This window comes from Urocampus carinirostris, chromosome 2 (genome assembly GCF_059441175.1).
Source record: "Urocampus carinirostris isolate Australia breed hairy pipefish chromosome 2, RoL_Ucar_1.0, whole genome shotgun sequence".
Taxonomy (NCBI): Eukaryota; Metazoa; Chordata; class Actinopteri; order Syngnathiformes; family Syngnathidae; genus Urocampus; species Urocampus carinirostris.
In genome coordinates this window covers 16,133,831-16,195,449 of record NC_142350.1, presented here as the reverse complement: position 1 = coordinate 16,195,449, position 61,619 = coordinate 16,133,831, and the positions used below count along the sequence as shown (strand labels likewise).

The window sequence follows — 61,619 nt, the reverse complement described above, 5'->3', positions numbered from 1 at the left end:
CTAAGTGAAAGTTTCCAAACTGTGGCCCAGAAGCTATTTAAGGCCGGCCTTGCCTTTTTAGGGGGTTTAACATGAAAATGCGTTTTTATTTTGGGTGTCACCAAACTTTTTACTAAAAACTTTCCTCAAGATAAAAACCCTAAAAATGTAGACCTGACGAAATTATTCATGCACTGAGGCTGAGTGCTTGCAGGAACTTTCTGTTTTTACGATGTAATTTATGCACCAAAATATGTGTCAATGTTTAACCCTCCAACCAAGACCCTCAACCCTTCCCCCACTCTTTGTTTTCTCTGTCTTTTTTATGAGTCCCTCTTAAAAAACGCTAACGTTACTCTCATGGTTTTCATATGTTGTGTAGCCTTGACACAATTTCCTCAACATATACAATTACTGTGGAAGAAAATGGTAGCACAACTCTGTATTACTCTCCAAAGGTTTCAGTTCTCTCAAGCCATCATGGATGTGTCAACAAAAGAAAGATGATAATCCATTTGTAGAGATTCTTTGGCTTAACAGCTCCCTAAATGGAAATCAAAACAATGACAGAAGACTCATTCTGCGATGGACAAAGAGATCCAAGATCTGTATTTGGATGGATGCATCTATCAACATTTACAGTTTGTCTCGTATTTTTAGAGCTTTAATTATTGAAACTTTGTAAATATTGAATATTTATACACACACACACACACACACACACTATGTATATTTTTTTAAATACTCGTAGGTGGAGAATTTTGTATTTATTTTACGTAACATGAGGCTTACCTAGACATGATTTTCTACTATTTTGCTGCTATTGGTACCCGAAAAACCTTAAAACATCATGAAAGGCTGAGGAAAAAATGAGGAAGAAATTTGTTGCAATTTGGTCACTTTAAGTCTCCACAGTATGAATTATTCCTTGTAATTTTTAGTACTCGTTTTTAGTTGCGTGGCGTGATACAGCGCCATTTAGTGGTCGAATAATGCACACTGTCCTTTTAATTTCATGTCAAAGAAAAGTGGACAATGCAAATTTATTTGTGACATGATTGTCCGCCATCTTGCTGCTATTTTTGCTTGAAATAAAACGGTTGCTTTAAGTAAATCAAATGTTTGTGCATCACTCAGCAAAACAATCAAATCTACAGCAGCAAGATAAGATAACAACTAAAAACATGAGTTTTGATATGAATGGGAAAGAACTTTTTGTTACAATCCTTTAGAAAGCATTTTTGAAAGATCCATTTGGAGATCTGAGGGTGAATTTAAGACTCTCCCCCCAAAAATCCCCAAATGCTCTTTTTCCTTATTTCCTCTTTTTGTTTTTACAACATTGATCCATTATCTTATCTCCTTATCGACTCTTTCCCTCACAAAACATCGGTGCAAAGTGTCTTCGGTGAGCGTCTAGGTGAGGCATTAACCACTCCCGAGAAGACCACGCCTCGTTCTGCCCGGCCCTGCTGAAAAGACAAAATAAAGTGTTAGGCCAATGAACTACCGATAACTCATTCCACGGAGCGCGCGGTGTACTTGCAAACTTCCAAAAATGAAGCTGAAGCTGCCCAACCCGGGTTTGGACGACAGGATCCATTCCCATGGAGAACTGGAGAAGATGGAAATGGAGGAGGCCGGGGATAGACCCAAGTGGGACAACAAGGCCCAGTACTTGCTCACCTGTGTGGGCTTCTGCGTGGGCCTCGGCAACGTCTGGAGGTTTCCTTACTTGTGCCAGAGCCACGGTGGAGGTAATGTGCTCTTTTGTCATACGCGGTGCTTCTCATTTGCAGGATTTATATTTCCAACCCAAATGTTTTAGTCGATGTTGTGCACAGATAGACATAGGGTGGTGAATGAGCTCCTGCTACTATTCTAATGTTTTATTAACAGGCCAGTAATGATTGATCAGGTTTTTGGGAAAATTCTCACCATTACCCTGTGCGTGGCATGTTCTACATCATGCTGTTTGTGTTCGGATCATAAAAAACATTGTAAAAAATACCCTTGGCCAGAATTTTTTAAGCAGGGGTAGTAGGGTGCTCATTATATGCACAATATATGTATAAAACCAAAAAAAGACGTTTAGCCGATGATGTGCACAAACTAACGTAGAGTTCCTACTGCTACTCTAATGTCAATAATGATATATAAGGGCTTTTAGAAAATCATCACCATTAACCTATGTGAAGCATGTTCTACATGTTTTTTAACGTCTGTGTTTACGTCATGAAAAAAGCATTGAAAATAAGTCACAAGACCAGTGTTTTTCAAGCAGTCTGTCATGAAACGTTGTCTGTCTAGCAGTAGGAAATTGCCCAATTTTGTTTTTGCATTCCATTGTACAGTTCTTTCTTTTAATAATAAGCCGGCTAACTGTAACATTTATCCATGTCTGTAGGTGGCAGCATATCACTATTTTTTATGCACAGTGTATTAATTTTCATCTGCTCATGGAGTAGTACAGGTTAATATATTTATTATATTTAATAATTTATTGTCTCCAATGAAGCTTTCTTAGATTCCACTGGAAATACAAGAAAAAAAAAATCAAAATGCCAACATTTTGCAAACTAATTTACTGATTTTCCCCATTTTCTTACCAAAAAAAAAGAAAACAAACAAGTTAGAACATGTCCAAAAAATTGCTTTTCCCTGGAAGATACGTTTTTGCTCATTTTAGGTATTAGTTTCTTATAGGTTTTCCACAAAAAATGAAAATAAAAAAGGCAATTTTAGGAATGTAAGATTCCACGGGAAAAATTATGAAATCTAAGTAAAAATCGTAATTTTAATAATTTTAACGATTTTAATGATTTTATTAGTTTACTAAATAAGAGGTTAGAAGGTAGCAAAAAAAGATAATTCGAGAAAGCAAATACATTATAAATCTCTTGAGTCACGTTGACCATAAATTATGAGAAAAACTTTATTCAAACATTAAACATTTTAAACAATCTCAACGAACAACGTGCCTCGAACATTTTTAATATAAAGTTTTTGCTTTAGCTCAAAAATGCTGGGAAACACTGACGTGTAATCAGTGCTGATGTTCAAAATGGCACCAAGCGTCACAATTACCGATGTGAATCACCTGTGCACACGCATTTGGCGCCAACCGCTGCGGATTCTGATTGGCTCCCTGTCCCAATTTAAACCCAGTCCTGTCGAACCTCTGTTTATACAAGGCAAGCCTTTTTCGACCCTGACTCCCACCTGTCCTGTTTTTGCTCCCGTTTGTCTCGGGCTACGACCTGTTTTGATCCCGAACACGTCTGCTTTCCCGTCCCGGCTTACGACCTATTTTTGATCTCGACTACGTCTACTCTCCCGTCCTGGCTTACGACCCATTTTTGATCCCGACTACGTCTACTCTCCCGTCCTCGTTTCCGAGCCCGACCACGTTTTTGCTCTCCCTGTCCCGGCTACCGACCCGTTTTTCCGTCCCTGACACCACCATCGCTCGCTACGGAAGATCCACTTCCGTATTCGGATCACAATACGAGTGCGGGAGCAGCTTGCTTCCTGCGTCTAGCAAGCACGGGATCGCCGGCGCTGCCCTTCCTCTCTCTATCTCAATAAACTTGTGAGAAACGATTGGGTCTACCCTTTCTTCTGGACGTGACACCAAGCAGTTCTTTCCGAACGATTGTGGCTGGGAACAAAATTCTTTACAGACACAAGATGTTCTTTGCATACAGCATATGCTCTCATTGAAATTCAACGTTTTATAAAATGCAGATCTGACTAGTTCTTAAATTTATAGTTCAGTAGACACCTAACATAGGGAGAGAAGACAACAATATATGTTGAAGTTGCAAGGACAATAGGTGAGGACCAAAACCTCCAATAAGAAATTCCAATCTGATTTGAAAGACCTCCTCCTAGTCCTTACTTTTGTTAAATTTTGTATAATAGTCAAAATACTGGACAACAGTAAGGTATAATAGTCAAAAGACTAAATTTAATTCAACAAGCACCCTTATTTAAAGTGACCACTGTGCACGACATTGCTTATGATGTTTTAGTGATTATTTATTCTTTTCCTTTATTTTATTTTTTTTGCATACATCTCATTCATTTATTTATTTTTTATTTAATTTTTGATGTTTTACAGGTGCGTTCATGATCCCGTTTTTAATCCTGGTGGTCTTGGAGGGAATCCCGCTTTTGCACCTTGAGTTTGCCATCGGGCAGCGCTTAAGGAAGGGCAGTGTTGGGGTTTGGAGGTCCATTAACCCTCACCTGACCGGACTGGGTGGGTAAACATGGCGGCGGGCTCATTGCAATGCACTCGTTTGAGTCTGAATAAAAAATGGTTTTGTAAAGGACCCACTCGGTGTGGTGCATAAGCACAAGGTAGAAACAGTTGAGTAAAGTAAGTTTAGTAAAGTGGTCTTTTATTTGGACAGGGTTCGGTGCATGGAAAGTCAGTCAGCAAGGCAACATTATCCAGAACACCAGAGGCAACATTGGGGGTTGCTAAACCGACAGTCCAAGAGTTCTTAAGGTGGCATTATTAATCCAAAAGGGCAGGCTGGAATTCGATACACTGAAAAAAAAACAAGAAACTGAGACAAGGGATGATGTACTAATGAAGAGAAGGGGACAAAATGTGATAAGAGGAAAACTGTGGGAAAATCAAGATAAGTGTCCAGTCAGGAGGAAATTTAAACCCGGAAGTGAGTAGGCAAATATGGTAAGGTGGAGATAGATAGATAGAGAGAGAGAGAGAGAGAGAGAGAGAGAGAGAGAGAGAGAGAGAGAGAGAGAGAGAGAGAGAGAGAGAGAGAGAGAGAGAGAGAGAGAGAGAGAGAGAGAGAGAGACAGGAACCTGAGTGAAGGATCATAACTTGTTTGGAATGTGTGAAATAGCTGTGCCACGACACTAAAGATAAGGTGCAAAGTGCTCCCTTTGTCTAAACTACCTAGGTGAAAATCAAGGCCCGTGGGCCAAATCTGACACAAATTTTCTTCGACCCCTGAAAAGATCTTGATAAATATATTGCGTTTTTTGTTCACTGTATGTTACTTCTCCTCTAAGAATGTATTTTATTCCTGCTACCTATAAAGGGAGATTGTTGCTGTTTTTCCAATCATAGTGAAATGATTGCAGGTATTTCATCGTTGATGGTTTCCTTTCTGGTGGGCATGTACTACAACACCATCATGGCTTGGATCATGTGGTACATGTTCAACTCCTTCCAGGATCCTCTGCCGTGGAGCCAGTGTCCTCTCAACGCCAACCGCACAGGTACAAAAAAGTTCTGGAATTCATTTTCTGGGAAAACCAGTAAAGGCTAACATCTAGATCACAGGTGTCAAACAAAAGCCCGCAGGCAGGATTAAGCCCGCCAGGGGTTCTCATCCGGCCCGTGAGACAACACTGAGAGAAGCACAAGAGAAACATCAGATGCACTGTTAAATATGTTAACTTGGTGTAACCCAAGCCAGGCACTATTCGCAAAGCAACTGCAGAAGTATTTCTCTCTCTCACTCCCTCTCCCCCATATCATTCTCATTCTCTCACTCTCTCACTCACTCTATCTCTTTCTCTCATCTCATTCTCTCTCTCTTTTCTTTTTTTCTATATTCATCTCACTCTCTTTCTCTTTTTATTTCTCTTTCTCTTTCTCCCTTTCACTCTCTCTCCCACTTTATCCATTTCTTTTTCTTGCTCTGTAGTGGGCTTTATTTTGAAGTTTCCGTAATTTATTTTTTTGTAGTATTTCTGTAATATTTTTGTCGTATTATCATAATGGTATTTTTGTAGTCTTTGTAGTATTTCTGTTGTAGGGTTTTATGCACTATTTCTGTGGTAGGACTCTTGTCATATGTTTGTCGTATTTTATAGTATTACTATAGTTTTTTTGTATCATTGATTTGGTGGTAGCTATGTACTGTGTTATAATATTAAGGGAGGTGAATTCGAGTTTATTTGTGACGCCCTTAATCACAAGAAGTCTTAAAGGGCTGTACAGACAACGGACTACTATTACACTCCCTGATCTAAAACCTACATGAGGGAAGGGAAAAACCTCAGCGTAAGGAAAATAAAGAAACCGTGAGGGATATTGTGTAGTAGTTTTTTTCAGAATAAAAGCAAAATACATACTTAAGGTCCCTGTTTTTAAGCACTGAATCCGATATATTTTTTAAGTAACTTTGTGTTAAATGTGTAGTTTTATTTTTCAATTTATGTCGTAGTATTTTGTGTTATAGTACTACTGTAATAATATTTTTATAGTAATTATGTGGGTTTCTTTCTTTTAAAAATGTAAGCAAATTTAGGTATTAGGTCCTCTTTTCGAAGCACTAAATTTGATATTCTGTTTTATAGTAATGTTTTAGTATTTCTGTTGTAGTATTTGGATAGTAGACACACAAGGCACCCGAAAAAAAAACATTTTTTTTAACAGTACTACTTTATTCGTTATACACATTCTCATTTTACTTTTACCATTTTCATTTGTGGGCCAATTTAAAAAGCCAGCCGGGTAGACTAATTTCCTCACTCATGTTTTAACAAATAAATTTGGAATGTCATTGCTGCCCACAACCGCCACACGGCACAGTTGAATCTTGAATCCCGTTTCTTTTTCGGGGTGAATGACTTTTCTTTGGTTTAAAAGTGAAGGCGTGTGTCAAACTCATGATAGTAAGCCATAAATACACAAGATCTGTCCTTTTATTGAAGTGACTCATCCCTTTCAGGAAGGTAAACACACGTTGTAAAAACGTGCAATTGTCACCTAAGTGGGCCTTTTTCCCCCCTAAAATAACTTACCGTATTTGTTTGTGTATTACGCGTACTGGTGTATTACACATACCCCTAGCTTTTGATTCATAATCAGTATAAAATTTTGTTTCATTTTTTCCCAGTTAAAACCTAGCAGCATTGTAAGTGAAAAGGCAGTTCAATACATGCGGCCATGATAAAAACAATTCTTTGACAATATAAACTATGAACTCAATACCAACAAAAATTGAACAATATTGATTTGAAAAAAGATTCATTGTCAAATACACCAAAGAGTTCCAGATGTGGGCGTTCTCTGCTGGCCCAAAATATATCTGTATCATATGATGCAATTATATTTCGTAAATTAATACTCATTACATAATTCCAAGGTGGCTGTCAGCTTCTTAGTATTGCTTTCCTCCCTGGTTCCACTGCTTCCAGATATGTGCTTTCACATTGAAGCATTTAAGCAATCACAATTCAGCCATTATTGTTGCCAGGGTCAGAAATATGTCAGGAGGCCTTCACAGGCAGATCTGCAGGCTCTCTGGGACATGGCAAGTGACGATGAAACTGTTGGTTAGGCCAATCAGATTTCGAGTTGGCGACATCAAGGCCTTCTTGCATGCTTTTAAGAAATGTGGGCTGATGCACCAAATTCTAAAATCTAGGGGACCCCCTGAACTGGATGCTAGCCCCACGGAACATAAACGAAGACAACTCACTCATTCACACTTAGGCCCACTTTCCGAATATGGCTGGGATGGGCTCCGGAAACTTTGTGACCCGAGTGAAGCAGTGCAGATAATGGATGGATGGATGGATAAATGGATAGACGGATGCAATATTCCACTAAATTATAATAGTATTTGTTTTTTCACTCTAAAGTAAACTTTTAGCTCGTTTAAACTTTAAACCCAGAATCTCTGAAAAGCACACAACAAACTGTTAGTTTTCAGTGCGACAACATATAAATTAAGAACAAGGTTGAACTTTATATTTGTTATCCCTGAAAACACATACGGAATACAGAAACCTTTAGCTTTTTTGAAGACACATCAAACGATGCACCCTATCTGTAAGATTCTTATATTCCCCTATAGGTCCTGTAGCCGAGTGCGAACGCAGCAGCACAGTGGATTATTTCTGGTACCGGGAGACCCTGAACACATCAGAATCCATCGAGAACTCTGGAGGTCTGCAGTGGTGGATGGTTCTCTCGCTGGTGGCCGCTTGGACTGTCCTCTACGTCTGCTGCATTCGCGGCATCGAGACCAGCGGAAAGGTTTTTATCCATCTATCCATCTATCTATATGTCTGTCTGTCTGTCTCTCTGTCTCTCTGTCTATCTATCTATCTATACTAATTCTTTTCCCCACCGGTGTTCGTTTTCGGTGCCACGTTTTATTTTATTTTTATGAATTTTAATTCACAGGCTGTGTACATCACTTCAACTCTGCCATATGTGGTTCTGACCATTTTCCTCATCCGGGGACTGACTCTGAAAGGTTCATTGGATGGAATTAAGTTTCTTTTCACACCAGATGTAAGCAGCAATGTTTATTTTCTTATCATATGCTTTTCCTATCCATTTTGCTATTTTGTTCACTGCCGCCTCAGAGAGAAAAAAAAAGAAAAAGAAAATTTTCACTCTTCTTCAAGCAAAGTAGCATTATTTTCCTATCAAGTCACTTTTTCTTACCCTGCTTTGTCCCAAAAAATAATTTTAAACAGTGTTGGTCTTAATTTAGGATAGTGTTGAAGGGAAAGTGTGTATCTTTTAGTGCCTTTTAGAGGTTAAAAAATATTACAAGACAATATTGATTTAGATAATAAGCAAACATACTGTACAGAAAGTATCACATCAACTTTTTTTTTTGAATTTTTTTGAAACACCGCTACTCGTTGGTCAAGAAATGAGCATTTATGTTATGTAAGCCTCACCTAAAGGAGGGTGACATAATTGTCCATCATCTTGCTGCTACAGGTACCCGAAAAACTCAAAAAGGTTGGACAAAAAACGAAAAGAAAATGCCGTGCTTTGGTCACAACGATTCTCCAAAGTTTTGATTCTTCCTTGCCCTTTTTAGCAGTCGTTTTGGATTGCACTACACCATACACAACATCTAGTTGTCAAATGATACACACTGCCTCTTCAGGCGAGTTGTTTTTTTTGTTTTACAACAATAAAAATAGTGGCTCAAATAGGCAAATGATCTGGCATAGCAGATGGCGGATAATCTTGTCTAAAATGATAAAAAAATAATGATTTTTACTACATAAATTAAAACAGTAAAATAAATACCTGCTACCTGATGTATTGATTGAGTGATTGATTTGTGTATTTTTAATATTTGTCTCTATAGTTTAAATTGTTTATATATTTTAAAACAAATAAAAAGGAGCAGAAAGAGGACAAGTCTTATTTTTGCTCTCCCATTTCTCTCGAAATCTCAATTATAAAATTTCATAAACATCGTAAATAACACAAACAAATTCAACAAACTAACAAAACAGATATAACAATGTTACTTATTTAGGTTATATTTCACTGAAAAAAAATATGTTTTTTAAAATTGTAAATTTAGAAAAAAACGCCATATTTTATTGGGAAAAATGTTAAAAGATCCATAAAAAATATGCTTAAAGTGAGACAAAATAACTGCCTTTGCGACAGTTTTTTTGTGTTTTCTTCTTGTAGTAAAGAATCATCACTAAAACACCAATTAGATGGGTACTTGGTCGAAAAAATAGTTCAACAGAACGTACATCAATACAAAAATTTGGATAATAGTGATATGCTCTATTATGCTAAGCTATGCTAAGATGTGCGATAACAGAACCATATTCCTTACATGATTGCTGTTATCAACACATTCCCACAAGGTCAGATTAGCGAGATCTCATCCATAAAACCCCTGAAATCTTTTCACTATTAAGTTAGCAAGATTTCCTTTTTCATTGAGCCATTATCTTTTATGATTCCCCCACTAAAGAGTGATTTCATCTGAAGCGTGTGCCATGAAAGATTACGAGCTAGCCTTCGGGCTTTTCGCGCATTAAACCCTACCACGTTTCAGCAATCCCTCATAGGTTTGGTTCATATTTTCGAAGGTGAACGAGTTAATTAATCCGGCCACGTGGTTAGACGCTGGTGCCCAGGTGTTCTACTCATTTTCCTTGGCATTCGGGGGGCTCATCTCCTTCTCAAGTTACAACTCCATCCAGTAAGTATGACACCCAGTAAAACAAAAACAAAGCAAAAAAAAAACAAAAAAAAACCACCAGACTTCTTTGATATTTAGGACTGATCCTGCCATATATAAAATAAATGTAAATAGATACCAAGATAACTTGAATCGCAAGGTCATTTCTGGCAGAATGTGTTAGCGTTTCAAGACAGTATGCAGACTGGAACAATCAAAAAAGAGGAAGGTCTTGAAAGGATGACTACCTTTGTTGGAATGTGCCCCTGGAAGCTCTTGTTACTTCTCTGGCCTAAACAGAACTGAAGTGTTGGTACTTTTAGACCTTCTGCTTCTTTGCAGGCTGTATATTGTAAATGTAAACAAATTTAAAACTATCAAGGGTTGTGTTCTGATTAGATAGTCACACCACCCTTTGAAAAAGACAATACTCATCCCTAGTTCAGAGATTCTATGTCCTCTACATTCGTCGTGAATTTTGTCACAAAGAAAAGGTATTCAAATGAGGAAGCTGCACAGTTGCCTGTGCTTTTCATGCATTGGGTGATCATGATGAATGAATCGGCTACTAATGTCTTGTGTCATCCTGAGAGCCACTACAAAATACACAACAAAATACACAAGAAAATACACAAAAAAGATGACAAATATGTGTAAATGTGAGTAAATTATTTTTATGTCATACCTTTACAAGATTTACTCATGTGTTTATGAATGTTTTTGGCATTTATTCATAGGTGCTGTATTTCTTTATTCTTACAACTACATGTAGCAGGATTGGTCTTCCAAATATTCGAGATCGATTTTTATACATGTCCCTCACTTTTGGTCACAGTAACAACTGTGAGCAGGATGCCGTGCTCATCTCCATCATCAACGCCTGCACGTCAGTGTTCTCGGCTACCGTCATCTACTCCATTATCGGCTTCAGAGCCACTGAAAAATTCGATGACTGCATCGGAGGGTAGGTTATGATCTGGTGTACTGTTCTAGGTATACACTCTGCTATAGCTTTTCTTGTTTATGGATTAAAAATTTTGAAAGAAAATTCAAAATTTTTTTTTCAACATACGGGCCTTAAAGGGACATTGAGTACTATTTAGCACCTTTTAGTTGTAAAAATACATGCTGATGCTTGAACCTGAAAACCTCATAAAGGTTGGGCAGAACATTTGAAGAAAAATGGTTCAGTTTGGTGACTTTGCATTCTGCGTTTGTATTCTTCCTTGTGCTTTTTCAGTTGCACTGCTTAATAGAGCGACATCTAGTGGGGATTTTTCTTGGAAATTGAGAAAATACTTATAATCAGAAAAATTATATACAAGATTTGTACTTTACTCGGTTAAGTATACTATGTTTAGTGCAATGTTAAACAGATTCTGGAAATAGAATACGTTACCAAATATATTTATGGACTCTCAGATGATTAATATATTGAAAGACAAAATAAATTGTAATATGCTGCCACCTACTGATATGGATGAATCTTACAGGTACCCTGTTAATCAATGGATGAAAGCAAATTACCCGAACAATAGCCTGGGCCGATGATAAGCTGCTTGCTTGGAAATGGATTGGACCTGGAGAATCCAACTTTGATTAAATCAAAGTATTGCAATTTCTGCCAAGAACTCTGAATGTCCAAAAAAATACACTAGATAATTGGTCACCTGCAGCCACACTAAAATATTCAATCAACCAACACTTGTGGGATAGATTCCAAGCATTGATGTAAAATGTTTTTGTCCCTGCACTGCGTATATGTTAATGCCATTTTAAATATTATTGACTGCGGTGCTTATTGATTGAGATTGACAGCAACCGAGTGTCTTATTCGCAGCACAAGGTGTTACCTTCCCCTGTTTTCTTAAAATGTAAGAAATAAACCTGAACAAGTTTATTTTCATGGCTGTTTAAGCCTGCGGCTTAAAATCTGGCGGGGCTTTTTCTAAACTGAAGTTGAGTTTCTTCCTCAAATGTGTGCATGCAGATTTAAATGACGTGGTCTAGAATTTACGGTAGTTGAGTTTTCATGTTCTTTTTGATTTCTATATTTCCAGGAACATTCTGAAGCTAATGAACGCCTTCGACATACCCGAAGGTAACATCACAGAAAACAACTACAACGACATGCTGCTGTACCTCAACCAAAGCAGCCCGGACACCGTCAGCAATTTGCAAATCCAGAAATGCGACATGCAGTTCTTCCTCAGTCAGGTTTGTGGAGGGTATAGAATAGAGGTGTCAAATATACAACCCGCCGACCAGAAGAGGCCTGCCCGCTAACGGATTTAATCAATGAGAGAAGCACAAGAGAAAAATAAGACCGCTTCTCATCAAACAGTGCAATTTCAAATATGTCCACTGGATGTTGTCAGAGCCTGCCGACCCTCTGTAGGTTTGTTTGCTGATTACCATTTATCAACAAGAAAACATTTAAGGAACACACATTCTGATGTTATCTTACTTAAAACAGAAGTCACAATACCAGTGCACTCTGGATTTCACTCAAAACCACAACATTTGCTACAAAAGTGTGCTTTTCACCCCCAGTGATCAGAAATGATTGGTTAGCACCTGGATTAAAGAAAAAAAAGGAAAATAGCATCTGGATGTCTTTGAGTTTAAATTGTTTTTAATTATTTCTATAATAAATATAAAATCTAACAGCCAAGTTCCCAAATTCAGGTAAACGAGGACTTTTGTAGTAGATCAACTCCTTCATTGTTAATAACTGGTCCACATTGAATGTTATTTGAATCCTAGAAAAATTAGTCAACTCACTTGTAGAGAAGAATGTTGTGATTGATCATAACATTTTCATTAAAAAAATTAATAAAAAAGCGGAAAGAATAAACCATTAAATAGTGTTTGTGTGCTATGTGGTCACTTTCCAGTTTGCGTAAGTTTCCCTGTGTTAAATAAACTGTGGTGGAAATTAATTTATTGTTTTACCTTTAATACAAATTTATGATTTATAAACACTACAAGAGATTTAATATTAGTGAAGGAAAATACATCTTAAGAGAAAAAAACCTGGCATCCTTGAATTATAATTGTGATTCAATCGTGAGCCTCTAAAGGATCCTCAGCCCTGCACACCTTTTATGCCTTTTAATTATGATCATCTAACGTCCTAACATCGTACGTAACTTCTCGCAGGGAGTGGAGGGAACGGGCCTGGCCTTCATCGTGTTTACGGAAGCCATTACGAAGATGCCGGTTTCTCCCATCTGGGCCGTTCTCTTCTTTATTATGCTCTTCTGCCTCGGCCTGTCCACCATGTTCGGCAACGTGGAGGGCGTCGTGGTGCCGCTACAAGATCTCAAAGTGTTGCCGAAAAACTGGCCCAAAGAGCTCTTCTGTGGTAAATTTTGCCTCTTGTTTTGATATAAAGCTGCACATTTTATAGTACACCCTGGACAACTACTGCCCACGGCCTAAATTTAAGTAAAACTAATAAAAACTCTTGTCCCCGGTGTCCCTTTCATAAAACATTGTGTATTGCATTGCGTACATAAGAAATAATGCGAATGTCATTTTAAAGGGACAGCGTGTAATATTTGACAACTAGATGTCACTGTATTGCGAAGCGCAGCTAAAAACAAGTGCTGCAAAACACAAGGAAGATGACAAACTACGGAGAGTGAATGTGGCCAAACCACACAATTTATCTTTTCATTTTTTTGCCCAGCCTTTCACAAGAGTTTGGATTTTTAGGGGCACCGCTAGCAGCAAAATGGCGGACAATGTCAGTTCACTCGAACGAAGCTTCATGTTATGTTAAATAAATACAAAATTCTTGACCTATTTACAAAATGCACATTTTATGTATATAAATGTATGTTATATGTATGTTATATGATAGTGCATGTATTTTTGTTGATTTTTATAATCAATATTGGGTTTTCTTAAGTAAAGTTTTTCTCACCACTAGGGGGGCACAGAAAAATACATACTGTTTTAGGTCATAAACACACATGAAGCGGTATTCCATTTGATGTTTTTTGTTGTTCGATTTGGAATATAATTAGCATTTTTCCCTTTTGGAATGGATGGATGGTTGTTTATAATTAATGTATATACTGTATACTGTATACTTATATATATATATACATATATATATATATATATATATATATATATATATATATATATATATATATATATATATACATACATTCAAAGAATCCAATCAATTATATTATTTTCTTAACTTAACTTGCTTACTTCTGACCTAGAGTGTGACATGGGAAAAAATGCATATTAGTATATTAATACGTCAGTCATCGTATTTGCTTGCAGGTTTGTCCTGCGGAATCTCGTTCGCCTTTGGGATCATTTTCGCCCAGGGCTCGGGGAACTACTGGTTGGCTCTTTTCGACAACTTTGCCGGTTCCATTCCTCTCCTGGTCATCGGTCTCTGCGAGATGGTTTCGGTTATCTACATTTACGGTGTCGATAGGTACGTCCCTCCTGACAGGAAATTGAAAGAGATTCCCTTGTTGCCTGTTGATGATTTGACCTCTTATTTTGAAAAACAGAGGTGATATTTTATGATGTGAATTTGCAAATGTGTCACCAGAATTTCTTCTCAGGTTCAACAAAGACATCGAGTTCATGATCGGCCACAAGCCTAACCTCTTTTGGCAGGTGACCTGGCGGGTGGTCAGCCCACTCATCATGGTCATCATATTGGTCTTTTACTTCGTCACACAAGTCACAAAGTCTCTCACCTACCTGGCCTGGAACCCGGAATCGGTAAGCGCCGCGTCTGCCGCCGTTCCGGGGTTTGACCTGCTTGTCTCGTCTGTGTAGCACAAATAGGTCAATATGGACTCGCTGAGACCAGCGTTACGGTAAATGTCAGTGAGACTAGGCTGGAGACAATACAACAGCGAGTCTTATTTTTCTGTTTTCCACAATTTGACTTCTGGCGGCATGTGTTAGCACTCAAAATGAAATTACGGAAATTAAAAAGGGTTTGCGCATACTTAAGTAGGTTCATCAAGATGTTTTAAAAACCTTACTACATAAAGCAACAACCTGCAAATGTAAATATGTTGCTGTTCCTAAACAAAAACTTCATGTATTTTAGTTCTCAAGTTGATATTGTTATACAGTAATTGCATTTTCTTTACATAACTGCATTTTTGGGTTTGACTATTCAGGCTTTTGTTCTAAACAGTGAGGAGTAAGTGAGTTAGTAAATAAGTTGGTAATTGAATTAGTAACTGGGTTACTCTATAGTAAAAGTAACTCATTACCAGAGAAAGTAACTATTTCCGTTTCTTAAAAAATGTGTTGTCATTCAAAACATTTGACATTTTCTGAGCCATATTCGAATAATTTAATGATCATTACATTTCCAAGAAAAAGTTATCAGATCTGTATTCATCTATACCAGATCCGAAACCAAATTTCGGTCCGGGGTCGGGCTTGAAATGTCAATAATTAAAGTCAATCTATCCTGTTTTTTTTTCTTTGTGGAGGATCTACACTGCATGCACTTACTTTCACTCAAGTAATTATTTAGATAAGGAAAATGCTTACCAATCTTTTAGTTTAACTCAAAATCAATAAATCCAAAGAAATTTCCTCCTCAGGTAAAAGACACGCGGCTTCCTTCTTCCTCCTCCCTCACATCAGACGTCATTTCTGCTTCTTGCTTACAAGCTTTACAAACTCTCTTTTTGCTTTTTGGCCAAATCGTTCACTAGTTGCAGCTTGTAATCTGCAGGATTAAAGCTTCGGGTTTATTTCGGACTCAGTTATAAAACCAAGTTAATTCGTCGGTTTTGGGCGGGTTCAGGTTTATATTCCTGCGACTCGGGTCGGTTCGGGCTGAATTCTTTAGTCCCGGTCTTACCTCTACTACTGTGCATTTACTTGAATCGGGTCGATACCCACATTCCCAGTATCACCTAGCCCTAACTAACAGGCCAGACCTGAAGAAAAATCCTTTTATTCAATTTCTGAGGTGGAGATGTCAAAAGTTACAATGTTCTCTATATCTAACTCCTCTCGCTTCCTGCAGGAGAACTTCCCCATTCTGGAGGAACGTCCCTACCCCAAATGGATCTCGGTGATTGTTTTCCTTTTAGCTGGGGTGCCGAGTTTAGCTATCCCATCAGTAGCGATCTACAAATGTTTGCAGAGAAGATGCTCCAAGAGGAGAAGCGACGGCCATGACACGATCAAGACCGTCTCGGCCCAGATTCAGATCAATGAGAAAATCAAGTTTTAGTTGCTTTTTTATTGCAGTTTTTAATACTTCTTTCTAACTCCTATGTAAATTCTTCCATTTCAACTCAGTTTTGTGTTGTTGATAGTGTATTTGCAATAGTGATGCTGGATTATTGTAATATATGATATACTGCGTAACATGTACTTATTTGAATATTGTATATAAAGAAATAAATGTTACATGTTTTACATTATATATTGTCTTTTGTATGTGTTTTAAACCTATTTGCGATTATGTAATGTTTCAATTTTCACAGGTAAAAATACATATGTTAGGGGCCGGTCACACAGACATTTGCGGCTGAATCACGGCCAGAAATTTCTGCCTGTGAGGCGGACGCTATTGGACGCTTTAAGATCGCCATACAGACGAGATACAGCGGTGCTTAACACGCAGTCGGAAATTCGCGCGCGGGTGGCAGCGCGCAAAAGTTTTGCACTGCTCAATTCTTCAGAGCGCGGGTACACAGCCTTTCACGAGCGTATCGAGGCTGAACCACGGCCCGAAATTTCTGGCCGTGAAGCAGACACTGTTGGGCGCTGTTGGACATTTTGAGACCGCCATATAGACGAGATACAGCAGTGCTTTACTCGCGGTCGGAAATTCACACGCGGTTGGCCGCGCGAAAAAGTTTTGAGTTTTAAACCGCGTGCCGCACACGTGGTCAACACGAGGTAATGACGCGGAACGACGTGCTCTGGCCGCGGCCAGGGCGTGGTTACACATGGGTAGGACGGGAAATTTCAGCGGGTAATCGTGGGTGGAGCATGATAATAGCATGTTCTGCGCCTGTATCGCGGTGTTATTACGTGAAATTAGCGTGTTACGCGTGTGACAGTCAAACGCCTTTCTCCGCGTATATACAGCGCGATTTGCCGAGCACACGTTAGTTGTGCTCGAGACGTCAAGGGGGTGAACATGGATCCCCGTCAGCGTAGTGACCTCGTCTTAATCCATTTTTATTTCTTGACATTTCTTTTCAAGATAATAAAATAAAAATGATGCCATAGCTTGAAATCTTGATCTTCACGGGACTGTGTCTTGAGTGGTTATGATTTCTACAGCCCGGTGTTATCCGAGAAATGCATCCCTGCCGAGATTTGCATCCCCTCGCTACTACAACCACTCTTACCTCGTTTTATCTCACTTTTAGGGAATGTAATGGCGAACATATAACCAAAACCACTTCGTCTTGCATTTGTTGGGGATGTAATACAACTTAAACCATTCCGTCTTTGTTTTTGTTGCGAACGTAATCGAACGGTAAATCCTCCCCCCCTCGCGTGAACGCGCATTCTGCTGCGCTTCCGACAAAAGCGATCGTATTCTATATAAAACGCTTATTAAAACAATAAAGCGAGCTAATTATAACAATTGGGAGATCCTAGTCTATATAACGCGTTTATTTAAACAATAAAGTGCGATCGTATTCTACAAAATGCGTTTGTTAACGCGGATGAAAAAGTCAAAAGCGATCGCAGCAGAATGTGCGTTCACGCGAGGGGGTGGGGGGTGGGGGTCGTTGCGTAGGAGTCGGATTTGGGCACAACACCGGCTCGGGAGCTTTTATACCCGTGGTCCACACGAGAAAATGACGCAGAAATGACGCGATGAGGAAGCGGAACAGTCGCTGGCGTCTGTTTTGCGGGCATACCACCGATGAACAGCGGGTTGGCCAATTTTGCGCATTTTCCATCGCGGGCAACCACGGGCAAAAAAAAAAACGCAAAATTTTAGCCGTGATTCAGCCGCAAACGGCTGTGTGACCGGCCCCTTATCTCTTATATGGGCAGCACGGCGGAGCAGTGGTTAGCTTGGTGCAGCACAGTTCTAAGGTCTTGGGAACCTCCTGTGTGGGTTCAAATCCAGCTACCGGACTTACTGTGCGGAGTTTGTATGTTCTCCCCGTGCTTGCGTGGGTTTCCTCCGGGCACTCCGGTTTCCTCCCACATTCCAAAAAAAACGTGCATTTCAGGTGGATTGGCCGGTCCAAAATTGTCCCTAGGTGTGAATGAGCGAGCGAGTTGTCTGTCCCTTTGTGCCCTACGATTGGCTGGCAACCAGTTCAGGGTGTCCCCTGCCCACTGCCCGATGATTGCTGGGATGGGCTACAGCACCCCCGCGACCCTACTGAGGATAAGCGGTGCAGTTAATGAGAGATGAGATGATATATATATATTTATATATATATATGATTAATAATGGGATTCCTTAAAGATACATGCGCATTATTTAGCACCTCCTAGTGGTAAAAAACGTCATTTGTTAAAATTACATAACCAGTAAAAATGTATAAACTATTGTATGAACATTCAAGAGAAATGAACATTTATTTTACATAATATGAGCCTAATCTAAAGAGAGCAAACATAAATGTCTGCCATTTTGCTGCAACGTGTAACTATTGTTAAAAAAAAAGGAATAGAAAAAGGGGCGGTTTGATCACTTTGAGTCTCAGTAGTATGTATTCTTCCTGTTGCTTGTCTATTTTGGTTGCACTACACCAGGGGTCGGCAACCTGTGACAGGCGTGCCAGCAGTGGCAGGCGAGGGGTTAACCAATGGCACGCAAACACACGGAAAAATAATACGAATAATAATGATTTTTCCAAAGCGCATTTTTACCTGAAATTTAGATATTTTCAGTTGCGCATCATGTTTACAGTCGTGCCCCTCCTTTTCTGTTTCATGTGTGAGTGCGTGTCTGCGCCGCACCTCGCAGAAGAGGAGAGATCCGTGTTTTACCGCAGCCAACGGAACACACGTGTGCACAAAAATGAACGAATCATGACAGCTCCTCGAGCGAAAACATCTGGTTCTTTCCAGCCAGCATGGACAGACAAATGAGGCTTTGTGCCAAAAATGACCGTGCTGTTTTGTGCATTATGCCTCAAGAGCATTGAACCCTGCACAGCAAGTGTTAAACGTCGTTACGAGACAAAACATGAACATGAATTCAAGGATGTATCCGACATGGCGGAGACATGACAACGCGTTGTGTCCAGGTACGCAAACAAACATAGACCCTGAAAATCTTTGTCACCGCTAAAACACCACTCACTGCATAGCAAAGCACAGAAAACCATTTGCTGATGGCGAATATTTTTAAGAAGCGTGTGTGTGCGTGTATGTGTGTGTGCCTTCTGCATTGCTGCTGTTATTTCACGTTTTCTGCAACAAGATATCATTGATGAATGGTATGCTAGCTGTCCATAGCACTTGTTTTTTGATTGTAGTTCATTGTGTAATGAAGAATGGTTGATCCTGGTTAATTCTTGTGGCAAAAAGTTGAAGTCATGGATGGCTACGGGCCTTTCCACTTGTTATTCATATTCATTTTTTAGTTGATTGATGAACAAGAATAGTGGATGATAAATTGGTCAGTTATACCAGTATTTTTCAACCAGCGTGCCGGGGCACACTTGTGTGCCGTGAGACCTTGTCTATTGTCCCACTGGAATTTTATCTTTCCAAGAAATAAGGCCATTATTTTTGCAAACTTCAGACGAGGAACTGTAATAGTTATCCATATCAGTAGGTGGCAGTAGATTTCCATATACTTTTTATGCACTTACTATCTGCTCTTGAGGTAGCACAGTACTTTTAATAACTTAATTTGTTTAACAAAGCGGTATAAGATTATACTTTAAAAAATAAAAACATAAAGCACATCATTCTTTTTCATTTTAAGTATTATTTTCTTCTTTTTATATACTAATTATCTGCTTATGGGTAGTACAGTGAAAGATTTGACATGACTTAATTTTCGAACCTTTTCGACAGACGTGTGCCTCGGAACTTTTTTATAAATCAAAGTGTACCTTGCTTTAAAAAGGCTTGAAAAACACTGAGTTGTACGATTAAAAAGTATATCCATGTTGTATATTTGGACTGGTGTAAAATTACAGCTCTTTTGGATATTAAAAAATATCGTGTCATTGATCTTGGTGTGGCACACTGATTTACAAGGAAATCTGAAAGTGGCATCCCGCACCAAAAAGGTTGCTGACCCCTGCACTACACCATACAGAGACATCTAGTGGTCGAATATTACACGTTGTCCCTTTAATATTTAAATTTTCACTGTAATTTGTTTTTGCATCTATTATGTAAACAATAAGTTTTAAAATAATTTGGGTTGGTTTTGCTCTTTTTACGTTGTGTAGACGCGGGATTGGATGGTGTCATTTCTAGTCGATAACAAGTGAAAGAAAATGCCTTTTCGTATGTAAAATAGTGAAATTAAATTTAGAAAAAAATGCTGCATATTTTGTTGCTGGGAATTTGGTGCGTATTATTTAGTGCCCTTAAGTTGATACCCAAAACTTAATTCTGTATTCTTTCTTAATCTATTTTATCTCCCTTTGGTTACACAAAACTACACAGTGTAGTGGTCAAATAGTTGACATTTAAATTTCCAATGCTAATTTGTTTTCATCTATTATAAATAAAATAATTTTTGATGGGTTTGCTTTTTCTATGTTTGCAAGCAGACGCGGGATTGGTTGGTGTCATTTTAATTGATGCTGGGTGAAAAAATGCCTTTTTGAATGTAAAATAGTGAAATTAATTTTCGAAATAAGTACAGCATTTCAGGTGAATTAGCCGGTCCAAATTGTCCCCAGGTGTGAATGAGCGAGTGAGTTGTCTGTCCCCGTGAGCCCTGGGATTGGCTGGCAACCAGTTCAGGGTGTCCCCTGCCCACTGCCCGATGATTGCTGGAATGGGCTCCAGCACCCCCGTGACCCTACTGAGGATAAGCGGTGTAGCTAATGAGATGAGTTGAGATGAGATATTTTGTTGCTGGGAAATTGTTTACGTATTCCAAATAGGGACAGTGTGTATTATTTAGTGCCTTCAAGTGGTAACAAAAAACTTCATTCAGTGGTTTGTATTCCTCCTTGTTCTGTTTTAGCTGTCTTTGGTTGCACGACACCATACATTGAAATCTAGTGGTTGACTAATACACACTGTGCCTGTCATATTTAAATTTCCACCGCTAAAATTGTTTTTATCTACTATGAATTAAATGACTTTTAAAATATATTTTAATTGCTTTTTTTTACGTTTGCAAGCAGACGCTTGATTGGTTGAAGTGAAAACATTAATCAAAAAAAAAAAGAATATGCATAATTTGTTGTTGGGAAGTGGTAGCAAAAACTTCCTTCTGTAGTTTGTATTCTTCCTTCTGTTTTAGCTCTCTTCTTTGGTTGCACAACACAATACAGTGACATCTAGTGGTCAGATAATAAGCGATGTCTCTTTAAAGCCTAAATATTCTAAACATTGTAATTTTACAGGAGATCCTGCTAAACATGCTGTTTAATGTGCATGTGAATGATTTACTCATTAGCTGCCATTGCAACTATCCAATAGGTGTCAATGGCACCATTAGCAGTAAATAGCTCAATTTGATAACATGAAATGTATTAATAGGTATTTCGATAGTATTTTTCCTTCAAAGGAATCCAAATCAAACAAAAGGATCGAAGCCGACTCCCGGACTCATATTTGACCATTCATTACGGATATTAAAAGGTAAAAGTGCAGAGTGCATTAGCTAATCTCTATCCACAAAGAATCATAAAGCCATTTCGACATCGCTGGTCGTGCATTGGCTTCCCCGTTAATGAATGCTCATTTCAGCGCTTTAGCGGGTGCTGCACACACCTCGGACGCCATGAGACTCACTTTCCCCAACTCGGGCCTGGATCTTCGGATTCCCTGCCACCAGGACCTGGAAAGGATGGAGAAGGAAGAGGCCGATACCAGGCCTAAATGGGACAACAAAGCACAGTACATCTTAACTTGTGTTGGCTTTTGCATCGGCCTCGGCAACGTGTGGCGCTTTCCCTACTTGTGCCAGAGCCACGGAGGTGGTAAGACGGGATTTGGGCGTTCCTATTTAGAGTACTGTCACTTTAAGTGCATAACTATTATTATTTATTTATTTATTTTTTCAACTTGGAACAGAACGTGCTGTGTTCTGCCCCAAAATAATGCAAATATGTTGCAAAATCAGTGATGTGCCGCAAGGGCTTTCAAGGACTTCTCTACTGGCCTAAAAATATATCGTGTCAGGTCAAGTCAAGTAATGCTTATTTGTGACGCCCTTAATCACAAGGAGTCTCAAAGGGCTGCACAGACCACAGATTATTGCAAACTACCAACTACGGAGGCTCAAAGTGACCAAAAGGCACTATTTTTCTTTTCCAACACTTTCGCCAGATTTTTTTTATAGGTAACCATATCAGCAAGATAGTGGAAAATTATCTCGCCTCCCTCCGGGTGAGGCATGTAAAAAGGCATGTAAAAACGAAATAAAGAAACATAAAAAAATTTTAAACTATGAGTATTTAAAAAATGCACATTTCTATGACATTTCATGTATTTTGTCAAACCAAAAGTTGTTTTTTCATTTCTATTTTTTTTTATGAATACATTTTTTTAACCACTAGGTGCTAAATAATAATCAAAATCCCTTTAAAACACATACGTCAAACTATAGGCCTGCAGAAAGACCGTAGATGAGGTCAGCAAGTAGAACATTTTCAAATTTCGGACAGCACCTTCAAATTAACTTCGGCCAGATATTAAGTGATAAGTGGATTTTTCATCTTATAGCAGGCCCCCTTTATTCTTTCTCTAAGGAGCATAATGTGATGTTGATAATATTTTTTTGCATGGATACGTATTAAATAATGAAATAATTCAAAATTGTATGTCAGCTTCCTTTCATTGCTTTTTTCTGGTTGCTATGCTTCTGAAAGTGTGCTTTAATATTTAAGCGTTTAATAAATCACAGTTCAGCCATTTGTTGTCACAAGGCTTAAAAAATTTACCCCGATGATTTAAAAAAAAAAAAAATCTTGGAAAATCATGGAAAGTCCGTGCCTCGTAACATCAGTCTTTGAGAAAGCTGTTCGGCAAATCAGATTCTGAGTTGGCGTTTGAGAGCCTGCTAGGCAGGCGTTGAGAAACTATCATTGGCTAGGGGACAAAAAACAGCTGCACAAGGATAATACAGTATATTGTGTTGATTTAATAGCGAAAGGTCGGACAACTTCAGAGCAAGCAAGCCTTTCGCAAGCGGGAAAAGGTTTTGTTCGTCACTCTCAGCCTAGTGGTAAGACTTGAGCCCAAGCCCAATTCGACCCTGATTTCAGGCTGGGTCGGTATGTTCTGGTCAGGCGGAACTTTACTCCCGCTGACATTGTTTTTCCCTCGTCATTTTTCTTATTTGTCTATGTTTATACAGTCTTTTTTGTCTTTTTTTACAAAAGACAGGCTTTATGTGTTGCCCATATAAATAAATAAATAAATATATATATATATATATATATATATATATGCGATTGGTTGGCAACCAGTTCAGGGTGTCCCTGCCCGATGATTGCTGGGATGGGCTCCAGCACCCCCGCGACCCTGCTGAGGATAAGCGGTGCATATATATATATATATATATATATGTATATATATATATATATATATATATATATATATATATATATATATATATATATATATATATATATATATATATACGTATATATATATATATATATATATATATATGTATATATATATATATATATATATATATATATATATATATATATATATATATGTATATATATATATATATATATATATATATATATATATATATATATATATATATATATATATATATATATATATATATATATATATATATATATATATATATATATATATATATATATATATATATATATATATATATATATATATATATGTATATATATATATCTGCAACGCTTATCCTCAGCAGGGTCGCGGGGGTGCTGGAGCCCATCCCAGCTATCTTCGGGCAGTGGGCTGTGGGCAGGGGACATGCTCTAAAGAGAGAGATTTTATGCAAAAACATGTACTATTACCTCTTTTTTTTCTCACATTTAAGAATTTGGGATTACCTTTGATCAAAAGTCGATTTTTGAATTCACATTGGAGGTGAAACGGAGAGTTGAATACATAACCTCGGGTAGGAAAAAAAATATCAACTTTTGTTAATGATTGTGGGAGTGGAAGCATCACTTCCCCCCAGGCCAACCCCCAACCCCTGAAGGGTTTTATTTCTGGTGTCACATTACAGAGAAAGACTATAAATTATATAAGAGTTGATAGGACTCGTAAAGTTCAAAGGGATTTGTGGCCAAAACATAAAAAAGGCCTACAAAATGAATTCACTGTCGTAACAAGTCATGAACTACGACTCTTAAGGACACTGACCTGCCCCAGTTTCTGGAACAATTGTCACGAAAACATACATCGTTCTAGGATTGCAGTTTAACTGAAATGCACTACAAAAAAAATAACTCCACAAACGGCCCACACACTAGTTAAATTTCGCATTTGACAAAATATATAAATTAATAAATTGATAAATAAATAAACAAACAGGAACAAAAGATAGTAAACATTTGACCAATTTTAAAATATGATATTTTTTTATTTTTCTAGATAAATCAAAATACAAACATAATCTAACTTGGTAAACTGGTGAAAAATGAAGTCAAATCCAAAATGCCAGAAAAAAGAATGACGTTATATTACATTCTTATTCACAGTGGCCACAAATTATAATAAACACAATTGTATACTGTCAGTTTATTTAAGCTTTAAAAACAAAACACAATCTGAAACTGTTGCCACAAATTATATTTAAAATATTTTCAACGGAAATTGTGTCCTGAGATGTATTTAATGGAAAAAAGTGTACCCTGGCTGGAGAAACATTGCAATATACAGTATATTTATGTATGAAATAAAAAACCGACAAATTGAAATGTGTACTTTTGTTTTTTTTTTTTTTTTAATTATCTTTGAAATACGAAAAATTTAATATTACATCACGACAACAATAGTATTACAGATTTATGTATTCTGATTTTATACCAATAATATAACTAATACTCAGTGTAGGTATTGCTAACTTTTGGGGGGAATTTTATCATCAAGAATTAGAAAAGTGTTTTTTTTATTATTATTTTTTTTTATCTTATTTTACGGGGTTTTTATGTTTCAAAATTACTAGTAGTATACGCTTTTCTACCAGAATTAGTGAGTACTAAATAATTGACCACCAGTATTTTGATCAGTATAGCATTTTATATAAAAAATAGTATTATGATTCTTATGATTCTTATTATTCAACAAGAATATGTAACTAAAAATCACAGTCAATTTTGAGATATTAACAATTTATTTATAGATGTGAAAGAGATGGGTGAGAGAGAGGGAGAGACAGATTGGAGAGGGAGAGAGAGAGAGAGAGAGAGAGAGAGAGAGGGATACAGAGAGAGACAGAGAGACAGAGAGAAAGAGCAAGAGATAGAGAGAGATGGGTGAGAGAGAGATGTCAAAGAGATGGGAAGGAGATGGAGAGAGAGAGATGGGAAGGAGATGGAGAAACAATGGAAGGAGATGGGGATAGAGAGGAGAGAAAGGGATGGAGACAGAGAGGGGGGGGAAAGATGGAAATAAAGAGGAGGGAGACGGAGAGATAGAGGGAATAATGACAATACACAGAAATAAAATCTCAGGAGGCAAAACGCTCGTCTTGTGATCAAGAGGTCGCAGGTTTGAGTCCTGGCTCCTCCGTGTTATATGTCGAAGTGTCCTTGGGCAAGACACTGAATCCCTAATGCCCCCGATAAGCAGGTAGTTGCCTTGCCTGGCTGACGCTGCTATTGGTATGTGAGTTTGTATGAATGGGTAAGTGTGAAGCACATTGTAAAGTGCTTTGGGAGGTTTTCATTGACTTGAAAAGTGCTATATAAATGCAGACCATTTACATTTACATATCCCTATTTACAGGGAAAGTGTGGATTATTTGACCACTAGATGTCGCTTAAAACTAATTTCTACACCTTGTATTTTCAAAAATGCTTGTTTATATGATAGTTTATGGTGTTTTTTTTTGCTTATTGTTTAAATCAATATCGTTTTATTGTTGTTTTTACCATTAAAAGGTGCTAAATAGTACACAATGTAGCCTTAAGGGATATATATGTCAGTGATTTATATTGACATCTGCAAGTGATGTGTTTCGGGTCCAGGCTTCAAGGTGAATATTCCTGACTTTTTCAAGGAAAAGCCGGAGCCCAATGTGCCGGAAGCTTCATCGATTCATGTTTTGATCAGTAAAAGGAAAAGAACTCCCATCTTTCAAGAAACATATCAACATCAAATTTAGTATTCATTCCATGCCAGCCACAGCCTGCAACAACAACTAGTCCCACTAAAAGTAATCTGAAGCTTGCTGTGCTTGTCAGGGAAGACCAGAACAGAGCAGGAGACCCCAGAGCGTTCGTACAATTCAGGACTGAAGAGAAGATCGTAGCGTGGGACGAAAGCAGGTCGAATCAGAGGCAGGTCGGATCGGAGGCAGGCAGGCAGAATCAGGTAAACAAGAAGGCACAGGTAATCGGAAGAGTCTTACGGGGTACAGAAGTAATCCTCAGACAAACAGGTCTCGGCGTAGCGAGCTTAAAAAGGGAACATAAACCAATCAGGGAGCGCATTCCCGCGCGTCAGATGATTACCCCAGGTGGCTCCACTTGGGTAATCATGACAGAACCCCCCCCTCAAGGGACGGCTCCAGAAGTCCCCCAGGGAAAAAAAAAAATTTAATCCAAGACACGTCACAGGGAAACTATGTAACAGCACAGTACCTCTCAGAATCTCTCCGAATGGAGGGAAGCCCCCTCAACAGCATCCGAAGGGGCGGCAGAGGGTGGGTCCGGAGGGCAAACAGGAAGAATCAGGACCGGCGATTCAGACAGGACAGGCAGAATCAGATCAGGCAAGACAGGGGCGGAGACAGGACAGGCAGAATCAGCGAACAGAGCAGGCAGAAAGGACAGAATCAGAACAGGCAGAATCAGGGCCGGCAGCGGAGTCGGAGTGGCAGGCCGGAGAGTCGAAGTCGGACTGGCAGGCAGCGGAGTCGGACAGGCAGGCCGGAGAGTCGGAGTTGGAGTGGGACTGGCAGGCCGCGGAGTCGGACAGGCAGGCAAGGGAGTCGAACAGGCAGGCATGGGAGTCATTGCGCAGTCATAAGGCCGATTGGGTGGCAGGGAAGAGGCCTTAGCTTTACTGAAGACTTGCCGTAGGTGGTTGTAACGAAATGGGACCTTGGACAGATTGGGTGAAGCTCTTGTGGAAGTAGAGTGACCCGGGTCAGGAACGGCTCGCAGACAGGTTTGGTGACAGTCCATGCCCCATTCTAGTATCGACCCAGTGCGCCAGTCGAAATGGGGGTTGTGTTGGACCAACCATGGATGACCCAGAACGAGGGGTTGGCTCTGGGAGTGAAGCAAATGGAATCGGATCCTCTCTTGGTGATTTCCAGACAACTGTAATTCTATGGGTTCAGTTATTTGAGACACGGTGCCTAACAGGTGACCATCTAAAGCCCGAGCAGATATAGGATTAGGAAGGGGTTTAACAGGTATCCCCATTTTGCGTGCGAGGGACAGATCAAGGATATTTACCTCAGCGCCAGAGTCAATCAGGGCTGGGAATGTCTGCGTAGAATCGGGGAGGAAGAGAGAAGCCTGGATAACGGGTCTAGCGTCTTTGGGAGCAGATACAAGGACTGAGTTCAATCGGACGCCCCTTACGTCCGACGAGCGTTGGCCTTTTACCGGACAGGTGGCCACGCGATGTCCCTTACCACCGCAGTATAAACATAATTGATTGACAACTCTTCGCCAGCGTTCCTCGGGGGAAAGAGAGACCCGGTCCACCTCCATCCTTTCTTCGTTGGGGATGACCGGGACCTGGTCCACCTCCATCCTTTCTACGATGGGACTGAACAGAACCCGGGGGTTTGGTACATTATTAGCTTCTTGAACTTGGCTGGTGACGGATTGGCTGGGACCCTCCCTCTCTCGGCGTCTCGCCTGAACCCTACGGTCGATCCGGGCGGTCAAGTCAATAGCTTCGTCAAGTGTTGCCGGAGGAGCGTGGGAGACTAATTCATCCTTGAGATAACCGGACAGACTGTGGAGGTAGGCGTCGACCAGCGCCTCTTCATTCCACTCACTTTGTGCTGCTAGCGTACGAAAGTCGACAGCATAGTCGGCAATGGAACGTCTCCCCTGGCGGATGTTCATGATCGAGCGGGCCGCGTCGACCGATGAGGAACCAGAGTCAAAGACCTTAATCAGCTCTTGAGCCAAGAGGTTGAATGACTTGCACGCCGTAGCACCTCTCTCGTAGGCGGCCGTTCCCCAAAGACGCGCTCTTCCCGTGAGGTGATTAATGGCAAACGCTACCTTAGCTGCTTCCGTAGCAAAATTGCGGGGCTGGAGATCAAATATTAATCTACAATTTACTATGAATGGGCGGATCTGAGCGGGATCTCCCCCAAACTTCTCTGGCGAGCCCACTCGCGGCTCAGCGAATCCCGCGCTGAATGAACTGGGAAAGGCCGAAGGTGGCCGGTCAGTGTTGGGCGCCGATGAAGTGGCTTGATGGGTTATTACTTTGGAGAGATAGGACCAGTCCCGACCTAACAGATCCCACTCGAGCCGTAACTGACTCACTTGCCTAGCCAATTCCGCCACGTCGGAAATTACTTGCCGAACTGCACCTTCTAAAGGGGGATTGGGCTGCTGGTTCTGGCTTTCATGGTCGTCAGGGGGCACTTGTACGAACGCGGGGTCCATTCTGGTCTGAGGATTCTGTCAGGGAAGACCAGAACAGAGCAGGAGACCCCAGAGCGTTCGTACAATTCAGGACTGAAGAGAAGATCGTAGCGTGGGACGAAAGCAGGTCGAATCAGAGGCAGGTCGGATCGGAGGCAGGCAGGCAGAATCAGGTAAACAAGAAGGCACAGGTAATCGGAAGAGTCTTACGGGGTACAGAAGTAATCCTCAGACAAACAGGTCTCGGCGTAGCGAGCTTAAAAAGGGAACATAAACCAATCAGGGAGCGCATTCCCGCGCGTCAGATGATTACCCCAGGTGGCTCCACTTGGGTAATCATGACAGTGCTCAGTGTCAGATCTTTAACAAACAAATCATTTTTAATCACCGGTAATACTTTTATTTCAGCTCATAATCTTGATTTTATGTTTTTAAGTGAGACATGGCTAGATAGTGGGACAGGTAAAGCAGTTCTGATTGAATCCACCCCAGTTGACTTTACATCCTTTAAGAAATAGAAGAGAATAGAATAGAATAGAATTTACTTGTATTGTCATTCTTTGTAACCATGCACACAGAACGAAATGTCAATACACCTGACCCGTACAGTTAAACTGTAGCGAGCCAATGCAGCCACAAACAGCAGAGGGCACACTCTGGACCTGCTCATGACTAAGGGGGTACATATTTCAAGTGTCAATGTGGTTGATGTTGCCTTATCTGATCATTTCTGTGTCTTCTTTGAACCGTCGGTAATTGCCAAACCAACAGCTGGACCTGCAGCTGTTCGGAGCAGACACATTAATGACAGCACAGAAATGCTGTTTATGAAAATGACTAGGTTTGAAAACGCCTCCTGTTCCAATGTTGATGATCTATTGAACTCATACTCTTCTTGTGTTCTAAATGTTCTGGACACCATTGCTCTTGTTAAGGTCAAAATGGTTAGAAATAGGCAGAAGACGCCATGGAGAAATGATGACTCGGTCAGGGCACAGAAGATGGAGTGTCGGAGAGCCGAACGGAGACGGCGCAAGTCTAAGCTTCAGATTCATTATGAGATTTACAAAGAACAGTTGTGTGTGTTCAACCAGATTTTACGTAGACCAAGAGAGAGGTATTTTTCAGAAATGATTGCAGTCACAACTCTCGTGTCCTCTTTGCGACAGTTAACAGGTTTGCAAACCCTTTTGTCCCATTACCATCAGAACTAGTTTCCACATCTAAGTGCAATGAGTTTGCAATATTCTTTAATGACAAGATTCAGGGCATTAAACATTCAATAAATCCCACAACGCAGTTACCACTGCAGCCCTCCACACACCTGGAGCTGACACATTTCACACCTGTCACTGAAAAAACAGTCCAAGAGACCGTCTCCAGTCTGAGTTCAGCCACATGTTGCCTCGATGAGTTGCCCACTAAATTTCTAAAATCTGTGCTGAGCAGTTTGTTACCACAACTCACTCATTTAGTGAACATTTCACTCCGGTCTGGAACATATCCAAGGGCCTTGAAAACTGCTGTCATTAGGCCTCTCCTAAAAAAGAGTAGTCTGGATGCCACAGTACTGAATAACTATCGGCCCATATCAAACCTGCCGTTTTTAGGGAAAGTCCTTGAGAGAGTTGTTTACCAACAGCTCAGTGATTTTCTTCTAATAAGCAACTGCTTTGAAGATTTCCAGTCAGGCTTCAGGCCCCATCACAGCACTGAGACCGCTCTGATCAAGGTGACAAACGACATCCGTCCGAACACTGATGCAGGTAAAGTCTCAGTCTTCGTCCTGCTGGATCTGAGTGCTGCATTTGACACAGTCGATCATGTGATCTTGTTGCAGCGGTTAGAGGACTCGGTAGGCATCTCTGGTCCTGCCCTGAAATGGTTCCAGTCCTACCTCGAGGACAGGAAGTATTTTGTTCAGATCGAAGACTATGTGTCAGACCAGTTGGCAGTGACCTGTGGGGTCCCCCAGGGGTCCATCGTGGGACCCCTCTTGTTCAATCTTTACATGCTGCCCCTGGGTCAGTTAATACGCAGTAATAAAGGTTCCTACCATAACTATGCAGATTACACTCAGATTTACATCTCGCTGACATCAGGTGAACATGGGCCCGTGAATTCACTCTGTCACTGCCTCCAACAGATCACTGTGTGGATGCAAAAAAACTCTCTCCAACTAAACTCAGACACGACTGAAGTCATTGTCTTTGGCCCACAAAAACCCAGAGAAAGTGTCATCAGTCATCTGGAATCACTTAGTTTAAAAGCTAAAAATCAGGCTAGAAATCTCGGGTAATAATGGACTCAGACCTAAACTTTAACAGTCAAATTAAATCCATAACGTCATCAGGCTTTTACCATCTCAAAACATTGCCAGAATCAAAGGTTTACTGTCTAAACCAGACTTAGAGAAACGTATTAATGCATTTATCTCTAGCAGGTTAGACTACTGTAACGGCCTTCTGACTGGACTTTCTAAACGAGCTGTAAGACAGCTGCAGAACATCCAGAACGCTGCTGCTCCGGTCCTGACTAGAACCACGAAGTACGACCATATTAGTCCTGTGCTAAGCTCTCTGCAGTGGCTTCCTGTCGCTCAGAGAATAGACTTTAAAACAGCTCTGCTGGTGTATAAGTCTCTTGATCTTGATCTTGCACCACAGTACATCTGTGACATGTTGGTCCCATATGAACCATCTCGGACCCTGAGAACCTCTGGGACAGGCCATCTGCTGGTGCCCAGAGCCAGGACTAAACAGGGTGAAGCTGCATTTCAGTTCCAACAATGTTTAAGTCCAGGCTGACAACAGCTCTGTTCCACTGTGCATACAACTGAAAGGTTCTATCTGCACTCTTCACTTTTACTTTTATGTTTTTTCTGTGGTTTTAATGCATTTTAAAAAACCCATTTTAAATTTTTATTGTCTTTTCTTCTATGTTTTAACTGTAATTGTGTTTTTAACTTGTCTCTTTGCCATTTCTGTAAAGCACTTTGAATTGCCTTGTGTATGAATTGTGCTATACAAATAAACTTGCCTTGCCTTGCCTATTCCAGCAGCAAAATTCAAAATATTTTTCCTCAAAATAATTTAACTATTTTACCTTTGAGAAAAAGCATATTTTTTCACTTTACTTGCAAGTGTAACATGATTAACCCCTCAAGAGAATTAGTTTAGAAATGATTTATTCATACTAGATAAAATATGTATTTCTTACCAGTGAACATTTTAACATTAATGGGACAGTGTGTATGATTTGACTTTACTAGATGTTGCTGTATTCTGTGGTGCGACTGCAGACAAGAACTAGAAAATGCAAGGAAGAATTCAAACTACAGGGACAAAAAGTGACCAAAAGTCACCATTTTATCTCTATTTTTTTCACTCAGCCTTTTGGAAGTTTTTAGATACCCTTAGCAGCAAGATTGTGAATAATCTCAGCTCCCTCTAGGTGAGGCTTATGTTATGTCAAATAAATACAAAATACTCGTTTAAAAAAACACACCTTTATATGATATTTAATGTTATTTTTGCATATAACTGAAATCAATATTGTGTTTTCAATGAATGTGTATTATTACGAGATGCTAAATAAAACACTGTCTAGATGAAAATAGATGAAAGGGGCGGAAACATGCGCCAAAATATGAAATGTATCTAATTTTTTTGCAGGATTCCTTTCAAACGTCTCAAGTGTTTTTGCGTGTACCCTTTTTTTTTTTTACCCCTAGGAGCATTTTTGTTCCCCTACCTACTCCTGCTGGTTTTGGAAGGAATGCCCTTGCTTCTATTGGAGTTTGCCATCGGGCAGCGTTTGCGTAAAGGCAGCGTTGGCGTGTGGAGAGCCATCAGTCCTTACCTGACTGGTGTGGGTATGTGAAATATTCTTGCCAGAAAATTCAAGCAATTTCCATGTACTTTGTTAATGCTGTTTTTTTTTTTTTTTCAGGTATTGCCTCAATGCTGGTGTCCTTTTTTGTCGCTCTGTATTACAACAGTTTGATTGCCTGGATTTTGTGGTACCTCTTTAATTCCTTTCAAAACCCACTGCCATGGACACAGTGTCCCCTCAATGAGAATGCCACAGGTACGTAGAACTTGTTTCAAAAAAAAATCTAATTCTTAATACCAGGTATCAGTGTTGGGCTGATTACAAGCTTTATCATGGTTTCTAGGTATGGATACATCAATCCCTCACTGCATGGCTACTTTGTGTACTATTATTGTACATATGTTTTATTGTACATATGTTCTGCATTATTATTGGCTAAACAGTCGGCCCCGCCCTTTTTCTGCCTGTTCCTGACTACGCTGCGGTTGTACACTTACATAAAACAACTTGCATCTACATTACATATGCATAAGTTTATAAAACACATTACTTGTATATGTTGATTAGAATGTTCTTTTTATTTTTACGCCACATTTTTGTTTTCCTAAAATGTCCACATGATGGTAGCAAAATACTATCTGAAGTAACAAAGTGAGAATGTCCTGAATCAATGGTTCAATACAGTGATCCATTGTTTTTTGCAAGAACTGTGTTTCAAAAAAAACCCGCGATAATCAAAACCCGCAGAGTAGTAATGGTGATGTCATGATTGCTGATTCAGGGCACCTGTGACTGCCCAATTGGCGCCAACAGCCCTGAGAGCTGATTGGTTCAGAGACTCCTTTTAAACCCCCGGCTCTCAAGAGGAAGCCGTCAGATCGTTGCGAACTGATGCTCCCAGCTAGGCAAGCTCATGCCTTCAGACATTTTTCCTGCCCTGTTTTCTCCTACCTGATACCCGTTGCCGACCTGTTTCTGGACCCGTTTCTGCCCTGTTCTGCCATCCCGACATCCGACCTGTTTTGCCCCGCTTCCTGCCTGATACCTGTTGCCGACCTCGTTTCTGAACTCAATACCGCCCTTGCTCTACCGTCCCGGCTAATGACCAGTATCCCTGCAGTCTACTATTATCCTCACTCGACACGGAAGTGCCACTTCCGCGTTCATGCCACCTGCAACCCGTGTCCGTCAATCATCGGATCGTGGAAGCAAACCCTGCTCTCCCTCTTTATCAATAAAACTTAGTAAACGAACGCTACTGGGTCCTGTCTCTGTTTCTGTTCCGTGACAGGTGACTGATACAAATATCTGTAGCCACCTTATGGCTGCTTTGTGCTCGGGAACTAGAATTTTCATGATCAAAAAATGGCCGTTCATTTTTTGTTTTTTGAAGGAAAAATAAAAATTTAGCATTCATAAACATTTCAGTGGTAGCCGATTGGTAATCGGCAATGTTATTGGTAACAGTGACTACTCAAAAGTCATTTGTGCGTAATTAGACGGAGAGATTAGGTATCGTGTCAATACCATCTTTATCTTGCAGTATAGATACTCGTGAAAATGGCCTCGAACTGCAATTCACCAGTGGCAATTTCACAATCAGGAACCAGAAATCATATTCTTTTATCATCTATTTCTCAGGTTATGTTAGCGAATGTCAAGAAAGCTCCACCGTAGATTATTTTTTCTACCGGGTTACCCTCAATGCCTCCACCTCCATCTCTGACTCTGGGAGCCTCCACTGGCCAATTGTGGTGTGCCTTTGCGCCGCATGGACCGTCGTCTGCATTTGCTGCATCAGGGGGATTGGCACCTCAGGCAAGGTGCGCTGTCGTTCCATAGGTGAAATTAGGGTCCTAAAAATGTATGCACTGATTTGTTCTTTGGATCACAGGCTGTGTACATCACGGCCATCCTGCCATATGTGGTTTTGTTCATTTTTCTTGTGCGAGGACTCACCCTGAAAGGTTCTTTTAGTGGTATTCAGTTTCTTTTCACTCCAAAGGTATGTAGGAACCTTACGGGTTTTAAACACTTGCATGGACCATCAAATACATGAGTCTAATAATTTGTCTGCAAGTTGGAGGAATTGCTGAATCCGACCACCTGGCTGGATGCGGGGGCGCAGGTTTTTTACGCCTTTGGACTGGCGTGGGGCGGCCTCATCTCCTTCTCCAGCTACAACCCCATTCAGTGAGGGTTTTGTTCATCGCCTTCACTTGCAAAAGTAAAGTTGATGACACGGATGTTTGATGTTTCTCCTCCAAAGTAACAACTGCATACAAGATGCTGTCATCCTGTCGGTTGTCACGGGCCTGACTTCAGTGTATGCTGCGACTGTGACATATTCTATCATCGGATTCAGGGCCACTGAGAAATATGACCTGTGCCTTAGTGAGTAAGTGCATTTCCTTATTTGTATTTTTATCTCATATCTTTTATTCTGTATTATTTGTCAATTAAATGATGCTATTGGATTAAGTTTTTCATGCCAACATGATGCCAACTGAGCTCATTAAATATTAATCTACTTTCTTGATGTCCTAAAAAGAACAAAAAGCAAATTTGTCAGGAACCCTCTCAGGATGGTGATGAAGCACGACGAAGAAGCACTGAACAATACAATAAACTGTAATCCTTAATTAGGGAAGTGTACGTCACAATGGCAGGCAGGCAAGGAGGCAAAGGTGTCATGAACACCAGAGGCAAACAAGCGTTACCAAATAGAGAGGCAAAGGAATTCAGAGATCCAGTTGGTGCAGGCAGTGAATTCGACAGTCCAAAAGTTCATCAGGTGGTATTTCTAGTAAATAAGGTTAGTCAGGTGTTCTTTACACTCGGTAGACAAGAGGCTGTGTCAAGTCTTCGTCTTTGGGTTCCTAGTCCAAGTCAAATCATTAAGCCTTTGACTGCAAGTCCAATATAGTCCCAAATCACAATGTCTGACTGCGGGATTGAGTCTTTTAAATAAAAAATGAAAAAAAAATAAGGAAAAGAAACTTCTAACATTCTGTTGAGTCATTCAGAGACAGAGTCTAAGTTTAGTTTATTTATATCTGGGTAGCATTGGAGCAAAACCAACATCTATATTTTTTTTCAAGGGATGCACACCCCAAGTACATAGTCTTTGCTGTGAGTTCATTGCGCAGCCTTTTTAATTCCAGATCACTATTTCTTCTTTAGCAACATCATGTCACTAATAAACGGATTCAGCCTTCCTGAAGGAAGCATTACCCCAAGCACGTTCGACGCGGCCTTAAAACATCTGAACAGCTCCAACCCTGAAGCTGTTCTCAATCTGGACCTTAAAACCTGTGACTTGCAAAAACTCCTCAGCGAGGTAATTGTTTTCTTCTTTTTTAATTTTCAGAATGTTTTTTATCTGGATGTGTTGCGTCAAGTAACTAACGTGGTCAATGTATCCAGGGAGTGGAGGGTACAGGTTTGGCTTTTATTGTCTTCACAGAGGCCATTACCAAGATGCCCGCCGCTCCAGTCTGGTCTGTGCTCTTCTTCATTATGCTCTTCTGCTTGGGGCTTTCCACTCTATTTGGGAACATCGAAGGGGTGGTAGTACCCTTGAGGGACTTGGGGATTTTCCCTAAAAAATGGCCCCATGAAGTTCTGACTGGTAATTTATCAAGCTTCTGAAACACATGAGTAAAACTAGCCTAAAAACAGATATTAATCATCACAAGTTTCTAAAATCTTACCAAGACCGTGACTGTTTCTGTTCCAGCCATAACATGCCTTGCAGCCTTCATCATCACTCTCCTATTCGCTTTGCATTCCGGAATTTATTGGCTGGCGTTGTTTGACAAATTCGCCGGATCTGTACCGCTCCTGACCATTGGATTATTTGAAATGATTTCTGTTGCTTACGTATACGGCATTGACAGGTGAGTCAGATGGTGATTATTACCTTCTGTCGCCAGTGTTGAGTGTGTCCCTTAAAATAGGAATTAGTTACAGTAAGTAGTTACTTTTTACAAAAAGTGATTTAGTCACCCTCCCCAGTTATCGACACGAAAAAGTAGCATGTTATTCCAAGTTTAACTATCTACTTACCAATGACTGTATATAAAGTACTCGCATTTCAGCTGACCCCTTGAAACTGCTTGAAAATAGCCAAATAAGGAATATAAATAGAATACAATGTGTGTCCAACCTGTGGAGACAGTAAGACTGCGTCATATTTCTTTACTCGTGCAATCTTGAAGGCTAGCAAACGAACACTTAACAGAGACACACTATTTCCATTTTCTCTCTGGGCTTCAAACCACTTGTTGATTTCCTTCTCCATTCCTGAGTAATGTCAAAGACGTTTTTTTTTCCTCCAGGCATTAGAAAATTATTTTACTAATAAAAAGACCACTTTTCAGCTCACTTTTTCTGTAAATTCTGTGCTTACGTTTGCCCTATTGATTTCCGGTTGGTTTGTTGTTCCTGCATAAGATGTCATGTCCCCCTCCTGAACGCGCTACTGGTGACACACAACCAAATATGCACATGTAAGCCAGCCCCCTGACTCTAGGTTTTATTTCATCATTGTAAATTCAAAATATAGTCGAGTATATATGGTAATAGCAATATATCCAAGAGGAGAATTTCAGTGCCCTCATATTTTGTTCTTGAGATCCCACTACCATAACTGTAGTCAGTTGTATTTTGTAAGTAAATATAAGCATGTCCATCTTTCAGTCAATACTGCTGGTTGTTTGAGGTTTTTTGTGATAACGTGAGTAATGCAGGAATGTTCAGCTGGCATTGTAGCCAATGATCTGTATTTAAAGAGCATCAAAGTAATGCAGTACCACATCATGTAGTAACGACAGTAGGGTTACAACCTTTTACTAATAACTAATATGTACTTGTTTCTGAGAAAAGTAATTGACGCCTTCTATGGAAACACGTTAGTCCAAACACTGCCCATCGCCCTCATAAACTTTTGCAAGTACTATCCAAATTCTACTCTGCCAGGTTGAATGACGATGTGGAATTCATGACCGGACGGAGACCTTCCATTTTCTGGCAGATTACATGGCGGTTCGTCAGTCCTCTAATCGTCTTTGTCATTTTGATTTTCTACCTGGTGATCCAAGCCCAAGAAGAGCTCACGTATTTGATCTGGGATCCCGCTTCCGTAAGCACTTACTCAAGAGAACAGATTTTATATTCTCCTCGTGACGAAATGAAAATAATAATTGCATTTGTGTTGCCTCAACAGGAAGTGTTCCCTTCGTTATCGTCGGAAACATATCCGACCTGGATCAACGGAATGATTTTTCTTTTAGCTGGGGTACCTTCTGTCATTGTGCCTCTTTATGCGTTGGGTAGGTTCTTGTATGTCTGCTTTAAGCGACCGTAGTGAATTCATGCTAACATTTTCCACATTGAAACCGGTGTTACCATAAAGACCAACCGTTTGACCTTTGTAGATGTTATGGCGTGCTATTTTCACACGTGCACGCAATCCATCTGCAGAATATTAAAAAGAACACATATGCTTGTTTAAAACCGGATGTGGCTAACTTCTCCCAAATCGAAAATACAATACGAACGTTGGAGCAGTTTGTTTACGTACAAGGACTTACTCTCGCTTCAAAATAAAGCAGCTGTAGACTTAAATACTAATCTCAAGTCAAGATTTTTGTTGTCTGAATTCGAAAAAACGGTATATATATTTATTAATCGGTAGGCATTTTTAAGCGGTGAAAAGCGGTAGTTTAACGTGTAATGCGGTATTGTTGGTAGGTAAGCCAGAGTAAATAATATATTAATGTCATTTGTGTGTGTGATGAATGACTAGTTTGAGTGAAATCAATTTTACATCTTAAAGTTGGACTGTATTTAACTGTGAGTTGTTTTAAATGAGTACCCACAAAACTGTCATCATTTAAACTAACAAAATCAAAGAAATGTGATGATTTCGAATGGTGATGTTTTACTACAATTTTGCGACACAAGGTTTGACAACTTTGCTTCGAGCAAAAATAAACAATGATGCTAAATCATTCAATTCAAAACACATTATTCAGCACGTGACTCCACTTTTCATTGCTCTCTTTTCCCCCAACTGGTGAGTACACTTTCAAGGTAGTGTTTTAGATGCAAATATGTATGTAATTCACTCGTATTGTTAAGTCCGAGGTGTTTTTCTGAATGCCCAGTCGTGTATCGGAAGTGTTGTTTTGTCTCTCGGTAGCCACGCGGTGGCAGGCTAAACTAGGGCTCACCACTTCTCATAAACCTGAGCGCACAGATGGCTATAAAATATGTTTGTTTAAAGTTCGCTGGAAATAGTATTTATTAATAATTCACTATAAAGCTAGTGAAAAAATGGTCATGCTTGTGATTTTTTCCCCCTCGCCCAAATGTAGCTTTGGTTAGAGCAAGGAGGCAAATGGATTGTTATAATTTAGCACTGTCGCAGCAAATATATTTTTGACAGAATCATAATACATATCCAACACATGCCAGTTGGGACATTTTTTTTACAACCACTCGTCTAAATTTAGCTCACCTTATATATCTTCTTCAGTTGGCAAGGGCCTTATCAGGACTGTAAGAAAAAGGCGTCTGTGCCGTTTATGATGTGCAAACAAAAGTGGTACAAAGCACAATATCCTAATGGTAACAACATCCCTAGATGCCCACTGTGTGTATTACGCAACAGCAATTGTTGGCTGCTGGATCTGTATTGTGAGATGTGGCTATATTTGTAGCCCCCTTTGTACCTTACCATTATTTTTTTGTCTTTTCAGCATTTTTGGAGGTTTTCCCAGTTCTTGATAATCTGCCATATTTCCTTCATGTGAGCACTTGGTTAATCTTAATTGTGAAGCATTGTAAATCCTAATGCACACAGAGTGGTTTCTCTGAAGAATGGGATTTTGCAGATTATTTTGGAAAAAAAAACCAACTAAATAAATGGGTGATATCTGTGGTCAACCAGACCTTTTTAATAGGACAAGTGAGGCGGGAGTGAATACTTCCATGTATACAAAACTTAATTCATTAATCATTAAAATATTGATTTGAAAACTAAGCAAAAAATACCTCAACTATGATATAAACGTGCATTTTGTATATACCTGTAGTTCAATAATGTTCTATTCATTATACATTACAGGAGGCTCACTTAGAGGGAGCTGACGATAGTGTCTGCCATCCTTGCAGCTAAGGTTATCCCCAAAAAACCCCAAATTTGTGAAAGAAAACGAGAAGAAAAATGGGGCGGTTTGGTGTATCCATAGTTCTTGGTATCACTTGTTTTCGCTAACACTATACAATTATCCACATCTAGTGGTCTTATACTCCACACTGTTTCTTTCATATAGGTCTCATTTTTTCAAATTTTGAAGCTTGCTGTTTGTACAAAGGCCTGTAAACTATTTATAGCATGTGGCATTTTGATTTAGTTTAATTTATTTTAATTATGAGAGTCAGCCCCATAAATTATTTTTCCTCAGGGAAATAGTTCAAAAATCTAGGAGAAAAAAAATACCATTGGAAGAAAAAAATCCCCAAAAGTGTTAATTTCTTCTAAGCGAGAAGTGGGCAAATTCAAAAATTTAACCAGGGGGCCTGGCCTGGAGACACATCCAAGTTTTCATTTCAAGGATGAGTGAATATACTTGCAAATGTGGGCATGTTATTTGTCTTTTTATATTTGTTTTTAAATAGATTTGTTTAATTTAATTGGTTTTGAAACACTTCACATTAAAGCAAAATGATATATCAAATTCCTGTTTTAAGCACTCAATTTCACATTTAATTTGCAGTATTTATGTAGTATTTTTGTAGTATTACTGTATTAGTAATTTTGTGCTATTTCGGTGGTAATATATCTGTATTATTGTATTACTGAAGTAGTATTTTTACAATATTTAGTTTTCTTTTGACCAGCTCGGTGGCCTTGGGGGTTGGGCGCCTCATTGCTTCCCTGCTTGGTACTCGGCATTAGGGGTTGGATTTGACGTGTTAGGTCACCTAATGACTCCCAACACATCAGTTGGGTTGAGCGAGGGGGCTGGGAATCCCCTCCTCTCTATCAATCTCCCAGAAAGAGTCAGAAAGGCGAACGTGTTCTTGATTTTAGCCACCTCCCAATAGGGGGATATGGCTTTGATATATATATATATATATATATATATATATATATATATATATATATATATATATATATATATATAAATATTTTTATTTTCAGAATTAAACAAAATAATATAACAGGTCCTGTTTTAAGCAATACATTTGATATTTAGTTTTTTAGTTATTGTGTAGTATTTCTTTAGTAGTATTTTTAAGGTAGACACACAAAAGGACTATGGAAACAAAACACATTTTATTTAGCGAAACTTTACCCTCTATATTATATATATTTTCATGAATTTGCATACCTGTCAATTTATACTTTTCCCTCATATTTTATACATTTATTTTTATCCTTTATTTTTTTTTTTAACTCGTATTTATGTTACACCGATTTCGTTTTGCCCCTTCTGGTTGTAACCTGAATCATCTCGGTCACTGGTAGCAGATGAAAACGTCATCTTAGATTGCTAATATTGTCGCGGTTTTCTACACATCCTGTCTTGCTGTGAGTAAATACTTGCTCCGTTGTGTTTGTAAGGTATATTATTGATTAAAAATGGGAATTGCAATCTTTAATAAAGGGAGTAATTGTCTGAGATTGACAAGTATGATATTGTTACCATTTTTGGTCAGCAGAAGAATAAGCCTGACGGCGTGCATGTGGCCCACGGGCCGTAGTTTACCTACCCTTTTTCTAAGAGAATCCCAAATGGCGTCGGATTTTGAGTGCAAAAAAAAAAGACCCGAATCACGTCCATGGGCAGATGACCAACATTTATTTACCATTATCAACTTTACAATAAAACCAGTAACATCTGTCAACATTAGCAAAATAAAGAACAGAAATCAATCCAATTGTATTTACATAGACAAAAGCAGTTTCAGGCTCACACACGACAGATAAACAACTCTGCTTCATATCAAACCGCAACAGTGAACATAGCAAGCTGAAGTGTTTTTTTTTTTTCTTCATAGTAAGGTAAAAATCAAAACTTGTCTATAGTTTTATTTTGAAACAAACAAGACATAGCTTCTTTTAAGATGGTCCTCTATAATACACCACAAAATACTTCAAATTTGGGTTAAAATATAGGAATGTAAAAAGTTGGCGAGTCTTTTTTTCCGATTGATCTTTTTTTTTCAACTATTTAACAGTCATTTCAAGTGGTGTTGTCCTAGTTGTTCCTTTTCTTTCTTTTCTTCACAAAGAGGCATCTTGCGCTGCCATTTTATTTTTTTTCTGGGGAACGACGAGAAGTCCCTCCCTTCAACCGTTCGGTGATGTTTCCTTGTTGCCGCCAAAAGCCTCCAAAAAAGTCAGTCCAGGTCCGGATGTCGAGCAGGAAGTGACCTAGTGAATATCGTCTGTCGTCTTGACGAAAAAAGTGGCACGTCGAAAGGAGTCTTTCACATACATGTGTATATATTTACATATACATATATCCATATACATATGTATACATATACACATATATATATAAATATATATATATATACTCTTTAAATTCTCTCTCTCTCTTTCTTTGAAAAACAGTTCAGCCAGTTCATTTTGCACGTCCCATCACTCCTTCTTTTCAGAGGGGGCGGGGGTCGAGCTGCTCTCCTCGGTGGGTTTCGAGGCCTCGGGGGCAGGAGCCGGCGCCTCTTTGGCCTCCTCCTTGGGGGTGTCCTCTTTCGGGGCCACCTCCTCGGTTTTAGGGGCCTCGGCTTGGGGCTCCTCCTTGGCCTCCTCTTTTTTCTCCTCGGCGGCGGGGGCGGCGGCTCCGTTTTCAGCGGCTTTCTCTTCGGCGGGAGCCGCTTCCTCCTTGGCAGCCTCGTTCTTCTTGGTCTTCTTCATGTTGAGCTTGAAGTTGAAGGATTTCTTCAGGGAGAACTTCTTCTTCTTCTTTTTGGGGGTCTCCTTGGTGGCAGCCTCGGTGGAGGCGGCGGCAGCTGGGGCCTCTCCTTCAGGCTTGCCCGCCTCGCCGTCGGCGGCGGGCGCGGGTTCGATAGCATCGCCTTCTGCGCCCACTTCCGGTTCTTTGGCCGCCTCGGCCGAGCCGTTGGTGGCGGCAGCCTCGCCGTCGGGTTTGGCGGAGACGTCACCATTGGTTTTCACGTGCCCGTTCTCCTGCAGAGGTGAAAAAAATAATCTATCATCTCATTCTGAAATAGTAACCCTTTTTGGTGGGTAATCTTGCATTTGACTTTTTAGACACTCAAAACAAGGAGGCAATACGGAGGAACAAAGAGAGGAAGCTTCAGATAAGAGAGTTCCATTCCTCGGTTCTGTCCCCCACCCCTACCTTAGCCTCCTCTCTTTTTTCAGCCTTAAAAGTTCTGGAAATCAAAGGACAGCAAGACAAACTATGTAGATTACTGTAACAATATTAGCGATCCACCCTGACCTTGCCGTCTGCTACCAGTGACTGAGACGATCCAGATTAGAGCAAAATGGGCAATACGAAATCAGTTTAACATGAAAAAAAAACTTTTTGGGGAGTACAAAAATGTTATACAGTGTGCACAATTTCAAAATAACAAAAAACGTATAAAATCTGGGGAGAAGGTAGAAATCTGTGCTCAATTATCTGGATTAGAGTCAAATTGGGCAAGACAAGATCCTTCTACAAAATAACCTGAGTCCCCCCCCCTACAAAAACTATTATAGGGCTTACGCAATTTAAACTGATAAAAGCAACGTAAAAATACATCAATTGACAGGTTTGTTAGCCTAATCACAATTATCCGAATTAGAGCCAAAATGGGCAAGAATTTTTATTACATTTGTTTTACAAAAAATATTATACCGCTTAAACAACTTGAAATGATCAAAACGCTTCTAAAACACAGGGAATGGGTACACATTAACAGGCAAGTCAGAGCAATCACAATTTGTAATTCTTTTCACAGAACGTCGTCGTGCTCATCAATTAGCGTCGTCTGGCTGAGGCGACGCCTTGCAGCTCTCCTTTTAGCCGATAGTTGGCGATAAACAACGCGGAACACTCTGGGTACCAGACAGCCCCAACAAAGACGCGACAGAACCGGCGAGCCTTCACTTATTCATCGTATACCATCCAAAAATAGCACCAAACGTCAATTTCGTCTCGTTTAATACCCACAATCAAACCTTTCCGCCTCTGCAAATACACCCTCCCAAAATGAGCAAAAAGCAAAGTCCCATTTGGTACAATAGAGACAGCAGGCTTACTTAAAACAAGGGGCGCTCAAGACAAGACGCCCCCTCCCCCTCTTTTTTCCTTCTGTAGATTTGACATCAAACGCACCAACGAAATGCAACTTTTATTTCGAATAGTTCTAAAGTAACCATTCTTACTAAAGTTTAGTCGATTGAAGGATGCTGAAAGCTTCACCTGACTCCCATTCGGAGGAGAAAAAAAAACAAGTCATGGCGTCAAAAAAGAAAGGTTATAGCGGCAATAGTCGTCGAAAAGTTGTAAATTACCTGTCCATTGGTTTTGACGGCGGCAGCATCAGCATTAGCGGCGGCGGCGTTCGCCTCCACGGCCACTTCTCCCTTGGATGACTGAGATCCCATTGTCTTCTTTGTCTGCCTCTTCTCCAAGCAAATCAAAAAGAAAAAACTAAAAAAACTCTTGTCCCACAAGTTAATCCAACCCCAGGTCGAGTCGCGTATCCGGCGGCGGAGCGACCCCAAAAAATCGGTAGGGATTTTTTTTAATTTTCGAATGATTCCAAAATCCGTCTCGCTCGTTGTAGTCACTCCGGGGGAGAGAGAGATTCTAAAGTCGTTTGCGCTTGAACGCAACGCTTGAACGTACAACAGGTTTGAGGCGACTCCCGGTGGGCGGGGTTAGTCGCGGTTCTGTCCAATGGGCGTTTCGTCTGGGGGACTGTCTAGCAGTTTTGGACCAATTGGCGCCCGCTGCCTGGCAAAGGACCCCCAGGAGTGAATTGAAGGGAGTGTGACTGTTTTTTTTGTGCGGTTAGAAATTGAAATCAAACATTAATTAAACCAATAAACTCTCAAAAGGATTTAGTCCCCTATAAATGTGTGTGTCCATTTAGTGTGTGTGAAGGTAATACAGTACACTCACTCTGTGACCAATAAAATAAAATCACGAGTATCTAGGGATCCAGACATAATTTTCTGCCATCTTGCTGCTACGGGTACCCAGAAACAACATATCTCATTAAAGGTTTGTCAAAAGAACGAGAAGGAAAATTGTGCAGTTTGGTCACTTTGAGTCGGTGTAGTTTTTATCCTTCCTTGTGCTTTTTTTTAGCACTTGTTTTCGGTTGCACCACAATGCAGCAATATATAGTGGTCAACTATAAAGGGACAGTGTGTATCATTTAGTGCCACCTAGCGGTAAACACAAAACAAAAACTTTAAATAAATAATATTGATTTAATTATAAGCAAAAATATATGAACTATCATATAAAAATATTGTTTTCAAATACTTATAGATCAAGAAATTTTACATAGCATAAGCCTCATCTCAAGAAAGCTGACATATTTGTCCACCATCTTACCGCTACGGGTACCCAAATACCTCAAAGAGACTGGGCAAAAAAATTAGACTCAAAGTGGTGCAGTTTGGTCACTTTGAGTCCCGTAGTATGTCATCTTCCTTGTGCTTTGTTGGTTGCAACACAGAATACAGTGACATCAAGTGGTCAAATTCACAGTGTCTCTTTAAATCATAAGAAATAAAATAAACGATCTATCATATAAGAATTAATTATTCTACATGATCGTAGGTCGATACATTTGGTATATGTATTTGACATAACATGAACCTCACCTAGCGAGAGCTGATATTGTTGTCCGCCATCTTGTGCTACAGGTACCAGAAAACCTTGCACAAGGCGCTATATCTTTTTAAGGCATGTGTTGCAGTCAGCTCACTTTAAGTCTTGTTAGTTTGTCTTCTTTTTAGCACTCGTTTTCAGTTGCACGACGCAATACAGCGACACCTAGCAGGAAAATCATAAACACCTTCCCTTTACATATCCCGAAGCTCAACAACCAAACAAAAGAAAAAAAGTCATATATTTAGCACAGCATTTTATCTATCCATCCATTTTCCTCTGCTTACCCGAGGTCGGGTCGCGAACAGCATTTTCTATAATACGATATTCAGAAAATATTTCAGAAAAATTTAAAACTTTGTAATAGGAGTAAAGTTACATGCTACCTCAAAATGCCTGCCTTTTTAAGTCCCTGTATGTAAACACATGTTTGTTATAGCAATTCTTACAGAAGGCCGATTAAAAGTAAATTTACTGTATCATCCACTATTGTTTACTTTCTTATTGTTAATGTTTCTGTCCAATTACCCAATTCCAGAGGAACTTGTGTCCATGCTGACTACGAAATGTTGGTGTGTAAGGTAGGAATAAAACCAGTTCAAAAACAGGTATATGAAATGCCCATCAGGTTTGTGAATCTATTGATTCTAATGGGGCTATCTACTGATACTATCTAATGAATGAGAACACTGAGATTCAATAGAACCATTACTGTAAGTTGATAAAATCCATAATGTACCCAATCTAATTTCAAATATTTTAAATGACAGTATCTGGCCTGTCGTTGATCCTAAAATCAGACTGAAATTTCTTCAAAATTCTGTTTTCTTCTAAAAAGAAAAAGTATTGCTGAAAAAAAACAGTTTTTCCAAAATATTGCTTGAAAACAGTCAGTTTGAAACCTGACGGTAAATGTTGAAAATGCTGGAGTCGTAATTATTTTTTAGAGGGGGTCTCACCACTGCCGTTTTAAAGGCGGCCGGGAAGACCCTCATCAGAAGAGAACAATTGACTATATTTAAAATCAGTCGCTCAAACAATCTATAAAATGTATTTAAAATATATGTGGGCATTGGGTCTAAAAGGCAGGTTGTTAGTTTGACTAGAGAGAAAACTCAACCAAGCGTCCTTGCATCAAAAAAGGCAAAATGTTCTAGGATTTTTTTTTTTTTTTGTAAAAGTAGTTGTCCATTTATTATAACTCGTTCATTGTGACAGGCTGTAAGACTCGACCCGAATCTTTTAATTGTATTTTTGAACCCAGGATCTCTGAACTGTAAGGCTCAGGTGTCAACCAATCATTATGCTGCATTTCCCTCCAATCAAAACCGCACCAATAACTCAAACCACTATCAATTTTTACGTCCTTGAACTATGGGAACTAGAGTATTAATACCTTTGGCATTTGCTACTCGATGGTCAAATGAAAGCTAGCTCCCAGATGGCTTTTTGGGTCAAACAAAAAAGTTTAGGTCCTGTTGAGCTTGTTAACTTGTTCTTTGCACAGTTGATTTGTTAAAATTTAGCATTAGCCTCACACTACCTATTTGGACAAGGATTTGAAATGTTGAAGCTAAACAAAATCTGTCCAAAATTGAATTAATCTACAGTCAGCAAAAAACAAAACGAAAAACGAAAGTAACACTGACAAAAAGTTCATGATTAATTCCAGCCAACCTCTGATTGGAAATTTATCAGGCAGAATCGCGTATACTGTGTATGATTTGACCTTTAGATGCAAATATGTGACCTTTAAACGACCCATAGACATGATTTTGATGAGTCACTGAGGACTTTTTTAATTACACAAGCATGCGCAGACACACAGAAGCACATTGCCACTCTCTTCAGTTTCACTTTGACTGCTCCATAACAAAAGAAATTCCTTCATCAAGCCGAGTCTCGATTGTGAGTATATGATTTACCGGCTTGTATGAGTTTATGATGTGGTTTCTTTTTATTTTATAGTTTATTTTATTTATTTTGATTTAAGTGACAAGTCTTGAAGATAAAAACCAAACAGATTGTTGTCCAAAAGGCAAAAATACTGAAGAAGTAAGTTTATAATGACACAATAGTAAATGGAGAATTAAACTATTCTATCTATTGTTCAACATAGTCAAGTTGGTTTCATCAGCATTTGCGCTAATCTCATATCACATTGAGTCCTCATGCTTCATGACTAGATTCGTTGTTCGCTTTCGTTGGTCAACAACATACCAGAAGCACAAAAAAAGTATATGGGATGATCATGCACATTCCACCTGATCTTTTTCTCCCATGTGCATTTCTTGCAACAGCTGTTAAAGCCACAACTCTCAATTAGGGGAAGAAAAGAGTCTCAGTGCTGGACGTGACAAATCGATCTTGGCTGTGACCAATCAGTCAAATTGATTCTGCGAAACACGGGCGCACATGCCCGCATACGTCCCTGGTTCTCCCAATTGGGTTAAACGTTTTTTCAGGGCACCTCGCGGCTCGGTGTGTTCTGGATGTTCCGGTATCGGTGTTAGGCTGGTTTGGAGATTGCATTTGAGAGAAGTTAGAGTGTCAAAAGAAACGGTCAAATATGCATTAAGAAGGAAGGATCAAATAAACCACACTCAAATAAAGTAGTCTAAATTATTTGACAGCGTTAATACTCTCTGGATTTGACACTTATGTTGCCCCAGGGATTTTTTGTAGAAATATACCCATGAGTCCACTGCCATATATCTATTTTTTATTTTTTGTTTTTTTTCGTTTGTTTTAGGTCTTACTGTATCTGACGTTGCAGCTTCATTTTGGGAAAAAAGACTAAATCAACTTTCTAATGAAGGCCACGTTAATTTTCAAACTTGATGAAAACGAAGCCAGCTTTCCTCCCAGAAAAAGAAAAAGTTAGTTTTCGATATAGAAGAAGTCAGCTTTCCCCACAGAAGAAGACAACATTAGTTCTTGGTGAAGAAGCTAGCTTTTTCTGCAATAGAAGATTAAGCTAGAGTTGAACACAAATATAGTTTTTGCCGTAGATTATTTTTGTTGTTGTTGTTGAGAACATGACACTTATTTACAGGTAAAATAACTATCTATCTATCTACCTTGGTCATATCCCTCAAGAGGGGTGACCGACAGCAACAAATACAATAACAAAGAAAATAAAAGGGAAAAAATAGCAAAAAAAAACACACACAAAATTTTTTGGACCATGGCCAACCCAATTGCCCAAACACCCAAACAAGTTAGGCACCTCAGCTAGAGCTATTGTTAGTGATAGAAAGGAGTGGAGAGGTGTTGTGAAAGGTAAAATAACAAAAACAAATTATATATTTTCTTGATATATTCCCACTTTTGAGTATATGTCTCAGGAACGTAAGACCTAGGAACAATGTTTTGGAAATTATTTTACTCCAAGTCAATTCGTTAACTCATTCAATGCCTTTGACGGGTGAAAATGCAATTTATACATTTAAACAGGCTAGTAGTGTGTTAATATGTATACACAAATCCCTTTCTATAACGCTAAAGCGGTCCATCTTTCAGGGTTTCATTCTTTTTCTGGAGTCTTTCACTCTTCTTCCAGAGTCTCACAAGGACAGACGCTTCTTCAGACTCTTCTGGATTTTTTTCCCTCCTCTTTACTCATTGCTTTTGATTTGTTTGTTTATTCTGCTGCTGTTGTTTTTTTTCCTTTCTTACAAACTTACATTCAACAAATGTGAAGAATGTCCAAAACAAGGAAAGCAGACTATATGGACTTGATAAAATCAGCTTTAAAAGAGGGATTTGAAAAGAGCCATGATCGTTTTGATATGATGGATTACAAGATGGAGAAAAATGCTGAAAAGATTCTAAAAATGTCAAACAAACTGATGGAAACCAAAAAGAAGCAGGAGTAAGTGTGGAAAAGAAAAGACAGAAATCAAGAAAGACTTCATGAAAAGAGGTAAACCAGTCATATCGACAGAGCATTAACAAAAATTAATGACTACACAAAGAAATGGAAGAGAAGATTCAAATTCTATAACATAAGGAAGATTATTTTCAACAATGTGTTCGTCTCAATGATTTGGTCATTACAGGAATAAAAGTTTCGCGACACGCAAGAAATACAAACACAAACCAAAACATGGAGACAGTGGCTCAACAGGTGATTTCATAACTTATACATTTTAACATAACAATAAATTATGTCCATGTGGATCTATTTTGTGATGATGAAATCTAGCTGATATAAATGTGTAATTAAGAAATGAGTGTGATGTGAAAATGTAAATTTATCATTAAGAAACAAAGTAAAATGGAGCCAATAAACCCTTAATATACAAGTCATAATGAACCTCACTTGTGCTTAACTTAACAAGATAATTTCTCTAAAAACACACAAAAAATATGTAAAGAAGTATGTAAACAAAATTGAGGACATGGTTAAGAAAGCTTGTTGTATTCGGGATGAGATTGGAATGTGACACTGAGTGTGGGCAGGCTTTGTGCTGAGCATGAACTGGCCTCCTAAGAAGATACAATACTGATGCACAGCTTAACCTTTACCTGTAAATACAGTATGCTCATCAGAGCAACATTAGTGTGAGCAATGCCAAGATGGCCTTCAGTGTGAATAACACTGAGATGCCACCAAACAGATGACACTAGAGAACACCCTTGATCCGGTTGATGTCTTCTGAGCTGCAAAAAGCGATGGAAGGGGGCTCTTGGTGCACGTCCAATTGCTTTAAACTTAAACATCGTCACAAGAAAATGCGTGTTTGTCACAGGTTGTATACATTATATTGTTGTTAGAGAGTGAAGAGGAGAATTATGTGAAAATAATAATTTCCTCAAAAACTGTAAAGTACTGCATATATTGTGATTTAATAACGTGGTCATTTTAATGGATTAACAAATCATTGTTATAATGGTGCAAGACATTAACAGTTGTTTATATGTTTCATTTAAAAAGCGTCAAAAGTTATTTTGGGGACGGGTCTCTTGTAAGCTTTTGGCTTCAACCTGTCATCACTTTTTTTTTCAGGTGAATTCTTCTCTCTGTGATGTGATCTTTGTTGCAAACATGACTGAAAAGAAAAAACAATAAAATAAAAAAACGCAAAATAAAGAGAGAGAGTAGATCCCAAAAAATGTTTGCAGGCACAGTATACCATACTTGTTTTCGTTAAACATATTATTGGGCCTGTAATATGACATTTTTCTTTGATATCACGCAAATTTAGTGTTTAATTGTATAATAATGTGTAAAAATTAAAGGGTTTTTTCTTCACGGTTTTCTCTTATCTAGGATAATTTCCGGACGTAACACTTGCGCTAAACGATTTACTGTACAATCAACATGGATGTGTGGATTTTCCTCACTCTGTTTGCACGTTTCCTAAGTCTTGCTGTGAGTCGAAAGGAACTAAATCAACAGCTGCCCCCACAACCTTGACCAAGTGCTGTATCCATGACAACACGAGGAACTAAATCTTCAGGAAGAATTCCTTATTAGTTTTTTGTTGCCCACCAACCCAGACACTTTTGTGACGTCGTAAGAGCACTCCGTCAGTCAGAATAGACACAAATCCCGTCATATTACAGACCAATGGGGGCTCCTTTAAGTGCTACTCTGCATCTCCCGTCGCAGTCACTCCGAGGGGACGACCTTTTTTCTCACACACATATCACACCGTATCTGTCTTCTCGGCCTTGTAAATGTCATAATAATGTGTCCACTGTGTGCTGTGGAATGCCTGGCACGCAGGCGCTCCCGTCTCCCTAAGGCATTTTCTCCTGTGAATGGGCTTCTTCAGCCCGCCCCGAGGTAACATCGCGCTCGACTTTTGCAGATGGAGCCACATCAACCGTTCCTTTCTTCCCTTTCCTCAGAAAAAGAACGGCGATGACTACGTCCTAGGCCGTAACGAGTCTCGTCATAATCTTGCTTGCGTGTCCGGGTGTTTTGCGTATATAAGGGAAGCATTGTCATGGGACAACCACCGAGTGTCAAAAGGTGGGGGTGGGGGGGTGGTTAAGGAACAGAGAACGATCCTTCACACATGGATCGCACACAATGCACATGCACGCATACGCAAAGCAAGTAGGGCATCAGCTGTGACAGAGTTCACAGAGTTGGACTGGGGGTTGGAATGTGAAGGAAAGATGAAATACGGAGTCGGGGGTTGGGTGATCCATACGACATGGCCGAGTAGGCCTTGTATAGAAAGAACAAGATGGGAGAGAAAAGTAGAAAACGGTCATGAGGGTTTGGTCGTGATCGCTGAGCACTGTTGTATGATGGTATCACTCAACCGCAAATTCACACTTTTCACCGTTTGTGTGAGCATGCATAGAGAGCAAAAAGGAAGTGTTGCAAAAACAACATTGAGTGTTTTTTACACAGGTCCATTGGTTTGGATTCCTAAACCTACGATTCACCATATTTCTCATCCAATCCTTACAAAACATTCTCCTCGAGGTATAACCAGATGGTGCAGTCCGAATACACCAAAAAGCACAAACCAAAGATGGATTTCAGAAACTACCAGAGCCATCTGCAAGCGTACACAGCCATCAGTTCATCATATTTTTCGGTGAATCCTCCATAGATATTATCTTCGAGCATGGTGCAAAGGATATAAGACAGGATGGTGTGCTTTTGTAGCCTAGGATATGTAATACAGTGGATTTAGTACTTTCTCATCGAAAAGCTTCTCTGTCTCTCCTCCTTGCAGGTTCAAAATCTATTATTGTAATCTCTCTTTATTTTGAGTGTCGAGTAAAGTTTAAAATAATCAGATTGACAGTGGATCTTGAAATAAATCCTCTACCAGAGCTTCTGGCCTGATTTTTTCCAACATGAAGTTCTCTCACTAAGACATCTAGTGAAGGTGTCAGTTCTGTCTTCACTTTTCACTGGAATGACTCAATTTGAGGATCTCATCTGACACTGCCAATCGTTCTTTGACCTTTAACCTGTTCCTCATCCCGGTAGCTTTGATGCTTCGCCCTAGGCTTTACTGCCTAGGGCTCGTACCGCAACCAGAAATTCCTTTCGGTTAAGGTCTTATAACACCGGACCCGTAGTTACCTACGCCCTTCCATCTAACGCTGTGTGTTTGAAGTCTTCCCCATCAACAAGGCTTTGTGTTTATATTTGCTGATGTCTGAATTGTGTACTACGAATGAACTTGGTCTCCCAAAGGGACCCATTGTTCCTTGCCCCCGTCTCGCTACGGATGAGCATCACAAATAGGGCAAGCGGGGGTTTGAGAAAAGGGTGGGTGAAGAAAGGGAAGTGGAGAGGAAGAGCATCTATGAGACAAAACGATTACAGGTATTAAAGCGACACTCAACTGAGACAGGCGCGCTGAAAATTGTTCGATGTTTGCGGACACCGCCACCCTAAACAAAGCAGGAATGTCATGTTTATAGGATGAAGTTAATCATTTTTTGGTAGTGGGGGGGCAAGTGGGTAACTGTCCTGGGACGGATTATAAACAGAATTTTAATCAAAGCCACCCTTTCTGTCAATCTCCACAATAGAGCCCATATGGCTTCACGTGGGACGTGACAGATGTCTGTGCCGGACAGAAGCAGAGAAAATAATCACGGCCATCGAGCGCTGATCTGCCCTTGCCGACTGGGGTCAGGGGGTTACCCGGTTTGCGGTAAACAAGGAAAGCAGGAAGCAGGAAGGTGCAGTGTTTTTTCTTTCCCTCTCCGAAGCAAAGTAACTGGGTCACACCAATGTCTTGTCTTCTCTGAGGAAGACACACAAACACACAAAAATTGAATCGCAAATAAGGGCGATTTAGCTTTGCATTGCCCACCTTTCAGTTGTGTTCCGGGAGCCTAACAATGACTGGACGCCAGATATAGTGAGCATTGAAAAGGGAAACTTTGGGCACTTGACACTGAATATCAAACAGCTGTATCCTGAAACCATCTTATTTATTGCCATTAAGAAACTGTGGTGGTAACCACTTTGTCAGCTTTCAATTTCTATATACTTCCTCTTTTCCATCACAGTGAAAAGAGAAGGGTACTAATATGGCTGTATGTACTTTTACAGTGTAACACGGGGTTTCCTCAATGTTTCATTTTCAGAAGCACATTACGTTTCATTGTTCTTTCCCAATAAATTACAGTAATGCGTCCTACACTGCCCAAAATTTGAAATACAATAACATTGTAGTGTACTGGCTACGATAACATTTTTTAAAGGGACAGTGAGTATTATTCGTCCATTAGATGTTGCTGTATTGTGTAGTGTAACCCAAAATGTGTGCTAAAACGCACGAAGGATAATCTAAACTGCTCAGTGACCAAACCACACCAATTTTTCTTCAATTTATTATTGCTTAACCTTTCGTGAAGTATTTGTTTTTACGTACTTGCCAAGTTTATTCTGTTTTATCATTGGACACTTGCAAATGATTCCAATCCATGCCTTTGATTATTATGCACTGTTTACCTCATTGCCATATTAATAATGTTGCTGTTTGTTTATTTATTCACTCTGTATTGCTGATCTGCTTTTTTAACTTTAATATAAAGAAAGGGCTCAGGGGAGGGCTTTTAGAACATATTTAGAATTATGAGAGTTTTTTGTACAGTCTTCTAATGTTCTCCTGTCAAGTTCAAAATTCATCGATGCCTTCTCGCCTCATCTAAGGTAAATGCAAATGTCTTGACTGCCGGGTATTTTAACAAATAAATGTTTGTATGACAGTTCATGTATTTTTGGGTTATCTTTTAGATCAATATTACATTTTTTAATCTATTATGTTTTCTTTAACCTTTAGGAGGCGCTAAATAATCTACACTGTCCCTTTTATTGACAAACCAAAAAAGTTAAAATATATATTATTTAAACTTTAAAAAATGTGTGCAAATTGCCTAATTTGTCTAAACAGCTTGTCCTGATTAATGTTGCATTTACAGAAAATGTTATAACTTCTCTACTGCCAGCCCGGTTAAAAAACTATAATGGTATCAAACAAGTCTTGCAGATAAATTCACTCATTTGCATTTATTTCAGTCAAGCAACCATTTTCCTCACTTGTTGTCAACCGAGTAATTACAATGTCATTTTCGGTTCCGTTGTTAGGAATTAAAAAGAAAAATGTACCGTTTACCAAATTGTTCGAATTAGTTATCTGACTCCATTAACCAAACACAACCTGCATTCTCCTAACAATGCGCGCTCGTTTCTTGATGTGAAAAGATGGACAAGAGACTGGCATTTCCACATGGGGGCAGATTTAATTTCTTAAATAGTGTCGCTTGAGTCTCCGTCAAGCCTCCTCTCTCAATTCTCCCTCTCGATCTTCTCAAGTTCTTCAGTCTACCCACGTCTCTCCGCCAGCTGGTGTGCCGGCTCCTCCCATGGGCGGGCCAGAGAATCTCCACGTGGGCTCCACCTTCTCGCCTTGATGTCTGGACCCCGAGCCTTCCCGCGTCACAAAGGCCCCTCTTGCGTCGGGAAGCGCTGATTATCATATCAGCCTTTCGTTCCAGTTCCTGCTGTTTTCTGTAAACATCATCCTCAACTAGATTGCAATGACCTGCCCCACAGCCCAGCCAGTGAATATCTTTTGCATTAAATGTAATTTGTATTTGATTGTACAAAATCCCTTGTAGTCAAATGTATAAAATCCTTCACCGTGAACCCTGAATAAGAGGAGCAATTGTTTGAGGTTGACAGGTATGCATCCTAGTCATAGTTGTGTTACTGTGCCATTGTATGATTGTATTCAATTAGGTTATCTCGACACTTAGAGTTAATATTTACTGCAAACATGCATAAATATCACACCCCCTCCCGCTGTACGCACACATGCACTGGAAATGGTGTCAGTCCAGTATAAATCCCTTTTGACTCGTGAGCACGCCTGTGACCTTATTGCCATGACAACACTTTCTACATGATAATAACGTTGTGCCAACGCTGACACGCTATGACACAACAATGCAGACGCTTATTGTGTGAAATGCCGTGCAGAGCTTTTTTATCCCCTCCCCCATTATATTTTCAATTTCATTCTTTCTACTGTCTGTGCTTCAGGTGTGCCCCCCACCCCCTTTCTTTTCTCTATTTGACCTGAATTTCTCCACGCGTGTGTGTTTAGTAATGCGTGTAAGAGAATTTAGCGAGATGGAAAAACATTTTTGCGGTTGCTTTAAATAAAAAGATTGATAAAAAAATGGTAGGTCAGGGCTCATCACTGAGTGGGGCACATGCTTTTCCTGTGCGTGAATATGTTGCAAATCTGTGAACACCCACGCAAAACTCCTAAAATAAATGCTTCCTCTTTTATACACGTGAGCACATTCAGCAGTACTGAACACATCCACGCTCAACCTTCTTCTCCCTCCTCTTTGTCTCCCACCTCCATTTTGGTAAATATCAAAAGATGGAAAATTGAAAGAAAATGAAAAACAATAAACATGAAATCTGGATTTATTCTTTTTTATGTGGGTTGAGTTGTGGGGGAAGTGTAAAAGGTAGAACTGAGCTAAATGGCAAAAATTGAAATTGATCTCATTAGTCCTTTTGAGTCATAGGTTAGCAAACTACAGCCTGCGGGCCGCAAGCTGTCCCAGACTTTTCCATCCGGTCCGCCGAATGAAAATGGTAAATATACATAATGGTAAGTGAAGTACTACTACTAATTACAATGAAGGTTTTTCTTGGGGTGCCAGCTTTGTCCCCATTGTCCCTTTGTGTGTCTACTACGAAACAACTACCACAGTAATACTACAAAAATGCCAGAGACATATTACAAAAAAAACTCAGAAATTCCTGTACTACCAAAAAAAATACTAATGAAATTCTACAAAAATACTATGGAAATACTAAAAATATCATACTGTAGAAATACAGCAATGCATGCGCTTTAAACCCCGCTTTGACATCTGAAACCATTTATTATGCCCTTCCAGAGGATAAATTAGTCTATGTTTATGCCAAAATGATTTACCCACTACATAAGAAAAGCAAAACGAGGGGTCGATATTTAAACTTTTCCACACACAAATCAAGTCCTCTACTTATACACCCAAATTGAGCAGCAGTGGGAGTTATTTATCAAAGACTCTTGTTTTCTTTTCCTATCATCAGAGTCCTTTATATTCAAGAAATGATGACGAGCGGCAATCACCAAAGACAACAGCACAAAAACCAGGTTTGTGTTGCAAACTATTCTCCACAGTATGGTTGCCATGGCGCAGTTGTGGCTTAAAATCTGGTGCTGCTTGGACAGAAATAAAATTGAGTTTTGTTCTAAAATCTGAGGATGGAGCTTTCAATCAGGTCTGCTCTGTAGTTAGGAATTTAGGGTACAAGGCTGTTAGGTGGTGTTCAGTCCTTTTTGTAGGGCTGAAAACCGTTTTGTAAAGCATTATAGCTAAAATGCAAAATTCTTATGTATTACGTATCTTAAGAGGCTAGCCATGTTTATTTTGGGCCGCTTTATAATTAAATACAATTTGGGAAAGAAGCTTAGTGATTCACACTGCCTCCTGCGTCTTTCCAGCCAATCAAAAGAGCGGAAAACCCAGATACACCTGTCTTTCCCTACGGTTCTTAGTTTTGGTGTGTCCTGGCCCATTCAGTAGTGAGTAACAACGGCACGTGGTGCCCACTTGATAAAATCCAGAGGGTGAGCCATAGACGGGTGTGGGTGAGTCATGGGGGAGAAATGCTGATGAACGGCTTGTCGGCACACTGACCCACTAACAGCAAAATGGAATAAAGCCTTTTTAACCGGACTTAGAAGTCTCCGTATGGCCTGGGAGGAGGGAAAGGGGCTTTTAATATCCTCTTATTGTCGGGACTGTAAGCCACGGTCACCATTGTATTTGCGGCCGGCCGCCGCTGATGATTTAAGCACGGAAGCCACGCGTTTTCTTGCCATTTAAGCTAATCGCAGGCGAGTGTTAGTACAGGTCACCAAGAGAGGAAGCCGCGTCTACGTAGGAAGTTTGTCACTGGTTTCACTACTATTTTTTTCGTCAGCGTTTCTAAATCTAGGAAATTTATTTTGGGAGGACGTTTTGCAGTAATTGGCAGTTTTAGTTTTTGTGTTACTAAAAACAGGAATTAGTTATTGTTACTTCATTTATAAAGTAAGTTATCACTGACACCCAAAAGTAACGAGTTACTCTGAAAGTAACTAGTTACAGATAGCCCTGTGTACTCGCATTGAATTTGAAGCCATCAAACTGCTTAGAGATAGCCGCATAATAAAATAAATATAAAAAAACTCCTACACCAACCAACAGAAGCAGTAGACCTTTCATATTTCTTAGCTTGCGCAATCTTGAGAGCAAACGAACGCTTGGCAGAGACACTTCATATTCAATCCGTCTCCAGGCTTCAAACGACTTAAAGATATTCTTTTCCATTTTTAGGTACGGTCCAAAACATTAAAAAAAAATCTCCAGGCATGGTGTATTGCAGAAATAAATTTACAAATGAAAAGACCAAAATTCAATTATTTTTTACCGTGAATTCTGTTTTCACGTTTGCCCCATAAAGTTCGGTGTTCCTGTATTAGACCCACCACTGTTGGCCTGCGAGCCCAAGATTGCCCACCTCTGTACTAGTATAATAAATAAAAATGCACAAAACTCAGCTCAAATGAACAAAAAAATTGCTTAGGCTGGGTATTGATACGTGTTCATAGAGTTGATTAGATTACAGTTTGCAAATGTTAACATTTTTTCTAAGAAAAATCAATCAATCGAGAGCTCATAGTGGACGCTGTTCAGGCTCTAATTAGAGCAGCAGGTAGCAAAAAGAAACAAATAGAATAAGGTTATAAATAATGATTTATGAGCTCTAAATGATCCAGGTTCCCCTTAAACAGGTTCAGACTGCAAAATGACAGAAAATAAATACATGTTTAATTTTGATGACATATTGTCCGTTAGATTTTTTTTTTTTTTTTTTCGTTTTTCAGGTCTCATGACTCATATTATCACAACTCATATTAAATTGGAGTAAAATAAATGGCTAAGATGTAAAATTCAGTTGAAATTAGTACAGTATATTAAAATAAAAATATTTTCTCCGACGTGAACTGTGTACTCAGTTTTCGTGCATGACAAGATCCTCAAAAATAGCTTTTGGTAAGCAGTGCATAGCTACAGAAACTAATTTTCACAAAAAGCCCTTTGAAGACTTTAAAGATAAGAATAAGATAAAAGACTGTCAGGATAAATGGGAAGAAAAAATTACAACGTAGTGCTTGGAGTCTAACCTAAGTTGTAATAATAGTAACATGAAAAAGTAATACATCATATCAATTGTTCAATGAAAAGCAGGAACTAACATTTAGCAGGAACAAAATTTCCGTAGTCACAAGATATATATTGTAATGTTTAGTTTTGCATGCTTGTTTAGGGTGATGATGGCCTTGGGGAATAAACTGTCTCTGAGTCGGTTTGTCCTTGTTTTAAGGGACCAGTAGTGCCTGCCAGAGGGCAACGGGTCAAATAGGTCGTGGCTGGGGTGAAAAGAGTCCTTTATACTGCTGATTAGCTGTTGAGTTGTTGCGCCACTAAGCTCTATTTCTGAGCCTTCCCTTCACCTCGTTTCACTTTTGGAAGCATCGGAGCGCATCAAACTCAGACTAACCCAAATCGGAGCAGAGCAGGCCGCGGGCAGGTACATTTTCCAGGAAAGCTACTAAATTCGAGCCAGAAAGCTGCATCGTTTGGCATCATCAGCTAGGGACATACACCGGCAAAGTGCATGCCCTCCAAGCATGCCCTCTGGGTTGGCACATGGAGCAGAGGGTGGAGGGGCGAAAGGGGAGTTTTCGTGTCCAAGAATGATGCTGGAAAGATAGCAGGAGGTGAGGACGGCAAGATGGCTGCACAGTTCTTTCAGCTCTAACATCCAAAATCTCATTCATGTTAAAGTACAGTATTTTCGAAACTATTCGGCATACTTTTCAAAAGTAGTATTTTGTCAACATTGTTCATACATAAGGTGGACTGGACTATTAGGCTCATGGATTTAAAACTAAAGGACGAGCTACCGTAGTTAATTTTGTATAATTGTTGCGCATTTGATATACTTAGGGTGTATATTAATGCAAATACTGAACAGTTGAAAAACGTTCCCGACTAAGATCGGAAAACATTGCGTGCAACGAGAATTGAACTGAAGTTGCGGCAGTAAGAACACAGAAAACCTAAACACTAGGCATGGTTAGATCTTATCTCGTTATCACACCATTTTTACAGTGCTAGAAAAGTAATGGTCCTAAAAAATAAACCCCAAAAAACACAACGAGGAAAACAACACTTTGGTGTATCTGATGGTGAATCAGATTCGGGTTTATATGTGTATACTTCAAGACAAATTTCTGTTTCCTCCATTCCCTAACATTTGTTTCTGGTTCCGTAAAAAGAGTGGGATAATGAGATAAAATCGAATGCTCATGGTTGCCTAGTTGCTAGGTTTGCCACTATTTGGGTGCGTTGTTTTGCAATTTTGTTCACCGATTCGATTTATCGATCATTGCACAAATACGCTATAAAATAGGATGGTATAATGTAAGAGTGCAATAACGTATGACCGTGTAGTATGGTATACGCATTTCCAATATTATGCAGATTTGAAGCACACTGGCTTATAAGGCGCACTCCCATATATCTGGCCAATTTGGGGTCTTTAGGTGTGCCTTATAGTCTGAAAAATACAGTACATATTGAAAAAGGAAAAGTCAAAGTCTTCCAAAAAGAGATCCCAAATCTGTTCCTCTTTGTCCGTTTAGCTTCATATATTTTCTAATGGGGTAGCGTTGTTATTTAAATTACTATAAAAAGAATTGATAGGCAGACAGTGAGATGTGTTGGGAATCAGCAAAGGCGGGGGAAAGGAAGGAGTGTTGTGTGTCTGTGTGTGTGTTGACCTAATTCCATGCAAATGGCTGCAAGAGTGGCTGGCGCTCGACTGTACGATGTAATGCCGGAGTCTGGTTTGGGGCCAGGCGCGTTTTGTGCTTGGTAATCTATATGCGCACTCTCCCTAATGATTGCCTGGTCACAGGGAGGAGAAAACAAAACGAGACGTTTGTGGTTGAGCTCGAGAAACAACAAGCTTGACGAATGAAGTGCAGATCGGCCCGAAAAAAACAGCCAATTAGGATCAGCATCGGATTGTGCACCTGGAAAGATACACAGCTTCCACCATAGGCTGGATAATGTGTTATTAGGATTTGTATATTTTTCTGTTGAATTAAGGGGGTATCTCAAAATGGATTCTCACCTCATTATAATGGTGGTCACCAAAATAAGGTCTGATCTTGGTGGGATCAAGGGCGTAGATGTATGATCTTGAAATGTCAATCATTTAGTGGGGCTGGGGCAGGCTGGGCTGTGCATCTCTCTCTAGACACTAACGTAGCTAGTTAGCCCTGGCTAACTTATTATATCGAGCATCTTTGACATGACTCCTACCTGCTTAACATAAAATTAATCGGATATACATCAAACGTACCCCGCGACCCTAATAAGGATAAGCGGTACAGCTGATGAGATGAGATGAGACATCAAACGTACCTTTAAAAAAAATCATTTCTGCAAAACCTGAAATACCTGAAGGTTGCTGTTGTTGTGCCTGACACAACACCCTGTTTGATTGCAAACAAACATCGCAATCTTTTGTCTTCATCTAAAGGGATGAAATTACAAATTGGACTTAGAACCTCGCACAGTAATAAATCAGCATTGTAAAAAGTGGTGGTTATATATTTCTATTGTCGTTATTGATGTTTTTTTTCAACTCAAACGCTCAATGAAATGCTGACCGCTTAGGTGCCTCTTGCTGTCAGTCATGGCTCTTAATCTGCCAGGGAAGGCAACGTGACGACAACGCCAAAGGTCAATAATCGTCTAAAAATATTTGATTCCAAATGGACACTACGGGCAGCACGGCGGCGCAGTGGTTAGCGCGTGTGCGCCACAGTTCTGAGGTCATGAAATCGAACCTTCCTGTGTAGAGTTGGCATGTTCTCCCCGTGTCTGTGTGGGTTTCCTCCGGGTA

The 61,619-nt window shown here is 39.6% G+C and overlaps 3 protein-coding genes across 3 annotated transcripts; 2 read left to right on the top strand and 1 right to left on the bottom strand.

Annotated features, from left to right (window-relative positions):
• The first annotated feature begins 1,493 nt into the window (after positions 1-1,493).
• LOC148371187 (sodium-dependent neutral amino acid transporter B(0)AT1-like) lies at positions 1,494-16,180 on the top strand. The gene is made up of 12 exons (XM_088327821.1): positions 1,494-1,736; positions 4,103-4,243; positions 5,102-5,239; positions 7,831-8,012; positions 8,163-8,273; positions 9,842-9,954; positions 10,769-10,897; positions 11,994-12,150; positions 13,096-13,300; positions 14,239-14,398; positions 14,532-14,694; positions 15,971-16,180. Exons 1-12 carry the CDS (start codon positions 1,538-1,540, stop codon positions 16,178-16,180), a joined length of 1,908 nt encoding a protein of 635 aa, XP_088183947.1. The 5' UTR covers positions 1,494-1,537.
• Positions 16,181-21,859: 5,679 nt separating this feature from the next.
• LOC148371186 (sodium-dependent neutral amino acid transporter B(0)AT1-like) lies at positions 21,860-38,444 on the top strand. The gene is made up of 12 exons (XM_088329113.1): positions 21,860-22,058; positions 32,608-32,748; positions 32,826-32,963; positions 34,350-34,531; positions 34,603-34,713; positions 34,789-34,901; positions 34,978-35,106; positions 35,892-36,048; positions 36,135-36,339; positions 36,448-36,607; positions 37,689-37,851; positions 37,936-38,444. Exons 1-12 carry the CDS (start codon positions 21,860-21,862, stop codon positions 38,074-38,076), a joined length of 1,839 nt encoding a protein of 612 aa, XP_088185239.1. The 3' UTR covers positions 38,077-38,444.
• Positions 38,445-41,564: 3,120 nt separating this feature from the next.
• On the bottom strand, positions 41,565-44,569 carry marcksl1b (MARCKS-like 1b). The gene is made up of 2 exons (XM_088329114.1): positions 44,254-44,569; positions 41,565-42,915 (listed from the first exon to the last, which is right to left on the bottom strand). The coding sequence occupies exons 1-2, from the start codon at positions 44,344-44,346 to the stop codon at positions 42,367-42,369; spliced, it is 642 nt and encodes a 213-aa protein (XP_088185240.1). The 5' UTR covers positions 44,347-44,569; the 3' UTR covers positions 41,565-42,366.
• Between the last annotated feature and the right edge of the window lie 17,050 nt (positions 44,570-61,619).

Bases quoted from the DNA above. Each gene is read 5' to 3' on its own strand.
- LOC148371187 (XM_088327821.1), top strand. From the start codon at position 1,538: ATGAAGCTGAAGCTGCCCAACCCGGGTTTGGACGACAGGATCCATTCC. The intron at 1,737-4,102 runs GTAATGTGCTCT...GATGTTTTACAG, and splicing joins GTGCCAGAGCCACGGTGGAG to GTGCGTTCATGATCCCGTTT. The intron at 5,240-7,830 runs GTACAAAAAAGT...ATTCCCCTATAG, and splicing joins TCTCAACGCCAACCGCACAG to GTCCTGTAGCCGAGTGCGAA.
- LOC148371186 (XM_088329113.1), top strand. From the start codon at position 21,860: ATGAGACTCACTTTCCCCAACTCGGGCCTGGATCTTCGGATTCCCTGC. The intron at 35,107-35,891 runs GTAAGTGCATTT...TTTCTTCTTTAG, and splicing joins TATGACCTGTGCCTTAGTGA to CAACATCATGTCACTAATAA. The intron at 36,608-37,688 runs GTGAGTCAGATG...CTACTCTGCCAG, and splicing joins TACGTATACGGCATTGACAG to GTTGAATGACGATGTGGAAT.
- marcksl1b (XM_088329114.1), bottom strand. From the start codon at position 44,346: ATGGGATCTCAGTCATCCAAGGGAGAAGTGGCCGTGGAGGCGAACGCC. The intron at 42,916-44,253 runs GTAATTTACAAC...TCACCTCTGCAG, and splicing joins CCGTCAAAACCAATGGACAG to GAGAACGGGCACGTGAAAAC.